The 72,089-nt window shown below is 41.1% G+C and overlaps 1 protein-coding gene across 6 annotated transcripts; it reads right to left on the reverse strand.

Annotated features, from left to right (window-relative positions):
* Positions 1-16,227: 16,227 nt before the first annotated feature.
* NR4A2 (nuclear receptor subfamily 4 group A member 2) lies at positions 16,228-33,797 on the reverse strand. Of its 6 annotated transcripts, none has more exons than XM_049887263.1 (8): positions 33,710-33,797; positions 22,394-22,517; positions 21,035-21,900; positions 20,150-20,279; positions 19,595-19,758; positions 18,485-18,687; positions 17,906-18,084; positions 16,228-17,755 (listed from the first exon to the last, which is right to left on the reverse strand). In XM_049887263.1, exons 3-8 carry the CDS (start codon positions 21,896-21,898, stop codon positions 17,499-17,501), a joined length of 1,797 nt encoding a protein of 598 aa, XP_049743220.1. In that variant the 5' UTR covers positions 21,899-21,900; positions 22,394-22,517; positions 33,710-33,797; the 3' UTR covers positions 16,228-17,498. The 6 variants fall into 6 exon arrangements, 5 of the variants coding, with proteins under 5 accessions (XP_049743220.1, XP_049743219.1, XP_049743222.1 ...); XM_049887262.1 differs by lacking the exon at positions 33,710-33,797 and adding an exon at positions 24,241-24,847; XM_049887265.1 differs by lacking the exon at positions 33,710-33,797 and adding an exon at positions 24,237-24,847.
* Positions 33,798-72,089: the final 38,292 nt, after the last annotated feature.

Genomic DNA, 72,089 nt, shown 5'->3' on the forward strand with positions numbered 1-72,089 from the left:
AAGTGGGAGTTATTATGTAAAAAGTGTTTATTTACGGGGGTGGGGAATTTGGGAACAACTGTGAGTGGTAGTTGCACAGCATGATTAATGTAATTGATATCACTAAATTGGACACCTGAAAAAGAGTGAATTGACAAATGTTGTGTTACATATTTTTTACATTTTTTTTAAATGGCAGGTGTCTCAATCTATAGTAGATGTCATAGAATGCATTGAGTTCTTGATTTACAGAATAACAATTATCTTGTGTTTAGTCAACTCCCACATTCATATCCAAATCTTCAGAACTGATCCCCAGGATACTACTACAAGTATTCTAAAGGTGGTATACAACTGGAGACTTCTTCTTTCCTTTGTTTTTCTAAAACAGGTAGTCTTAAACCAGGTGACTAGTCAAATTCCTGCAGTGTCCTGATACCAGCACAAAGTAGGTGGATACTTCCCTTAAAAAATTCCAAATAGGACGGTAAGGGGAATAGGCTGTGTCCGCAGGGTCTAGCGTACACTTACGGAAAATAAAAAGACCAAAGTCTGTCCTATTGAACTTGCCAACACTTTCTATTTCTGCACACCTCCAGGCCCTAGACTCTCAAGAGGAGTTCAACACACTCAGAATGATGACAAACCAGGCACTGTGGCCCTGTCTACTTGCATATGTTTCATCTATCTGACCTAGCCTGTTTTAAACAGATGAACTTTGAACCTGCAAAGAAATAAGCTTTATTTTAATTACTGAGCGAATGTCCTGCTTGTCTTTGGTTAGGTATGCCATTATTTATGCCCTAATTAGCATCACAGCAATTCAGTATCTGTATATGTAACAATATACGCCTACTGCCTCCAGCATTTCCTGTGCATTGTGCACATCTTCACAACATAAGTCATTATGTATAAACCCACAAAGAAAGTGTTAAGCAACAAAGCTCACTATTGTCGAAAACTTCTCATATTCATACTAATTCTAAGTCGTCTTATTCCTTGGAGACAAATCAATGGAAGTTATTCACATATGTTAAAGAATCATCTCAAAAAGCTACTTTTCCTATAAATAAATACATTTTGTATAAGTAAGCCAAATGTACATAATGTAATTTAGCTACACTTGGCATCCTAAAAACACTTGGGAGAGTATTCCCTAAATCATTCACTAAATGCTATAATATTCTGTCACTGTATCATAATATTTTATATGCAAAATATGCCCTTCCTAAAGTCGGCCTAAAAACAGTCATTTCTTAGACATTTATCTGAAATATAAACGTGTTAATGCACCATGGGGTAAAACATTTGAATGCCTAAAGATTTTCACTAGGTCCCAGAAATTTATCAAAAATAAATATTTCATTCCTCTTAATGGAATGAAAGTAGTTAGCATCTAAATATTAAAGTGCTCATAATTTTTTTTCAAATCTCCATTCCATAACACGTTACCCTTTGTTCAGTTGGAGTTAAGCTGGCATATCATCTTTGACATGCAAGAGAAGACAAGATTTGCCAAGGGAAAGAAAGATGGCCTTTGTCAACCTGGTAAGACCACTTTAAGCTTTATTATCTTACAATTCTATAAACATAGACAAGTGCTTATCTTCCTAAGAAGATAACAAATGTAACTGCCTCAAAAATGAATATAATTCACAAAGGTGACATTATAAACATTGCACAACTATAATATTCTTCCCCCCCTCAAAAAAAAAAAATCAGATGTTGTACAATGATGTAGTGAATTGGAAAGGATGTGGACCATTCACACAGTCCCGTCGCGTAATTCTCAGCTTCGTAACACGGCCCCACAATCCTGGTCAAACTTGTCTATGCTTTCAAAAGACAGACAGAAAGAAACCACAAACAGCACAGAAAGAGAAAAAAAAAAAATTGCATCATCACATCCGGAAATTTTGTAGTCAAAACCTGAGCTCAAAATAATTTAAAGATTTAACTAAATAAAAGGTTTACCATGCAAATTGAAGGGTTAGGGCTAAGTTTCCATATTGAAGCCATAAGAAATTTTTTTTTAAAAAAAAAAAGGAAATGATTAATTTTAAAAAAACCTCAATATCACTTACAACAAATTCCTGGGTATTGAATAAATTAGAATCATAAAAAAAATTGCTATTAAACAGTCTAGAACAGGTATAAGCATTGTAAACAGAACAATCTTGAATTCATCATTCTTTTAAATGATGCAGAGAATTAAGAATCTTTAGAATAAGTTAATCACAAAATTGAAAATAAAAATTATCCCCCTCCTCATCCACATTGTGTTTCCAAATGCACAAATACTTACAGCAGGAGTGTTCCTTGTTAGAAAAGTTTATCATTAGTGTTACAAAACAAAGTCAATGATAGCAGCTTTGTTTACCTTAATTAATTTTTTTTGTACAAAAAATAAGGTCATTTTCCTGCTAAATCCTTAACACAGTAACAAAAGTAAAGCAGTTTAGCAATTATAAATGTTTGCTTACAGCACAGTCTTCCTGAGTAATCTCTCCTCTATGCCTTTTAAGGCAAAAAGGATGAAATTAAATCCCTGGGCTGAAGACTTTGCTAAAATAAAAACAGAAATTATAACCATTTATAAAACGAAAAAGCATAAATTCATACATACGGCATTCTCTGCACTGAAAATAAAATCACCTAGTAAATACAGTTCATTGACTTTTACTAGGGCAACCCATTTTCAAAAACCAGTGTTTTAACAGATAATAATAATAAAGACAAACACTTGGTATTCTTGCCCCAGAGTAAGACAGTATCATGCCACACACTCTACGTTTCATCTCGAAATTAAAATTATGTGAGGCTTTTCAGGTCTAAAACATCGTATTAGAAACTTAAGTAGTGCAGATAGTGTCAGTTGGATGTAACTGATCACATGCCATCACGCACTGGCTCTCAACAATGGCAACCACTTCCAAAAAAACAGTAAAAATAAAAGTTGAGTTTTTTTTTTTTCTTTATTTCCATCAGAAAAAATTAATCCACCAGGGTTCAGATAGCAACTTGTAATATGTCTCTTAAGAGAAAACATCTGTGTGTCCTCCCAGTATGAGGAAGCCTGGTGGTGCAGTGGCCAAGCCCTCGGCTGCTAAACCAAAGGTTGGAGGTTCCAACACACCAACTGCTACAAGGGAGAAAGATGTGCCAGTCAGCTTCTGTAAAAATTTCCAGCCTCGGAAACCATTTGGGGCAGTCCTACTCTGTCATATAGGGTCGCTATGAGTTGTAGTCAACTCCACCGCAACGGGCCCCCAGAATGGGAGTTCACTATTAAAAAAAGCCAAACCTTTTGCAGTGGAGCCGACTCTGACTCTTAGTGGCCCGATAAGACAGAGCAGAACTGCCTCATAGGGTTTCCAAGGAATAGCTGGTGAATTTGCAGTGCTGACCGCTTAGTTTGCAGCCATGCTCTTAACCACTATGCTACCAGGGCTCTTCTTCACTATTAGAAGCTTAAATTATATGTACAGAAATATAAAAGTCTGTGTTCCTACAGTTTTCACTTACAGAAATCTCCCTCCCAGTACTATGGATAACCTAATCATTTTTTTTTTTTTTCCCTCCAGCTGATAACAGTAACTTCCAAATGAAGACAGACTATAAGTCAGTATTATGGAATCATACATCAGATCCTATCCAGAAATAATTACACGCAGCCTTCTGCAGCATGCACGCCCTGGAAGCCTGCGTATGTTGGATTCTCAGCAGCCTGACAGCAGGCAGTTTCAAAGTGCATGGGGAGTGGAGAGCTCTCGTTAATGAGATTCTCCTTCTGCATCCCTCTACCTCACAGGCTGCATCTTTTAGCACAGGAAAATTACTCTCCTACTGAAACAGGGAAAGCGGGAGATTGTTAGGGGCCTTGAGTTTACCTAAATTTTTTTTTTTACCATTAATGTTTTTATACCCATTTATATTTATCACTGACACTGGGAGGAATCTTCTCCTTTTCCTGGCTTCTAGAACAGGATGCTTTGTAATATCCTTTCCTCACTTCCATGCTTATTATCACTTAAAGTAGTCACTTCACTCCATTTGTTCTTTTCCCTTCCAAGCTAAGCCAACTTTCAGAGAGGCATGCCAGAGAAATAATAATAAAGGACAAATAAGGACATCTCTTATTTCCTTCATCTGTTGGTACTAGACTGTGTCCCATCAGCATGACTTCCATTATGAGAACAGTTTCATGAAAAGAATATGCCATTAAGTTAACATTAAAATCGTCTTCCTACACTGACCAAGGTAAGATTACCCTACTACAAAATATATGGTCAAGAGGAGATCTAATACTAAGAAGACCTACAAAACTAGGAATGGCCCTATTTTTTACAATGGCTTCATATAAGATTCATTCTGACCTTTATTTGACCGTGTCATAGTTAATTTAAACTACAATATAACATTCTTCACATTCTAGATCAGAGTAAACTATTGTTTTTCGCTCTTCCTCCTCAGGTGAAAGTTTTTCTAATAGCAATGAAGCAGGTCTTTTTTGCTTTTTCAACAAGATAAAGCAGTGCAGTTTACAAATTCCCCCAAATTGCTTTCGGCATTTTACAAATAACGTCACTCCAGATTATTTTTCTGATAATATACCAAATTCCTCTTTACTCATTTTCTTCCCCTTACCCCAAAGTATTGCCACATTGGACCAGTTTAAACAATTCATCTCCTACCTTGGTATTTACACTGTTCAGATAATCATACATGGTTTTCTTGTCTCTCCTTCCCACTCTGCTGCTTGGGTAAGCAATACATAATTGGTTCTTTTAATCTTCCCTCATAAGTCAATTGCTCCAGCCCCTTAATCATTTTTTGTTGTGGTTCTCTGAAATCTGTCCAATTTGTCAACATCCCTCTGGTGCTGGTTAGTTTAGAACTGCATGCAGGATTCGTCAAAGCTTTATAGAGAAAAGGTTTATCACCTCTGTTGTTCTGATAGTGAGAAGTCCCTGGGCATGCAGCTTAAAAAGGGTATAAATTTTTTTTGCTGTAATTTTACACTAAATTTTTCTACCTAGTTTTTTTTTTTTAATCTAGACTTCACTTCCAGCTTATGTAAGCATTAACATTTTACAAATATTTCTCTTGCACTCATCCTCTGTATTTCAGATTTGTTATGCTGAGGCATGCATTGGATATATCTGCTTTTATCTGTCTTAACTGAGAAGTGTTTTATTTTCTCGGTATATGCCTGACCTCACTTTGTGCCACTGTATTTTTCTGGTCTCACTAAGTTCTCAATTCCGTACTATTTGTGAGCATAATTAATATGATCTTTGCCCATTATGAAGATTATTGATAATAAGGCTAAATAAAAACCTTATAACAGCACCTCCACTGACTCACTCTACACAAGTCAGCTCATTGCCAGATAACAGATCATTTTATCTATGGTATTTCAACCAATTTTCAGCACAGGTGACAGTGCTCATCTTAATCTGAATAACAGCTCAAATAAGATTTTGTGAAACTGTATCACAGATTTCACGTTCCCTTTAGTGACCCAGTTTGGTAATTTGATCAAAGGGTTGTTAAGTTTGACTGCTACGGTTTAGTTTTCAATTTTGGAAGTTACTGTTATCAGCTGGAGGGAAAAAAAAAAAATGATTAGGTTATCCATAGTACTGGGAGGGAGATTTCTGTAAGTGAAAACTGTAGGAACACAGACTTTTAAAAATAATAAGCATTCATTACAAAATCATGTAAGTTTAATTATACCTAGTTTCTATATTGGAAACCCTGGTGGAGTAGGGGTTAAGAGCTATGGCTGCTGCTCCAAAAGGTTGGTGGTTCAAATCCACCAGATGCTCCTTGGAAACCCTGTGGGGCAGTTCTACTCTGTGCTATAGGGTCGCTGTGAGTCGGAATCAACTCTACAGCAATGGGTAGGGTTAGTTTCTATATTATAGTCCTATCTCCGTAAGTGGAAATCCTGGTGGCATAGTGGTTAAGTGCTATGGCTGCTAACCAAAAGGTCAGCAGTTTGAATCTGCCAGGTGCTCACTGGAAACTCTACAGGGCAGTTGTACCCTGTCCTATAGGGTCGCTATGAGTCGGAATTGACTCGACGGCAGTGAGTTTTTAGTGGGTATCTTCCTAAGTTATCATGAAATTTTATGAATATGTCTACATAATGCAAGTATTTGTATTCTAGTTACAGAAAGAAAAAAAATGCTTATTTGCAGCTCTTGTTCATAGTACCTTGCCTTTTCATATCATACATTGCTGCTTGCAATCCAACGAATGATGCATTTTTCACCCACACCAACTTTCCTATAATCATCCAATTCCATAACTATTTTATATTACGCTACACTGGAATGCTTATTTTGAATACATGTTAAGGGAAATTAACTCAAGGGAAGACAAGCACTTGATTTTCTTTTTCTTGCTTTTCAGTTAAGTACAGACAAGAAATGTAATGAATGAATCAACAGTACATATTTTGATGAAAGGAATGTTGAGCATACAAAACACTGCACATTCAAGACAAGAATTGCCTTTTTTTCCTAACTCATAACATTGAAATTGAGATTCGCAATCTTGTTAGTATCAGGCTGCAATCATTCACATTGCTTTACAAATCAAAACAATATTTTCAGAAGAACAGCACTACACTTTCAGTGTTAAAGTCTTATGTTGTTTTGTCTCGTGAGTGAAATTTTGCTCAGGAAAATCTTCAGAGAAACGTGAAAGACGCTGAGGCTTTGTTAGTCAACAAAAGAAACTGGGAGGATGCCCTTAGATAGTGCTCACAAGTTGGTCTCTCAGTATCATTTGAATTGCAAGAAGCGACATTAAATACTTCTGCTTGCTGAAAGTAAACTTAGGCTACCCTTGTCAAAGCCGGGCCACAACTGCTGTGCCTGTCATGAAGGTGATGTGTTAATCTCCAGGGAGAAGGTACAAAGGAAAGTGCACATAAAACTTCCACTCCAGAGAAAAAGAAACTCAGACACCCTAGGACGCAGGAAGTTGCCCCTCTGTCCTTCCACCTGGAGGTACAGTGCAGTCCTGGCATGTGACAACAAGTGGAGATTAAAAACAGGAGATATATCTGGGACAAAAAAATGTCAAGGCCTTCAAGTCAGTTACAGTCTTAAAGAGACTAACATTTAAAGGGAAGCCACATTATTAGCAGCATGAGCTTTAAAAGGGGAAAAGGCAATTAGCAACCTATTAGTTCTAAATGATGACACTTTCAGCCATATCTATCCATTAGACAAGTTTGAACAGACATAAGAACAAACTTTGTGTGGCACCCATGTTTGTCACACAAAGTAAAAGGCGGTAGCAAAAGCTTTCAATCAAAACTGGTGTCTTTTCCAATCCCCCCCCCCCAAAAAATGCTAGCTCTTAAGGTACGCATAAATTTGAAAAATGCTCGATATTAGGTTAGTTAAATCTTGAACTTATTTTTTTGAATTCAACCTGAGAACTAACTCAGAAGATGGCACAAAGAGGAAATGCCCAGACCAACAAACCTACTTCTTATTCAATGAATGTTGTTGAAATCTGTGATTCTACATAGATTTAGCTGTGGGTTTTCTCACAATATACTCACCTCAAGTCCACCTAGATTTCTCAGTTTAGTTGGTAATTCCCTACTAAGGACCCTGTCACCCTTTCTAAAAAGAAATGAATAGAGGACAATATTAAACTCTGCTCAGCCATATTTCAAAACAATTTTAAGTGCTGCTGAGCCTGATTCATTACACCAGATTCTGGAGCACAAATTCCTTGGCTTCTAAGAGCATGATTATTTCATAGAAGTACTGCTTTTCCTTATTTGCTAATCCAGGACTATAGTAAGTTTGAGAGCTTTGACATGCATCAAACACTATTTTATTACTCGTTTTATCTTTGAAACAAAAATCAAATGATCTCTTCTTTGTAAATTCCTTTTTTGTGGTCATAGTATGGTAAGCAATAAAAACCTAATTCACCGAACTATTATTTGCATAAATAACAACAGAGCATTCATCCAGTAAGCAGACTTATAGACCCCAAATATAAGCACCAGAAGCTCCACTTTAGAAAGAAAATATGCACTATTGGGGGAAAGATGCAAGACAGAGTGGTACACCATACAAAAATCGTCAAACATGTCAAAACACTCATGAATACCAACATCTCCCAGCACAGCACAACCAATTTTAAAGGTTATTTAAGGCTAACACATCTGCAAGTGTGGATTTTACAGCAGCGGACTTTTTTTTTCTCTCAGATATAATAAAAATAAGTCACTGGTGTGTCAAATGTTTTCAGTGTTTCCACACATATGGCCCATGTTGAGAATTCTGCCCAGCACTGCCGAAAGCTGAACAATTACACAGAACGCAGATTCTTGGCATCGAATAGATTCATTACGGGTTTCTGTAAGCTTGTTTTTAACTGTATCAATTCAGTATTCAGGGAAGATAATTAAGCAAAAGACCAAGAAAGCAAATGTAGCTATCTTCATTCTTCAAAAATAAAAACCCCTGTTAGGGTCTCCAGAATTCAACTTTTCAGTACTTCATTTCAGAAAGGCACTTTCAGAACATGTCACAAGGCTTCCTTGTCCTTAAGTCACCGATTGTGAATGATTTCCGGGTAACCACAGACAAGTAAGTTTTACAGAACAAGAAGCATAACACATGCAGAAGATACTTATCCTATTCCGGGCCCTCAGATAAGTGAAGCTTAAATTAAATGTCAAAGAGGAACAAAATCTATTGTATAAGCAAACAGCTGACCTAAATCCACCATGTTTTGTTTGTCAAGTGTGTTCTAATAAATTTTGTAATATAATAAGGCTATTTTTGCAACCCTCTGATCATACCAAGTTAGATACAGAGAGTCTACTGAAGAAATGTCACTTATCTACTTGACACTCCGAGCAAAATCTATTTATTCCATTTGGTACACTGTAAGAACAGCTTTTAAGAAAATGATAGTAACACTTAAATGTTGTTGATGGTAGGTGCCATCAAATCAGTTCCAACTCATAGTGACCCTATGATGTGCAAGCGAACGAAACACTGCCTGATCCTGCACCATCCTCTCACAACGTTTGAGCCCATTGTTGGAGCCACTGTGTCAATCTACATCGTTGAGTGTCTTCCTGTTTTTCACTGACCCTCTCCAGTTCAACATCTAAGTGTTTCCCTTAAATTTAAAAAGTTACACATTATAGACCACAAATGAAGGAGAAGCAGAGAAAAGAGTAAATGGCTTCTGCACAGCTAGTTTTTTCAGTTTTAAAAAGTGGCCTGCTCAGGGCTGTGACTAAAGCGAACTTACTGATGTGCAATTAGGTTTTCCTGATGGGAAATTAAATGCTGGCTGAAAAATGATTAATGTAAGGAAATTTAAACAGCTTAAGGAGAAAAATCATTCCCATTCACTTCTTGGGCCCCAAAACAAGCAACTCAAAACTCCTTCACACAACAACTATTCAAGGCAATCAAACTAATTCCATCTTTAAATTTTTAGGGAGATGAACGCTGTACTATCGTTACTACCCCACTAAGATTCCATGTCAGCCCTCCCCTCTAGAAGTCCTAACACATCTGAAGCAACACCCTCAACTCTCGGCAGGTGAGAAAACTTCTAATCGGCTTCTGCAGAAGCTGTGGAGAAAGGTAACGATCCTTCTGGGCCAAGCAGTGCAAAAGCAAGGCACTTGGAATCGAATGTTTCTGTGGTTCTAAGTTCAAATTCTAGCTATTCCAAGTACTTATGTGCCAAGATACTTAACAATACCTCTGAGCCTGCCTCCTTATTTCTAAAATGAAGATAATAAAGCCACCTTCACAGAATTGGAGTTGAGAGGTTTACGTGAGTTAAGGTCTAGCCTTGTGACACATGGTGGCTATCTTATTGTGATGGAAGGAGCTCAGAAACCATGGAAGATAGCCTCTGACACTTAGTTCTGCCTTTCACATTGGCCTGACTCTTTGAAGGAATTCACATCACCCTTGCCTGGAGTTTACAGCACTCCTTAAGAAAAAAGCCTGCTTCAAAAGCCATGCAGCTATGTTGGAATGGCTGGGAATGCACCTTTCTATGCTTGTTGTTTTGTTCCTTTTAACGCTTTGATGACATAACTTGAAACTTCTCTGGGATCGCCACTAGACTAAGGCTTCCCACATCTGAAGCCATTCTGTCCTGATATAATCCTTGTACTATGGCCTCCACATCCAACTTTCATCTCATACCTGTTCCCCCATCCTCTATATAGATTTTTTATCCTTTCATTTTTCTTTTTTCTCTAAACTCATCCATGTTATAATTAGTACCTGACATTCTATATTTATAGGACATTTTAGTCCTCTCCTTCCCATCTCTGTTTGCCTTCAACTCCAGCACTCTGATTAAATAAACCAAACCAACCCAGCGCTGTCGAGTCGATTCCGACCTCTGATTAAATAAATCCTTTAAATTGCCTCCCTCTTTCTCTTCTCACTGCTCACCTGACCATTCACAGTGAGGTTTACTATCTTTATCCATCTCTACCTCTACCCATTTCCCTCAAAAGCTTTTGCTTCTTGCCCAGGATTTGTCAATAGTCTATAAATCAGAGGACCAGCAGAGGGCCTAGCATGGGGTAAAGGGACAATGTAAAGTTCTCTTCCCTCCCTATTCTCCCCCTTCCCTCTATGGTCTTCTTCCCTGACTCACATCTTCTAACCTTTCTTTCGAGTTTACTCTCTTCCCAGGTACCAGGCTGCTGAGGGACAGGAGAATGGGGTGCTTGTCCACTGGCCCTTACCCACATGCCCAGCTGGACTCCAAGCAGAAAACAGGCCAGAGGATACAGAGATGTGGAGGCCCATGAGAGTGGGCAAAAAGAAAAAGGCCCGAGACAGAAAACTCATGTTACTAGAGAGGACTGGTCACAAAACCACATTGCCATGATTCTCTTATCAGCACCTCTCAGCAAAGCAACCCCTCTGCCCCATTTCAGGCACAATCTAGTCCATCAGCAGTGACTTTCAAACTTTTTTACTGAGACCCACATTAATAAATACATTTTATATTGTGACTCAAGAAAACTTTCAGCAAACAATGCTTAGGCTTTTTCATATTTTCACTACCCTGTGCAAAACACGCATGATTTCTATTTGGATGTTTTTTATTTCTTTAAAAGAAAATTCTGATCGCCACCCATTACAGCGATTTTGTAAACCACTAACGGATCAGAACCTTCAGTTTGAAAAGCACTGGCCTACTTGGAGCCTAGTGGCGGAGCATCGTCTCTCCTTACCCCATACCCTTCCCAAACTTCCAATTTAACTTGACGTGGTCATGTTTCCAGAGCCAGGAAATCTTAGTAGACTCAGTCTTTCTAGAAGCCCCTCTGGCCCGGCTAAGGAGTTCTCAAATGTGCAGCCACACTCCCGCCACCACCAGCCTCTGCTGTCCAGGGAAAGTCTATTCCAGAAACCAGGCATTCTATCCGCTAGGACAGGTGACGCGCATCCTCGAAATCCAAGTTGCTCTAAACACACGTTTAGGAAGAAATATGAAGAAACAGGAGTGGCAGAAATTAACTGGGAGAAAACAGACAAGTGGATGAAAGCGGGGAAGCTGATCTCTCCTAGGCTCCAGGTTACATCGGCGCTAAATCTAGTCCAGCTGAACACGACCGAGCTCCGTTACAGCAAGGGGGCAAGGAGCCGCCCGCAGTCCAGGTCTTCAGGGCAGGAAGGAGCGCGCCAAGAGGCAGGCGGATTGGCGGGCCAATGGTCGCTTTGGTCACAGCGCTCAGCTGACCACAAGACCAGTCGCTCCCTCCGGCGCACAGGCAGAGGACTCATTGCACGAGATGCGAGAAGACCTGAAAACAGGACCCGGACGCGAGCAATATCTCCTTGGAGCTCCGGATCTTGTGCACACGTGTGGGCCAGGAGTGTGGCAAGGGTGTATGGGCCCCTCTCCCGGCCATTTCTGTCGTGCAGACACGCCTCCGACTCGGGCCCTGAAGCTCTGCCCCGCCCTTTTGTGCGCCCCTAGAACTGGAAAAAAAGGGTTTCCCCGGAGCAATGTGGGATGACGCCCCAGCCCAGCGCCGGGCTCAGGGAGACCCGGGACTGACCTCGGTTCGGCAGGTGAAAGGAGAAGCCGGGGTCGCGCTCGGGCGCACGTGTGCGGCCCCTGCGCTCGCGCCCAGACGCGCCAGACTTGACCAAGCAGTGACTAGAACCTGTTGCGACCTCAGGCTCTGGGGACGGGGACGCGGGAGAGCTGAGGAGGAAGGTGAGGCGGGGAAGACGAAGGAGACAGTTAACCCAGACAAGTCCGGGCTTTTCATGGCATTGTGTCCCCATATAACCCTGAGAGTCTCCAAAACGCAGTGGGCAGAGCACGAGCACTGGCGTCTCCGCATTCGCCCCAGGCCATATCACAAACACACACCTTCTCAGGCAATCTTGGGGCCTCAAAATCGGACCACTCAGAGAAGGGGGGTCTAGTTGGGAAGGCTTGGGCGGGGAGTACGTGACGCGAGCCCCACGCTCTAGAGTTCTCCCGCCACCGCCTCATGGGCCCAGAGCGCACATCGCTCTCTATGCGCCGCGGGCGTGGGGTGGGGCCCTGCTTTCCAGAGCGCGGACCGCTCCACCAGATGCCCACCCACGGAAGCGGGACTTTTCCAAAGGGAACGCGAAATCAAAGTTGGAGAAGAAAACTTCAGGCCCCAGTTATCACACCAGTCATGCTCAGGAAACACGCTAAGGGGAAAAGACTTGGAATGGCAGCCTACCCATCCTAAATGCTTAAATGTGTATCGAATTTTTAGTTTCTGGTGAAATTGAAAAATAAAAATGAAAAGCGGATTTTCACGTGTTTACTTTTATCGTTGAAAACGAATTACTAAAAATTGGTGACCCAGCTTGGAATTCATATTTTGTTTTACCAGTAAAGTCAGCCAGTTGACTGAATCCGGTAAATGGGAGGACGCGAAACGTGACTGCTCGGTTTTGAGTTCTATCACGGATCTAAGCAGAATCTCTTCCGAAGCCAGGGTGCGCATTCTGTAATCGTGACTGAGACCTCTGGGGAGGAGGGGATGACTGAGCGTTGGCCCTGAGACTCCAAATTTGAGTCAAGTCCCGGCCTATGGGATGCTCGAGAAGTTTGAATAGTTGAGAAGCTCCCGGGCGCACACCCGAGGGAAGAGTTCCGGTTCCCCAATAGTGGAAACAGAAAAAAAAAGTGGGGCAAAATCAATCGCCTTGAAACGGCTTCAAGGAGGAAGAGGTCTTTGAGATATTCATTCCCGGACCTCTGGTCAACCATCAAAACAATACTGAAAAAAAAAAAGTTTAAATGCACGAGCTACACCCCTGCCCTCCCACCCCCCGCGCCTTGATTGGATTTGTCTCCACTTTTAGGTGGCTTCGGGCGCACACCGCCTCGAGGTAGGCGCCTCTCCCATGGAGAGAGGCGAAGCCGGGTATGGGAGACCCAGACCCTTTCACCGCAGCCACCTCGGCGCTGCCGCTGCCGCGCGGCGGTGGCGGATAAAAAAGGAAACGGATGTGTGTGAGCAGCGAAGCCGGGAACTGGTAGTTGGTGGCGCGAAGATGCGCGACTCGAGCGATGCTTGGGAGAAGTGCCCTGGGTCGCCTCCCTACATAGGGCCTGGCGGAAAACTGTGTGATCAAAATATTAGAAAACTTCTCCCTTGAAGACTTGTTTGTACCTTGGAAGTATTTCTTCACTGCCGACGCCTAGTTTTAAAATATAATTTAAAAAAAGATAACTAGATATCCGTGTCGACGTACTGACAACCAATCTCTAGGCAAAGCGAAATTGAACCTTAAGGTGACGTTCTTAAGTTGGCAGGACGAGTCCCGTATCTGGTATCTCCGTCGGGCTTTTTACACGCTGGGAAATATTGGCCCCTAAGACTTTTTAGGAACAGTAATTTTAGGGGGGCATCCAAACTTTCTAGGGATAGAGTTGGGCGCCAGAAAGAATTACACATATGGTCGTTGGGTGCAGCTGTCACTGCAGGGTGCTATCAGCTCTCTGGGCCATGCCTATCTCTTTAGTTAGGACCAAAGATTCAAACTCTCTCTGAAAGCAGAGGCTCCGCGCGAGGGCCACAGGGGCACCCAGGCGATCGCCCAGACAGCCAGAGGCGAAACCCGGCAAGGAGCAGGTGGTAGAGCCGCTCACCGGTGCTGGGAATAAGAGCCTCTCTCCGTAAAGTCAAAAAAAAAAAAATTCCATAAAGTCAGAACATTCTAGGTAACCACTCAAAGTTAGTCTAAAACACCGCGAGAACTTAAGTCTTCTCAGGGCTGAGAAGCGTATGGTCATGACTTTGGAACAAAGTTTATGTATTTTCTATGGCTGGAACCATAAACTACACAACTAAAATTATTAAAAGGACGTGGAGGGAGTAGGGGGTGCAGAGGAAGCCCCCATTATAAAGTTTTAATCTCTTTCTAAGGAAGTTCCATGTAACTCTGGCTTTTGCGTGTCTTGTTTTTCCTGAGCTTTACTCCTCGAAAGACAAGGACAAGAAACGTCCTCAGCTGCGCTGATCTCTGGAAGATGCGGCGGAGACCTGTCGAGGCTTTTTCCTTCGCGCAATTCCGTGCAGTCGGGGGTTGGAGAGCGACTCTGAGAAGCAGGAAAAGCAATAGCCACTTTGCAACTTGGGAATCAACTGAATGTGTACGCCGACCCGGCACAGCCTGCACACTGGCGTCATCCTTCTCTCCTGTCCCGCCAAACTCTCAGGAGATTGACTACCTGAGGCCCCATTGACCTCTGATGATGCTCAGCCGCTTCCTTACGAGAGGACCGGCAACCGAGTTCGTTTCTCGGTTCAATTCTCAGGGATTCTAAATCGGAATGCAAATGTCTCGAGGCTGCAGGCACCTGGGAGACCAACTCTAGGACTCTGTAGACTCCCAGCATTTTTAAGGAGCTTCCTCTTTCTGCTTATTAGTTTGTGGCTTTCTTTGGGTAAACCCAGTTTCGTTGGGTAGAAGAGGTGAAAATAAAAGAAAATGGCTAGTCTCATCTTTTCAAGAAAGCCAGGAAATTGAACATTTGGCATACTATTTAATCTCTTAGGTGGCCAACCTCCATTGCCCTTCAGAGTGACCCGCAGAGAAACAACACATCCTATAAAAATAATATGAAGTTAACCACGGAGATGAGCCTTCTCTCTTTTTTCTCCCATCCCCAAAACATGTCTTTAGAAAAGAGGTAAAGGAAAAATGGAAACCCAAGAGCTCTAGTGGCAACTTACTGCTCTAACTCTGCATTTTTAAAACAATAAAGCTCTCTGTAAATTTCAGTGACCCAGAGGTCATCTGTAATTCACCAGGTCAGCTGTGAAGCTGGTCCCCATCTCTGCGAATTCATAGCTGACCTAAGGCAAAACTCCCTGGACCTCGACCGGGAGCGCTGAGCGCTCGCTCTGACCGTAAGCGGCTTCTACAGCGTCAGTTTCCTTTCTTGGCTGGAAGTTGCTGCTGAATGAAATCTTTAGATGCCAGTGTCATAATTTTCTTAAACCACAAGGAGCACCTGACAGTGGATATTGTATTATTTATCTGAGAAGCTTTTAAGATGGAAATATTATTCTAAAACTGCAAATTGCACTTTATCACCATCCACTAAAGAAGGAAAACAGCAAGTTCTAAGAAATGCTTTTACTGAGTCTTGAGTTCAGCTGTATGCCAAAGACCACTGATCCAAGGCCTAAAGGGCCCCACATGCTTGGTTCTTTGTCCAAGATCCTTCTTAACAGTTGTAAATGGAGGGATTGGGAAAATTCAGAGATTACATACAACAAGCCTGACTTCTGAGTAATAAAAAGATACTTCCTAAACACTGTGCAAGACAAAAACTTGACTGGTCTTCTGATCTTGTACAAGTTGAAAAAGCCTTTTGGTCTCCTGAACTTCTCTTCTGAAAGCAGCATTTACTAGCAAAGTTAATGAAAGACTTGTGATATTCTCAATTGATTCTGATAAATGTAGGTTGCCAGACTAGAAAATTCTAGTTAAAGAAAAATACTGTACTGAATTCTCTGGATAATTAGTTCTATTCCCCTGTTCCTTTTGCCCAAATAGATCTAGACTGTCAGTTTGAAACTCAGATGTTTAATAAGTGATCTATCACAAATCAGTCTCCAATTCTGTCTATTTTATAGTTGTTTAGTCACCATTTTTTCCTGACGCAGAAAGAAGACAAAATTCTGTTCATTTACATGGTTTATTGTTGTAAACATTAAAATTGTCTTTCTTAAAGAAAGAATTTATCAGAAAAAAAAATTCAGCATCTCTACTGTCATACACCATAGAAAAAAAAGGCAGTGACTCTCATCATATGCCATACTGGAAACATACAAAGAAAAATACTACAGAATATGGCAATATTAAAATTCTTACTCAAACATAAAATAATATATTAACTGACAATTTTAGACATTTAAAAAAAAAACAAAAAAAATTCAAAGTGCTCAGTAATTTCCAGGGAGTTATGTGTATTATAAGCACTCTGGAAACAGTCAAAAGCTGCTGCATGCAAGTTTTGTTTAGCTTTAGACAACAAAATAATCAAGATATAAACTTTCTTTTATCAACATCAACAATACATACAACACTTACAAACAAGGAATGTTGGACGGTGTTACAAACACTATGTGTCCCTTTTGTCAGGATTTTCTGATGTGTAATACTTGTGCCCACCTATTTTACAATTGAGAAAATGTTTAAGCTCAGATAACTACCAATCTTTATAAAATCTAACAGACTACATAGTGTCTGAAATACTATTTATATAATATAGACATTACTGAAGTAGCAAGTGCCTATAACATTTTCAACCTAGAATCAACATGCTTGTCCCTTTTTTCTGTATTTATTTATTTTTTTGCAAACACACTTATCCTTTAGAATTTTTCATATTTATTCATAAATAGGCACAAAATAATTTAAAAAGCCAAACTGCATTGGGTAAATTTACAAGTCTTTGCCTTCTTCAACTCATGCCACCCACGCAACATTTAGTTTTACTATATATTACAGCTTTCTTTACAGCAGAAAACTTTGAAGTCTTTTAAAGGGCGATATTTGTGGGTCCCCTTAATGTATGTGTGTGTGTGTGCGCGTATGTTACGTTTGTCTTAACTGCAATAACCAAGAATGGCCAAAGATTTCCCATCATACATTAGGAGTCTTTCTTCTGAACAATTATCTGATAATAAAAAGTTTATACCACTGTATTGTGTGTAGTCCGTGTTCTAAATCCAGATGCCCCGGAGCCAAAATGCCCTTTCAGGTTCTGCCTGCAGGTTAGGAAATAGCAACAGTTTTTGTTTTTTTCTTTAGGGATCGAAGGGCTGGGGGGGTGGGAGGGGTGCAGAAGAGGTGGGAATGGCTAGAGCTGAGGCAGTCCAGGGTACTATCTCTGCCCATGTGACCTTCCCCCTCTGGACAGTATAGGTTTCTTTCCAGTTCAGCTGAAGTACATAGGAGAAGGTCTTAGAAAGGTAAAGTGTCCAGGAAAAGTTTGTCAATTATTGCTGGTGGTGGTACCAAGTCTTCCAGTTTCAGGTAGAAAATGCGTTGTAGCCCCTGTGTGCAAAGGGTACGGAGTTCTGGGAGCTTCCCCAAGAGTTTGGACAAATAGTTGGGGCGATTCAACCCCCCGTTATTGAAAGTCACGTGGTCTTTGAGACAATTTACAATCTTGTTCTGCAACTCTTCCACTCTCTTGGGTTCCTTGAGCCCATGTCTCTCTGCATAAAACACAATCAGAAACAAAAGAAAAATGCACAAAGCAGTTAGCACAAGCTGGCAGAACCAGGGAGAAGAAGTCACAAGGGAAAGCCAGGACAAATTCAATGGGCAGCTCTAGAGGAGAAGCTCCTTGTGCCTGTGATACTGACCTGTGACCATAGCCAGGGCAGCAATACAGGAGAAGGCAGAAATGTCGATGTTCATATTCTGCAAGTTGGAGGAGAATTCAACAATGGAATCAATCCATTCCCCAAAGCCACGCACGCATTGCAACCTGTGCAAGACCACCCCATTGCAAAAGATGAGTTTACCCTCCACTGGGTTGGACCTGCAATTAATACCAAAGAGAGAGGGGGGAGAAAAAGAGAGAGAGAAAAGCTAAACAACTAATTACTTGAAGAGCAATAAATGAGGGATTTAAGAGGCACCTAATTACCGAAGAGTTAATAAAATGTGGACCAGTGGACCTTGAAAGGGTTTAATTTCGTAACAATCAAGAACGCCCCCTATCCTACCTCCATTCCACTCATCCAAGGCTTCTGGTTACTCCTTTCCTTCCTTTTCCTTTTGTCTTCTATACTTCCTTTATTTCCTTCTTTGATTTCCTATTCTGCCCTTTTCCATCCTTTTCTCCCCTTTGCTTTCCTTCTTCTTCCATTTCTTTCCCTTTCTTGCTTCCTCTCTTCCTCCTCTCCCTGCCTCCCCCCAATTGCCTCCTCCCTTATTACCTGTAAGCTAATCTCAGAACAAACAGTTCTAGAAAAGCTGATTCGAAAAGCAGGTCTTGGTCTGCTTTGGGCAGGTCTGCGAAGCCAGGGATCTTCTCAGCCCAGCCCCTGATGATCTCCATGGAACCAGTCAGGAGGTCATAGAATTGCTGGATATGCTGGGTGTCATCTCCACTCATTTGATAGTCAGGGTTCGCCTGGAACTGGAATTTCATTTTAAAAAGCACTTAATGAGGTTCCCTAAAATATATAACCCGTGAAATTGCTAACCCCGTTTCTAGTAGGGGAGCCAGGTTTTTATAACAATTAAACCTCTCTCTGACCAGTAAGGAAATTAGATGTTCCGGGGCAATTAATTCAATTAGGGATGGTGCTATGAGGTCGCTGCTTTAAATATGTAAATTACCATTTCCATACGGACTAAATACAGTGCCATCCAGCCCTGGGAAACGTTCACTCTTATCTCCACAAAACAATTGACACGTTAGTATTCATGCCAGTCCCAGAGTGGGTCCCGGGCACAGCCGCCCTTTGCAGATCTTAATAAAATTGCAGTTGCTTCTAGGTTTGCTGGGCATACTTGCTCCAATTAAAGCCAGCACATTTCTCACAGCTGGAGTAAAAAAGGAATCTGACCACTTGATCCCTCACCCCACTGTCATCCCTTACTCCCTTTCTCTTTGCCTTCCTGAACCCCCACGTAGGCCCTGGGTTTCCCATCCTGGAGGGTCCAGAGAGGATAAGGATTAAAACATCTGTACGGAGGACTGGGGATAAAGTAGAAGTGGAGGGATTTTGCACAGTGGCTGGTTTTTTGCATTAGAGGCATTTGTGTGCCAGTGCCTTTGTGTGTGTGTGTGGTGTAGGGGGAGCTCGCAGAGATCCCCCTTCTGTGGCTGTCCTCTCTTCCTTTCTCTGCCCGGTCCTCAGGTTTACACACCCGCAGCTACACCATTTATGTGTCTCCGGTAGCCCTGCCCAGGCAGAGCTGTGAACTAGGCAAACTTGCTAGCCTCCTTTATCCCCTGAGTCTGGTGTTAGTGCCTGGGGATGGGGGGTCCTGCCCATCAGTCGGTTTGTCCACACCGTCCTCCCCCGCCAGCTTCTTACCCTGGAATAGTCCAGGCTGGTCATAGCCGGGTTGGAGTCGACATGGGCCCTCACGAGGGCACTGATCAGACTCACCGGGGGCGAGGGGGGAGAGGGCTCCTGGGGACTCTTCGGTTTCGAGGGCAAACGACCTCTCCGGCCTTTTAAACTGTCGGTGCGAACCACTGCAAAGAAACAGGCGGGTCAGCGCCGCACTCCGGACCTGGGCCCAGCAGCCGCCTGGACCCCTCCTCCCGGAAAGGCCGGAGCCGCTGGGCGCCCCGCCCGGCAGCGCAGGGTCCCACAGCTTGTAAAGCCTTTACTGAGGAAAAGTATAAAAAATGCAGGGCAATTTTATTTCTTCCTCCCAATGGGTCGAACAGTCAAAGGCGAGAAGGGCCTGGCGGCTTTCTCTAGGGGAGGCTGGGCGAGCAGGCAGCTGCCCGGTCATGGAGGCCACACTGGGGGAAGGGGGCCGTAGATGCCCGGCTCTGGGAAGTGGGAAGTGGGGTTAGGGTGCGAGCAGTCGTTTTCCAAGGGCTCAGTCTGGGGGATCCACAGCTTGCCCCGACCTACCTTCTTTGACCATTCCAACAGCCAGGCACTTCTGAAATCGGCAGTACTGACAGCGATTCCGGCGCCGCTTGTCTACTGGGCAGTTTTTATTTGCTAAACACACGTATTTTGCGTTTTTCTGCACCGTGCGCTGCAAAAGGAGACAATATAAGCGGAAAATTAATTCTTTCCTCCCTTGAAAATCCAGCAACCCAGGGAATCCACAGAATTCCTGAACGGCTTTCTCCCCACAAATACACTCCTTTTTTATTTTGTCCTTTCTTTCTCTCTCTCTGTCTTTTTCATTTTTCCTCCTCCAGGACATTTAACAGAAAAAAATTGATAGTGTTAACATTTGAGCTAACCTTGCCGCTCCTTGCTGTGTTTTATATGCCAAGAGAGGAGAGGGAGAAGGAAGCGTTCAGTAAATACAAATCCGTGGGCATTCATATTATTTACATTCCTTGGAGACCTTTTCTATTTAAAATGATAAGATTATTCAATCAGGATGGCGAAATAAAGAGATCACTTAATTTGACCATAGGGAATTCTGTTCCACTTGGTTAGCTCAGACACGGTTCTCTGTCCTAACCAATTTCAATCTGAACAGGGAAGACAGCTCCTAGTACATGCAAATGACCCTCTTCCAAGTCCGACTCTAGCAACTTCGGGCGGGGGGCCGCGGGGTCAGGTGCGTGCGGGGGGATTCGACCTCCGGGCTAGCAGTCTTCTTGCTTCTCATCCTCAGACACCCGGAAGCCCCCGATGCCTGCTGGGCAGTGCAGGCGAATCCCGGGGAGCTGGGTGGTCCGGGGCTGAGCCGCCGGCACCAAGGCGGAGCGCGCCCACTGGGGTCCCGGGCAGTAGGGAGAACCCACCTGCCTCCTCCACCCTCGCCATGCTCACCTTAAAAAAGCCTTTGCAGCCCTCGCAGGTGCGCACGCCATAGTGTTGGCAGGCCGCGTTGTCGCCGCACACAGCGCACAGCCCCTCGTTGGAAGGGGAGCCCCGCGACGGCGGCGAGGGCACCTGCGTGTCGAGCAGCTGCGACGCGTGGCCGATCTGCAAGCCCGGAAAGCCCATGGACGCGGGCTTGCGGATAGGATTGGGCACAGCAAACGTCTGCCCGTCCACCACGTGGTGACTGCCCGCCGGCTCCGGGTTCATGGGGACGTGCAGGGGCCCATCGAAGCGCATCTGGCAGCTGGACACAGGGGTACCCGGGGGTGACTGCTTAAAGGAGAAGAGGGAAAGGCGAGAGACCGGCGTTTTCCTCTGCTCGATCATGTGCGTGGTGGCCACGTAGTTCTGGTGGAAGTTGTGGAGGGACCCCGGGTCGTCCCACATGGGGCTGTGCTGCACCTGGAAGCCCGGGGTGGTGGGCGTCGGGGGCGAAGAGGGCTTGTAGTAAACCGACCCGGAGTGCGGCATCATCTCCTCGGACTGGGGGGGCAGGTGGCTGTGTTGCTGGTAGTTGTGCATCTGAATGTCTTCTACCTTAATGGAGGACTGCTGTCCGGACAGGGGCATTTGGTACAAGCAAGGTGGCTTGACGTCGTAGCCTGTGCTGTAGTTGTCCATAAAGGTACTGAAGCTGGGGAGAGAAGTGGTGGCAGTGATTTCAGTGTTGGTGAGGTCCATGCTAAACTTGACAAACTCTGGAGTTAAGAAATCGGAGCTGTATTCTCCCGAAGAGTGGTAACTGTAGCTCTGAGAAGCGGGGCTGGCTCCTTGAGGCGAGGACCCATACTGCGCCTGAACACAAGGCATGGCTGGAAATGAAACAGGGTAATATACACTCAGCCTGGTCAACTGAACACTTTCTCCCCGGCTCGGGTGCACCTGGAGCTACACCGGCAGCCCGCGGCGGTCAGACAGAGAGAGCAGGGGCGCGAAAAGAAGGGCGGGAGAGCGCGAGTGCCGCAGCCAAAACAGTGCAGGACGAGCGAGGAAGGGCTGGGCACATAAAGACCCGGAGTTAGAAAGCTATTGAGGGTCCACACTCCCGGATAGTTCCAAACACCCCCCCACGCCCGCCTTCATAGCCAACCCCGCTCTGATCAGCCTCTCTGAAGCTCGGGCTCCGAAATCTCGTTCTAGAAACCACTCCGCTGAAGTTGAATTGCACAATTAGGCAGTTGCTCCCAAAGGTGATAGTTCCGGGAAGCCTTAAGTTACAGGGTTTGCCCGGGGAAATAGCGTTGCCGAGTCTCTTGACGTTAGGGAACTCTGGGAAGGGAGGGAAAGAAATGAAGTTGCACTAACCTTCAGCCGAGTTACAGGCGTTTTTGAGGAAATTAAAGGTGGACAGTGTCGTAATTCAATGAAGGACAAAGTTTCCAAGATTTTTAGAAAAGCAATGGGGAGTCCAGCCTTTCAGATCTGCTCCCTGAAATACAGACACAGGAAGCGTCAGGACAACTTTCCCGCCAGAGATTCCGCAGGACATAAGTAGACTCAATCAGGCAGGCCCTCCAATGCCCTCCCAGTTTGTTTCATTGGAAATCAGTGTATAGCCTTTACCAAACACAGCAGATAGAATGAATGTGTAAGAGAGATGTCTGGAAACAACAGAAAATGCCACCCATTGCACTGTGTAAATCATTGCAGAGAGAGGGTTCATGAAGGAAGAAATGTATTGCATGTAGTTATACTTAACACTTATGGTGTAATGAAGCTGTGGAGGACATGTTTCCATTTTAGTTTAACAGGCCTGAATCAGAAGTCTGGACTTTAATCAAATGAAGCATTGGAAACTTCTCTTGAAAAAAAACTTCTTTTTTTTTTTTTTCAGTAACATTGGCTTTTCTTTTGGGAGGGGGGAAGAAAGTTAAAAGTTAAGAATATAAAATGAGGGGGGAAAACAAACAAAACCACCAAGGGTTAGAGTGTTAGGTCTGGACATAGGGAAAGACCATTTGATTCCAGTTGAAGCATCTGGGTTTCCTAAGTGCTTTCGACAGAGCACTAGGATTGCTCTTCAGCACTATGGATACAAGTAAACTGGTGTTCACTTTTCCAGGAACCCTGTCTTTCACACTATTTTTAATGGCCAAGGAGTAGAAAGAGGGGACCCTACTTTTCCAGGAGGATCTTAAGCCAGCTGCTGAACGAGGGAAATATTCCTTACATGGTACTGGCATCAATGTTAAAAGTGCTTCCCAGTATGGTAAGTTGAATACCTTTCCTACTTCCCTGTACAGCCTTCCCTGATCTGCCTACTTGCTGGAACAAGGAATACTTGTATTCTAGTAATTTTCAGATGTCCCCACTTGGAAGGCATTCTAGAGCATTTTTTTTTTTTAGATAATCTTATTACTAATGAAAAAGAAAGCCAAATATCCACTCCTGTTTTGTTTTGTTTTTTTCCATCCTCTTCAAAACCTTGCTTCATGGGGGGGGGGGGGGGTGACCAGAAAAAAATAGCTGAAAGAAAGGGAACTGGATCCTCACATTCGTTCAGAGAGATGTCTGTGTAGAATATTAATCCCCGGGTAGCTTTGCAGCTTCATAACTGTACTCTCTACACATCCTCTGTCTCTGTATTTCTCTCTCTCCGGCATATGTCAAACTCAGAAATTTCAGGTAACTTAGTAGCACAACACTCTACCAACAACACCTTTAATCAACAACACTCGGGAAACACGGGCACGCTGGCCAGCCGCGGTGACACTGTTCCCAAGCAACACATAAACTGAAGAACTTTCCCTGTCACTTTGCGGGCAGCGTCCAGGCCCCTCGTATACGCACGACTTGGAATTTCCGTATTTAAGGACCACAATCAATTTCATCTTAAGAGCAAACTTTGCGCGTATTTCCGCGGGCTAGCCTGCAACTCCCAGAAACGTGCAAGTCCCCCTTCCACTTCCACCAGTAAGGAGCCTGGGAAGCCTCTGTTTGGAACCAACTCCCCCCTAGTGCCAAAGCCTGAGTTCTGACGAGCACTCTCAGTAGCTACGCGCATCCATTCTCCCCACTCTCTGGCCCCGCTCGCCCTCCGCGCCTCTAGCTCCCACTTTCAGAGAACGTGTACCACACGAGTAGAAAGAAAACACACGCAAAGAGGAAAGGAGGATAAAAGAACGCGAGCTTCACGGGCTGCACCTACTCACTTAGGAGTTCTCCGGGTCTCTCTTCATTCATTCAACTCCGCCGAAGTGCAATTCCCTCTGGGAGCCGGGTGGCGGGGTCGGGGAGGGGCGGGTGAGCGGGGCAGAGGGAGCAGAGACACCGCGAGCGGGAAAGGAAGAGGGCTAGGCGGCCGGCTAGGCGGGCGAGCGGGGACCGAGGAGGAGAGCGCGAGCCGCCGGGCGGACTGGCCCTGGCCGCCAATGTGCCTTTGTTTATGTGGCTCGCGCTGCCGCTGCCAACATGCACCTAAAGTCTCCGCGCGTCAGCGCGCGTCAGCAGCTTGTGGCCCAATCGCCTTGCAGCCGCGCTCCCCGGACTCCTGGCCCGCGCTGGCTTTGGTATATTTCCGACCTGACGTCACGAGCACGGCAGATTTTAAGGTGGGAACCGTTCTGGGTTCACCTTGGTAGCTGGCTTGGTTTATTTATTTTTTTCTGAAAGAGGTGTGATCTCTCCACCCAAGCCCGCGCAGCTCGCAGAACCTGGACACCTCGCCGTCTCCGAAGCCCCCGCGCCCATCGCGGCTGCAGCGCAGCTCACATGCGAGGAGGATGCAAAAAAAAAAAAAAAAAAAAAAGGCTGGGCGGAAGGGACCCCTGGTGTGGGCCAGGTAGCCCGCACCTGAAACAGCAAGGGATGGGGTGTGCAGTGCAGTGCCCTAACCACCCACCCACACTCCTCACCCCCCCCCCCCAACGGAAGCGCGTACAGATAAATGTCCCATGACACAAGATGGTCAAAGGGTTCAGGCTGTTGGGGAGGGATTTCCCTGCTAGGTGCTTTCTCCCTGTCTGTCTCTCTCTGTATCTCTGTCTCTGTTTCTCACACACACACACTGCAATGGAGGGAAGAGGGTGAGAGTAGAGGCTATGTTTCTGCGTTGCCTTGTTTCTTTGCAGTGCCCACATACAAGGGAGGAATCAGTGTATGGAGGGGGTGGGTAAGGAAGAGCGTGGACAGTGACCCAGCCCTTCAGGAACCCCAGAATCAGAGTGAAGCGTCGACCGCTTTCCCTTCTCAGACAATGCAGCCGAGCAGCAGGCAACAGGTGCGCCTTCTGCAGGAAGGTGCTCTGATCCCACCTTCTGCCAACTGTAATACTTTCAGCACACCCCGGCGCCCACCGTCTCTTAACCCTTACATGAGTTTTAGGGAAATAAGTTGACCTTCCGCTGTAACACAGGGTTCTCACGCGTCAACTTGAGGGCCAACGGAGAAACGCAGGACATTATGGCTGGAGGAGGGGAGGGCGGGGAGGTCTCCGTGAAGCGTGAGGTGCGGGCGCTCAGCTCTTCCAGGCGAGGGACCCGGGCAGGAGGTGGGAGCGGACCCTCCCAGCCCGCGGGGTGGCCGCCGACTCTGCTTAGCGAGTCAATCCGCCCGCAACGCTGAGAGGGCAAGGCGCTTTCTAGCAAAGTAAACACCGCTTCTTCAGAGGGCGAGCCCCCCTCCAGGTCCCCCGGCCGGCCTGAGCTAGGAGGGCCTCCTGGGGCTTCTCCCGTGGGGCTGGAAGAGACTGGGACTAGCGGAGAGCTCGGAGACGCTCCCCACCCGCGGAGAGCGCTCCAGCAGCCCCTCCTCCCTCGGCATGGCCTGTTTGCGGGCTGCTACGGGCCCCTCTGCCACTCGCGTCCCCTCCGTGGAACTATGCTCAGCCCTAATCTGCACTCCCGCCTTTGCACGCTTCCCGCTGCCCCCTGCTCCTCGGCGGCTGGAGAGGCGCTGCCATTCGGTACACAGCAGCTGCCCCGGAAAGCTTTTTTGCGCCGCAGCCTCAGGGAAATCTACGTGTCCACCTTAAGTTTTCCCCAGACTTTGCGGTAGCCGCTACCACTGTTACCACTGGTGCAGCTCCGAGGTGCCCTAGGGGGCGCGAGAAAAAAATAAAACCAGGAAGTGTGTGTGTGTGTGTGTGTGTGTGTGTGTCTGTGTCTGTGTGTGTGTGTCTGTGTGTGTGCAGGGTATGTTATTGTGGTGGGTGAGTATATTTAAGTACCGGGGAGAAAGGGAGGAGGGCGAAGAATAGCTTGTTAGCATGAGCGCCGTAGCGTCAGCACCCCGTGGGCAGAAGCGAGTCCACGCGAACCAAAGGGAAAAAGTGAGAGTTTGGAAAGCTGGGGAGAAGGAAGGGGGTGGGGGTGGCGGTGACGCAGGGGCGCAGGCATTGACGCACCCGCCCGGCGGGGCCCAAAAATAGCAGTAGCTCCAGCGTGGATGGCGCCCTCCCAGGTTCCCTTCCCCTTCCGCTAGGGAGCAGGGCGCGGCCAGAGGGGGAGCTTTCCTTGATCCCCGCGGTGGGCCAGGCTCCAGGAAGCTATTTCAGACAGTCGGAAACGCAAGCTTGGCCAAGCTAGGGTGGCAAATTATTTTTTAAATCTAGTCTTAGGAAAGCGGGGGCCGAGAGAACTTTAAAGTTGTAACCACCACTCTTCATACAGACACTAATACGAGCATCTAAATAGATACATTCGCTCCCTTCACTTCTCCCTCATTGTGATTAAAAACACATCCAGATTTGTGCTGGGTTTAGTCTGGGAACCACCTAAGGACTCCCTCCCAGGGAATGGAAAAGCGTCCTAAAGTTCTTAAAGTGAGCGTCCAAGGAAGCCAAACACTGTAATGTGATTTATTCTTTAACACCAACCTGTCGAATCTGACAGAGGCTTTACCCAAATCTTAACGTACTCGGGACAGTTTTCACAGAAGCTTATCGTCATTATTAACTGGGAATGGGGTGCTTAAACATAAACTGAGAAAAAAGGGGGCCTCTTTTTTGTCTTCTACAATCCTTTTCCCAAATTCCTATTCTGATTCCTGGGAAAAGTTGCTTCTTGAGAAGTACCAGGACTAAAATCAATTTTTGGATAAACTACTCCTTTTTTTTTTACTCCTTGGGTTGGCACTTTTGGTAGGTTGCGGATGTGCTGTGGGTGAAATGGATCAAGCACAGGGAACAGAAAGTGTAAAGAAAGGTCGTCCTTCAAAGTCCAGACTCCTGTTACCTCACCAGGTTCTGATGGGTTTAAATCCCAGAAGAACCGCCAATATCTGTAATTGACTGATCCTGTCAGTAGGGGGCCTGACTCCACAACGTTCAAGAAGATCGATCTCTCGCACACACACATACACAACTATCTACTACTTAGACCAAGCCTGAGGAGAGAATACTGCAGGCCCAAATATTCATATTGTGTTGGAATTCATAAATAGCTACAAATCTTTGATTCTCTCCTATTTTTCTCAAGAAGAGAAACAGTTATAACACATTTTCTTTTTAAAATTTCCTCCTGCCCATTTTCATTCACCGTTAGGTCACAGGGGAAGAAAAAAAAAATCATACTGGTATAAAATCTCTCCTTTTATTACCAAGCAGTTCAAATTGGCGTATTGTTTGGAAAAATGAAGGCATGTTTTCAAATCCTATGATTACATGTTTAAATAAATTATAGTTTAGAAGAGGATTCCTGTGGGTGTACTTGCTAGTACATAGGAGAATACTTTCGTGCACAGAGGTTTAATTACACATATAATGGAATCAAAATGTAGAACTGAACAACCTTTTAGAAAATGTTAAAATGATGCTTTAGGCTAAAAGAAACCGAAATTCTGCATTTATATGACTGCAATCCTTCAAGATTCTTGAACATAAACAGTTCAAATAAAACATTTTATAACCTAATTAAAATGACAATAGTGTTTTTTTCTCAGGGTTCAACATCTAATATAACTTTAAATTATTGCTATGTATAAATACATAGTTATCCCATAATGGTTTCTTTTCTTAATAATTTAAAATAAATGGGAGTAAAAATCCATGCTATCCATAAGTAGCTCCATCTTTTGAAACCAACTAAAACAGAAAACTATTATTATTGATATATATTATTATTAGATGATTTCAAAAAAACATTTAGGAAGGTAACGTTACTGTATTATCTTTTATACCAGCCAATAGTGAGCAACACATATTGGCACAAGTAAAATATTTTTATAAAAAATCAACATAAGTAATACATACACTTACATCTAAACCAAAGTATTTTATTTTATGCATGGCTAAGCAGATTAAACTTAATAAAATTCAGCTTTTGGTATAATTTAGAAAGCAAACAGGGATGTAATCCCATAAGATTTTCTATCTTAATGCATGGGAAAGGGGCCTTTAGGGATTTCCTTCACTATTCTCCCAAAATGAACTCAGAATAGACCTTTCAATGCAGATATAGTGAAACAGACGTACCTGTTATGCCCTAAGAGTGAAGGTAACTTTAGAATTTTCATAATAAAATTACTTAATGAAACCTATTCTAAGCACTAAGATGAAACATACTTTAAATTATATTTGGATAACCTTGCATTCACAGCATTTTTAGCCATTCGACAGGCAGTTTTATGGCAGTGGTAGAAGAAATAAATTTTCACTTTGAAAAACTTTCTGAAAATACAAAATCATATTTTAATATTGAGGCGGTTTTGCAGCTATTTTGTTTTTGCCATTTCATTTGCATTGATAGGATATTAATCAACTGAATCATTTGTTCCTACCATATAGGACACTTAAGTCAATTGCTTAGCAGATATTCACATTTTGGGTAGTTGTAGCTTTTATTCAGCTTTATTTAGCCCACTTGTCACCAAAAAACCACTTACAGCAAAGACTTTAAAACTGATTTCTTACTTCGTTTTAGAACTCAGTTCTGGAAATGTGTAAGGATGTGCAGAAGAAAACAGCACTTTTTTTTTCTAGAAGCATCTACTTATAAATTAAAATTTTAAAACTGAACATATGGTAAGACCTCATGCCACTCAAATAGTATTTTGCATTATAAAAAATCCTTCATCTTTCGTTAATACTCAATTTATAGTAACCATCTCCTAAATATCTTTTAGGTTAACTGCTTAGTATTTTCCTTAGATTTCATTGCTAATTTCAGTAAACATGGGACTCACTGAAATGTGCGAAGTCCTAAAAGACATAAAGATTCTGAAAATAAATTGCTATATGCTATGAAAATATCAAGGTCACTTGTAGTCGTAGACGTAGTAAATAATATTAATAACCATATCACTATTAGATAACATTTCCTTAAATAGATAAAAAGGATACACCTAGCAACGGAGTTTTTATATGTAAATCACAGCTGGCTAGTTTTTTTGTTCTATCTTGAATGATAAAATAACCACTTTTGATTTTTTTCCTTCAACCTTACTGATAGGAAACTCTCCATTTAACAAGAAAATGAAGATAAAGCACTGATATATTACAACAAAGGAATACATGCCCTTTTTCTCATAATTCTGCAATTATCAAGCCTACAATTTTAACACTACAAAAGTAACTTATAGCAAGCACCCTTATAGCGATAAGTAATAAATCTAATTACCATATCCTTTGAATAGATGTAATATAAATTTCATTGCTCACTTAAAAGTTCTAAAGTTAACAGCATAAACTTGAAGTTGAGTAATTAAGTAATCCTTATATAGACACTTATTAAAGTATTTATACATATTATCTTAAATCTACATCTATCATTTTGCCAATTAAAATTAGGACTTTAATTGCAATTAAGTAATTTAATTGCCAATTGAACAGCAAAATTGCTAAGTGACTAATTTTAATGCCTATTTTAATTACCAATCATGACTGGGGAGGGAGCTAATCAAGTTACATCAAGCAGTACCAGAGTAATGATGTGAAAAAAAAAAAAGTAGAACAAACATTCCAGGCTACATGCTTTAAAAAAAGAAACACAAATTAAATAAATGCAAACACAATCTTATAAACGTATAAAAATACTGTATTTTAATATCTGAATAGAGAACATGAAAGAGAATAGGATTAATTAAAGTACCCCTGTCAATCTTCAAAGTAAGGACAAGCAAAGTCAAATTTTTATCTGATATTTACATGCACACATACTAACTCAGATAAAAACAAAGCTGCATACAGCAGAGACTAAAAGATTGTCTCCTGCTTGGTTGGTTAAATAGTTACAGACTGAAAGTTTAAAAATAATTCTTTAAAAATAAAATGAAATGCTATAAAAGGGAGAAACAAGTTTCCAGTGCATCAATGTAGGTTTTGAATGTGAAAAGTAAACTGGGCAAATGTGATGGGACCATACTGTTTCCTGATGGTTCTCCTCCTTACCTCCACTTACTCAAGAGTTTTATTAGAGGCCTAATGCCTACCCATAGCTTGTCTCATATTACCATGAGGAATAGCATAAATCTGCCTTAACTTAAATATTTCAAAATATATTCATGAGTAAAAATAAGAAAGTAGCTAAGAGTATATCACAATTAAAATTATTTAGAGCATGGAGAATATACTTAGTTCAAACCCTGGTGGCATAGTGGTTAAGTGCTACGGCTGCTAACCAAAGGATCGGCAGTTCGAATCCGCCAGGCGCTCCTTGGAAACTCTATGGGGCAGTTCTACTCTGTCCTGTAGGGTTGCTATGAGTCAGAATCGACTGGACGGCAGTGGGTTTGGTTTGGTTTAATAGTCTTCCTTTTCGGTCAGAATAAACGTGCCAGCTCAAGATAATGGCTATAAACCAACAGGCAATCAGAAACATGGGTGAAAATCTTCTTAGCCAATACAAATACATTTTCAAAACTTTTCCTATCCAAACTAATTCTCAGATTAGCAATATGGAAGAACAATACTGAAAGAAGTAGGTGAAGTAAGAAAAAAAAACCAGTGCCGTCTCAAAAAATAGAAAGTGATTCCCTGATGGACAATAAAAATTCTAGTACTTTCCCTTTATAGGGATCCCATTGGCAGGCAACCACTCATTTAAAGTAACAATGGACATTCTTCAATTCTGCTTTTAAAAGTCATGATGTAAGATGCGTATCGTTTTGCTTACCGTATATGTATACCAAAAATATAGTTTATGTCTACAAATGGGCCCAAAATTATTCATGAAATGTATATAATAACCTTAGAAAAAGCAAATAGTGAGGCTTGGGATTCTATTTATTAATGGACCTCAATTCTAAAATGAAACACAGCAGGAGTTTCATCCTGGCTTTTGAAGAAGGAACACATTAATGATCACTGGGCCTAACAAAAGGCTGCAATATCTGTTTATGACAGAACAGCTACATAAGGTGAGTTCTGTGCGACCCATTGAAGGACACACTTACTATCTATTCAGAAATCATGGAGATGAAGTCATTACTGACAAGTTCACCATGGTCAAGGTTAAAATTCAAGTGATGATACCATAAAGAAATAAAATCTCAGCCATTAAATGATTACCAAAAACAGCCCCTAGAAAACAAGGTTGCTATAACCCTAGGTTTATCTTAATTTCTTCTGTATATTTTTCTACTATGTACATAGAAGACTTATATTCAAAGTTGCTGAATTAACTCAAGCACTAGTAAACAAATCATCAGCCAGGACAACAGGAAAAACAAAGAAGCCTCATCTCGTATTTTCAAAATGATTTTGAAAGGACATGACGTATAGACAAAACTTCAAACTATTAAGACTTTCTGAAACGACATGATTGAAAATACTTTTTAAGACTGTTCATGTCTATTTTGTGTATTTTGCTAGTCTATGAGTTCAAATGAATTCACATATTGTTGGAAGCAAACATTTTTAAACGATAGTGTATTTCTGGCTTTAAGAGACCCCTTAGTAGGTAAAAGTAAAGACAAGGTTAAAAAAAAAAAAAAGTAGTAAGTTATTTTACTTTCTTACTCTTATGCTAGTGATTGTCTTTCAGTGTGACCCATCTGTATTAGTGAAGGAAAAGTGAGGGATACAGTAAAAAAAAAAAAAAAAAACTATAACTTCTGAAATTAGAAGCAATCAATTAAGTCTATTAGTCATCAGGACATTTAAAAATAAAACCTGTTAAGTGTTACAGAATCATTCCACTAGGATCTAAGCTGTGACTTCAGTATACTTGCACTGAAATATTGGGGGGAAAACAAACTACCAGTACGGCCACATACATGATTGAAGTTAAGGTATACACACTGCGCAGGGCTGTGTGTATACAAAAATTGGTCTGCTCAGGAGGTCTTACTTACATTTCATATTTCTAAGAACTATTTTTCTTTACTTTCTTAAATATAAGAAAAAAAGTGAAGTTAAAAAATTCGAGTTTCAAATAGTGAGTGGATTTAGGAATTACACTGAAACAATTTCCAGAAAATACATTTTTCTCTAGGAGAATGTTAATTTTCAGAGTTTCAGAAGTATGCTATTTCTCAAGATTCCGGATTCTTGTCTCAGTCACTAGCTATGAACATAATATTTTCCATTTCTCCATATCTTTATCGATTAGTATTTGATCGATAAAGGTATGGAGACAACAGTTTTTTTAAACTTTGCATCATCCAGAGGTATGTGTGGGACGTGGTGGCGGGGCAATTTAGAAACATTTTACAGCCCGTATAATTTAACAGGGCCCCTCAAACTACAAATAGGTGTTATGGAATTTGAAATGTAGGTCTGTAGCTCAATTTACACCACAGAAACTGTGAGATGCTATCTCCCTGTTGTTATAAGGTATCAGGTCAAGGGGTATAAATTGTACCAGGTAATTCATTTTGCTGTCCAGAGAGTCATTAAGTTCCTCCCGGAATATATGTGATTGATATCCCTGGAGGTGAAAGGCTAAAGGAACCATATGGCAACATGTTGCATTCCGTATGCTATCTGCCCATCCGTGCTTAAGCCGCCATTAGCAACATCTGTACCTTACGGAAATCCAGCTGCGCCGACGACGGCGGACGGGAATTGTAGTTGGGGGGAAATCTAGCTTAGCGCCATTAACTTGAGACTTAGAGTCTACCTACCAGGACGTATGGAAGCTTTCACAATTAGACGAGACGACACAAATGTTTTATTCAAGTTTAATTTTGAACTTCCAATTAGTGAAACTGCATTACAAATCGATTGCAATCTCCTAGAAGGCACAGCAAGTTCTGCCCGCCTGCCACGTGCGCGAGGATCCAGAGCAAGCTCTCCCCTCTCCCGGCAGCTGAAAAGGGAAGGCTCGGCGCTCTCCGCGTCCCAGGAAGCCCCTAAAATCCTCGCTAGCCCCTCCTTCCGTAGGGAGGGTGCGTGCACGGGCGGAACCCGCGGGGGCGGGGGCTTTCAAACCTACGGCGTCTGCGGGGGGAAGCGGGGGTGGGGGGAGCTGAAGGGGGACGGGCGGCGGGAGGCGGGAGTGTGTGTGTGGTGGGGGGAGTTTGCGTTATCGTGGCCTCTCGGGAGGAGCCTCGTCTAGTCAGTCACGCCGGAGAAGTTTCTGTTTCGCTCTTCGCACTACGCACCCAGATTAGCTCCAGCGCGCCGGCGAGGGGGGCGGAGGAGGAGAGCGGAGTCCCGGAAGGGCTGCCCGGCGTTCACACCCAGACCAGCACCCCCTCCCCCGCTCCAAACAAAGCCCCCCGAGCTGGGTCCAGATACGTTACCTGCCCGGCGCTCACGGCCCCTCGGTCACCGTATCCCCCGCTGGGCGCGCCTGTGCGGGTCCCGCTCCCCGGGACACAAAGTGGTCGCTCCCCACCGGAAAAATTACCCTCTCTTGTCAAGTTGGGGGGCGGGGGGAACGAGGGAAGTGGAAGCGGAGGCTGGGGCAAGGAGAACTTATTCATAAAATTAAAAAAAAAAAGGCCGGCGGGGCCCGGGTCCTGGCCTGGGGCGGAAGAGGCCGGTTCCCTGTCGGGGGGTCGCGGCCCAGAGGAAGGGGGGTCAGAGGACGGCCGCCCGCCCCCCTTCCCCGGCCCCCGGCGGTGGCGGCAGCTGCACACACAGAAGCCCATTGTCGCCGGCGCCCGGCGCGCAGCCCCGCGGACTCGGCCTCGCGGCCAAGCGCGTCAGCGGCCCCGTCAGCCGGGCCGGGCTCCGTGACGCGCGCGCAACCCGCTCTATAAATAACCCGCCGGCGGGCAGCTCGGGCGGCTTTCCAGTGACGCTGGGGCCGGGGCGCGGGAGGAGGAGGGCGAAAGGAAACAATAAAACCTCCCGCCCGCCTCCGAAGCCGCCCTCCGCGCTCTGCCCTTGGCCCTCCCGCCTCGCTCCCCTTTCCCCGCCCCGCGGGGAGCTCCTCTGGCGGCTGGGAAGATACAAACTGAGCCACGGTCCGCCCAACCTGGCCTGAAGGGGAGGTTTGCGGACCCGTGGCCGGGGACCGACCAACTCCCCCCGGGCAGAGGGGTTACCGAACACCGGGGAGGAACTAGGCAAGCTTAGTGAAGGCGTCGTTTCCAAGGCGACGATTTCCTCCGCTCATTCTAGTACAAGTCCTGTATTTTTTGGTGGTAATAAGTCTTCAACTGAAAAACAAACTCCAACAATTTCCATATTAAATGTTCTGTTACAGCATATTTTAAAGTGTCTGTGTGTTCGTATCGCGTGGGGTGCCATCTACACCGCGCTCAATATCCGTACCTTTATTCTTCAAACCCCACCAGAATTGTTTAGGTTTGTGTGTGTGTGTGTGTGTGTGTGTGTGGGACCAATCGTACGTTACTGAGTTTTTGTTTGGGGGTTGTAGAAAGGTTGTCCAGTAGAGGCAGCGTGGGCATGATCCCAAGACTCAAGCTCTCAGTCCTAGAGCATTTTGCCTGTCGCTTTTTTGCTACACCCTTGGCCTGGGCGTAGGATACAGTGTCCGTGTTCGAATTTTCAAAAGCCTATAATCTTTCAGCGTTCTAAGATCTTTCTGGATTTTCGTTAATGCTGCCTTCATTACTTTTTTTTTTAACGTAAATACTTTTCTGGGGACTTTCCTTGCTAGTTTCAATACTCAGGCACTTCTCTTCCTTACTCTGCCAGGGGTCCTGCCCATTATGGAGATCTTTTTACAACTGGAGGTAGTCTGTTTTCTTGGGCCCATCAATTAGTAGAGCATTAACACAACTACTACCTTCCCCAGAACAATATGTCTCAAATATATTAACTCCAATTTGTTCGGGATGCTGATACATAAATCGTTTGTAGATACAAGGAAGTGTTGAAGTGATCTGGCATAAACAGCTGAGGTAATGGTTCCTTGTTCACAATCAAGGCAAAGTGACGTAGAGGAAGATTCACTGGGCTAAGAGTTGGTTGGAAGACCAGGAAATTTGGGTTTTAATTATGTCTTCATTGAAACTTCCAGTGCAACTTTGCAGAAATCACAGCCCCTCTCTGTCTCAGTTTCCTTTCTTTAAAATGAAGGGCTGATGGTTTCTAAGTCCCTTTCAGCACTCACATGCTGACTTGAAAGGGTATGATTGTGTTCAAGTATAAAGCTTCATCAAACTAATATAAGCACCCTGTGTCTCATGGGTAAAAGGGTGGCGTAATGTAGAATAATTCAATCTTCTGACAATGTATTTTGTACATTTCCGCCCAAAAAAGTATATTAGGGCCACTTTAGAAAAAAAGAATGAATTCAACTAAACCATTAAAACTATATTAAGAAGAAAAAATAGCTGTCATTATATATGTTCCATTTACATGACTGCAGACATATTTATAGCCTGAGATTGTCTCAGGCCCTTTCCAACACCACTTTCTGTCATGTGAGTGCATGGATTATGGGTAACGAAGTGCACTAGAAGTACTTTCTCCAAATTTGTCCTCAATCTGGCTTGTGTGGTCTTTAAAGGAATTTTTCTGTTGCAAGACACTAAGCTGTTTATCAAGGAGTGGTTTCAATAAGAAAGGGGCAGATCTCCTGACTGACCCTCATCAGTGAGTCAAACTTTGGCTTATTCTCTTGTCTCCAGGTTGGTGAAGGCAGAAAACATAAAAGCAGCAGAAACAAATTTGGAGCCACACATTTGCTTCACGTAGACACCACCAAAGTGTGATCACAACTAAAAGTTAACCAATGTTTTTCTTATTCTGAAAGCACATCTGTCTCTTTCCCATAAAATATTTCCTATCTCTAATTTAATTTTACCTTAAAGTTCTTTCTTCTACTGCTTATGAAGAAGTATTTTGTTTTCATGGTTATTTTCCTGAAACTTCTAGCTTCTCACACAGTCTTAAAATTCTTCCAGTTACTTCTTATCCCTTTTTAATGTCATCAACGCCATTCTCCATTATATTTAGGCTTAAAAGTTTAACAGAGTGAGGACAAGGGTATTCAGGCTAAAATGTAACACTACCCAATTTTAGAGGAGAAAAAGAAAACTTAGCTCTAGGATCACTGTTGAAATACAGTGAAACAACCAGTTTCCTCAAAACAAACGAAAAAAAAAGCTAAAATTTGTGAAATAGGAGACTGAAAATGGAAAATCTTTTATTTGGATCTCCTTGATAGCATAAAAAAAAAGCTTGTTACAATTTTTCAAACATAGTGAATGTTTTAGAATGTGGACATTTCCCAATATTTCCAAAGTTTCTCTCTACCTAAGGCTAAATCCTTTGAAAAGACTCCTCTACAGTAACAGTATTGAAGAATTTATTAGAGAAACTTCTGTGCACTCTTGCCTTATTATGCAGTTAATCCCGATCTATATTTAGAGAGTGGTGCCAGCCAGGTTGAAGCTTCAAAGGAATGAGCACAAATATTTGCCATATCCTCTGCAGTATAGTTGTGGTGATTTGAAAATTCATTTTGGAAAATATCATTGAAGTTATAGTATAAGCAAATCTATGCAACCTTCAAGTGGATAAATAGAAGTTTAACAAGAAAAGTGATGAGGGATTCTCAGTATTCCATATGAAAGGAAAGGGGCAAGCCAAGTTATAGAACTGCAAGCTTTCCGCATGTAAAAGGCCAGGCAGCGTTCTTAAAAATATAGATAGATAGATGGTAGACAGATGTCGAGTCGGCTTGACTCATGGCAGCCTTATACCTACATCATCCTCATAATTGCTGACATGTTTGAATCGTCATTGTGGTTATTGTGCCAATTCATCTCACCAAAGGTCTCCCTCGCCCTTGCTGACCCTCTCTCTGTTTCACTAAACAAAATGTACTTCTCCGGCGAATGATCCTCCTGATTGATGTGTCCAAAACAAATGAGTCGGACGATGTTCTGTTGTGATCCATAAAGCTTTCTTGGCTAATTTTTGGAAGTAGATTGTCAGGCCTTTCTTCCTAGTCTGTCTTAGTCTGAAAGCTCGGCTGAAACCTGTCCACCATGGGTGACCCTATCGGAATTTGAAATACCAGTGGCATAGCTTCCAGCATCAGGGCAACACATAAGCCACCACAGTATGACAAAGAGGCAGATGGTGGTCTTTAAAAATAAGGTTGTCTAAATTCAGCAAAAGTAACAGGGCTCCCCACATCAGTTCAAAACTTAGGCATGTAGTTGTAACAGTACTTCTGATAAGGTTGTCATGATTTTCATGGTTCAGCCCTCAAGCTGCAGATTTTGGTCACCCATTGATTGGATCTATTACAAACAACTTGGTTGTTTGTTACAGATTAGCAACATCAAACCAGAATTTGTTAACAATGAATTTTCAAAACTCCTTTGGGAGTCGACTCGAGGCACTGGGTCTGGGTTGTTAGAATTCAGAGTCCTGGACCTGTTCGCCCTCGGGTCTATCCCTGGCCCTTCCTTCCCCTGCTCTGTATCATAGGAAAGCTGCTCTCTGCAAGCTGTGCTTCCTTATATTCCTTGTGAGTTGGCTGCCAGCTGGGTTTGACCAGTGGGAAGCATGAGCAGGAAAGTGAAGAGCTAGAGGGTGAGAGAAGCTGGATTATTCCCCATTCTACCCACATGCTCTAGCTCCTGCCAGATACTACATGACCCCTGACCCTGGGCTCCAGTAATGTTGCCTCTTAACTTTATTCCTCCATCCTAGGGGTTGTAGTGGCTTCATCCTGTTAAAAATCACTGCCGCCTTTTTTGTTTCTCACCTCTTCTGTTACCTGTTTTACAAATTTCTTCAACTGGGTTCTCCCTGTGTTGACTACTTAGAGCAGTTTCTCTTTTCCTGGTTGGACCCTGACTTGATACATCCCATTAAGAGACATTACTGGATGGTATACATAGAAAACTCAATTATTCCTTGAGTTTCCTTTGCTAGATATTCTTTTTTCGCATGTGTTATTTAGATGTACCATTAAAGGGTTCAGTCCTCAGAAAAACAAAGAAACCTAACACATTTTTTAAAAATTGATTTTCCATAGGCATAATATTCAAAATTATTTTAAAAAAAGGCAATATTATATAATTTTACTGTACACTAGTTAGAAGAGAACTAATACTTAGCTGAAATTGAGACATAAATTCCATGTTAATAGGAAGGGTGGCATCTAACACCTGTCAAGGCTTAACTTACATTACACATCTTTTATGAAACCCACTCATTCACCAGCTTGGCTGCCAATGGTCTCTGCCTCCTCATATCTTAAAAGAAAAAAAGAGAGAGAGAGAGAAAGGAAAAAAGCCTTTCTGTACTATTAATTTGAAATATCGTTATGCAGGTGAGTCCTCGAGATGAGATTTTGAAATCTAAATTGCTTATATACTTTTTTCTTTCCGTATTTTTCTGTTATTGCTTCTCTTCTCTCTTCCACCCCTTTAAATGGGTCTTTTGCTAGGTGTTCATTATCCCAGGAAGAGGCAAATAAAAGAGCAAAACAAAAGCAGCCTGTGAATCTTTCTGACCGTTAGTTTATAAAATCCTAAATTGTCAGGGAAGAGGGTTCCAGTATACAACCTAAATATCTTGAAGAAGCCATCAAAAAGAAAAGGGCTTCCCTGAAACTGGAAAAAGATCCCCATGGGCACATATGAGGGGAGAGGGACACAGAGAAAGATCAGGGTTTCCTGGGAGAGAAGCAAGGAAGTAGGAGCTGAGTTAGAGATGTTGCTCAAAATAGAAGAGGCCTAAGGTAGACTTTGCAGAGGAGTCCCATGAAGTCACTGTTTTAGAATCCATGTGTGTCATAGGTGAATCATCACACAAATACTAACCAGACCTCACTCATCTTTACCAGGGATTACACTAGTTCTTCCTTCCATTGACCAATCAGCACCCCAAGCAAGTGACAGTGGCTAGTCAGGACTTGAGTGACAACCACGAGGAAGGCCATCTATCTCTTTCTCTATTGTACTTTAGGTGAAAGTTTACAGAGCAAATTAGTTTCTCATTAAACAATCAATACACAAATTGTTTTGTGACATTAGTTGCCAACCCCATGATGTGTCAACAGTCTCCCGTTCTCGACCTCAGCTTCCACATTTCCATTCGTCCAATTTTCCTGTCCCTTCCTGCCTTCTCCTTTGCTTTCGGGCTGATGTGCCCATTTAGTCTCAATTACACGGTTGAACTACGTATGTTATTGTTTGTTTTCCAGGTCTGTCTAATCTTTGGTTGAAGGGTGAACTTCAGGAGTGACCTCAGTACGGAATTAAAAGGGTGTCTGTGGTTTCTCTTGGGGTTTCTCCAGTCTCTGTGAGACCAGTAAAAAAAAAAACAAAAAAAACACCAAACTTGCTGCTGCCGAGTCAATTCTGACTCATAGTGACCCTATATACAGGACAGAGTAGAACTGCCTCATGGGGTTTCCAAGGAGCAGCTGGTGGATTCGTACTGCCAAACTTTTGGTTAGCAGCCATAGCTTGCCATAGCTCTTAACCACTGCACCACCAGGGCTCTGTCAGACCACTGCCTGGCTAGCTACCACTACTGACTACTCTGACAGGGACCCTAACAGAGGGTCCCAGACAGAGTGGGGGAAAATACTGGTCTGACAGTAAGTCTGGTCTTTTTTTGTAAGCTTGAATTTTGTTCTACATTGCCCTATCCCTGCTCCACTCTGTCTGGAACCTTCTAATAGAATCCCTGTCAGAGCAGTTGGTGGTGGTAGCCGGGTACCATCTAGCTCTTCTGGACTGAGTCTAATGGAGGCTGTGGTAGTTGTGATCCATTAGTCCTTTGGACTAATCTTTCCCTTGTGTCTTTGGTTTTCTTCATTTTCCTTTGCTCCAGACAGGATGGGAACAGTAGCTGCATCTTAGATGGCCTCTCAGAAGCTTCTAAGTCCCCCTTCTCATTTTCGTTCTCTGTACTTGAATGTGGAAAGATGTAAATTTGAGTTCGTATTGTGATTTTGCCACAACAAGGCAGGAGTCTGCTGGGGAATAGAGCCAACGAGAGAGTGGGTATGAGATATGGAGTAGGAGAAATCGGGTGCTTAAGATGTTTGAGCCTGGATCAAGCTCTTCCAAGAGTTAAATTCACCATTGGACTCTTCGGTTATGTGACTAAATCTGTTCTCTTTTAGCTAAAGTCAGTTTAGATTGAATTTTTTGTCACTTGCATCAGAAAGAATCCTAATTAATACCTTTGTCCAGTATCTCTTCAAGACCTCACTGCTGGGGCATAGTTAAGTACAGAACTTGCCTATTGAGCAATATTGATGCATATACATATGGTGGAGCCCTGTTGGTGTGGTGGTTAGAATCTTGGCTGCTAACCAAAAGGTTGGCAGTTCAAATCCACCAGCTCCTCCTTGGAAACCCTGTGGACCAGTTCTACTCTGTTCTATAGGGTTGCTATGAATCAGAATTGACTCAATGGCAACAGGTTTTTGTACATAGGACACCAATTTATTATGCTACTGCTTCTGGATGGGAAGAGGGGAGGATTTCATAGTATCACACAGGAGGTGGTATGTCAAAATCAAATGGGACTGCCCATTTCTGGTCAAACCTCCAGGAAAGATGACATTCTTCTTGCCACAGAGACATTAAACCCCTCCTATCATTTTTTTTTTTTTTTATCATAACAGAGAATTCAATGGTCAAGCTAGAGACATGGAATGTAGCTTTATAAATCCTAGCTCTTTATTTTTGTTGCACCCCTGCCTCCAGCTCCCTGTCCTTATCACTAATAGTAGTTCCCCCAAAATGACCATGCTACTTCATGCATCAGTACCTTTGCACTTGATCTTTCCTCAGGCTGGAATAACCTTCCCTGTACTGTCCACCCTTCAAGATCCAGGTCAAGTGTCCCAGTCTCTGTGAACTTTACCTGACACAGACACTGCCGGCTCCTCATACTCCCACCTACATACTCAGACATTTACTGTTTCCCTCTCTCGCACTCTGTACACCCTCCTATGATGGCGCATATGCAACTTTTTCTTACTTCTCTGTCTCCTCTAGTAGATTGAGTGCTATGAGGGCAGGAATTCTCTCCAATTCATCTTGAAATTTTTAGGTGCCTGGCCATTGGGCTATAAACAATTATTTGTGAGTAGGGGAAATAATTGAATACATGAAATGAATGAATGTGGAAACAGAAAGATTCATCCACTTTCGTAGCTGAGACCTGAAAGTTCACCTAATCCTTGTGAAATCAATATACCTCAACAGGAGGAATAGCATAGTTATAACTTCTCAGAGAGTGAAATCTTTAATTTCATCCGAAGTCATCACATGATAGCATTCTTTATTTTATCATTGCATAAATGTAGTAATGTATTACAGAGTTTAAAAATTTGTATTTAAATCTGGCTACCTTCTTTCTGTATTTTAAATTTAAGACCTCCTTTCTATTCTCTTTAAGCATTTTATTTCCTACAGACATCTCTTTGCTCCCCAGAGCTGCACTGTATTTGTGATGACATAGTATTTTATTATAGCTAAGGACCAAAACATTGCTTCATATAACAAATAAATTCAGATACCTAAAAGTGCCAAGCTAAATGTAACTAGAAAAAGGATCTTGCACTGGCTTTACATACACACACACACACATCCATACTCTTTAATAATTCCATGATTTCAACATCTTGCGTAGGAAGGGAGTCGCTGTCACTTGAAAAGGTTACTGTAATGGATCCTGTTTCTTATAGACCTGTATGAATCTGGGCATGGTTAGAAGCAGGAGGATGAATAAAGTAGGAATCAACATAACTCTGCATAAAAATGTATGCAGTTATCTCCGTTGAGGTTAGTCTCTGGGCAGATTATATTATATTTGGGGAAATGTGAATTGTCTTTGATAACTATTGTTTGCTTCTGGGAGATACATATGTATAGAATCCAAAGGATGATCAAGGAGAATGAGATGGTAGATCTTCACTGATAACCAATGGGATCCAACGCTACAGGGATTGTGCTGTTGAAATCTTTCTGTAGTGTCATTTAGATTGACTAACTCAGGCTTTTGAAAAGGTAGGGCTACAAATAATATCCTATGGGTTGCACTGCCTGGGAAAGGGGCATGGACTGTCCATGAGATAAACTGCTACAAATAGGCCCAAACCCACTGAACCAAACCCATTGCTGTCGAGACATTTCTGACTTATAGTGACCCTAGAGATGAATAAGGCACAAGGTGGTAAATACGTGTACAGTAGAGATATAAAGAAAGATGCTTTCCAAGAGGAAAGTAAATAATGACGGACCTTGAGAAATGGAATTTGCAAGAAGAAAGCAACGCAAGGAATATCTTAACGGGATCCCTGTAAAAATTTTAAGTTCCTTGTTGCTCTTTTTGTTTGAACTATTGGAAAAGTTTTATTTAGTGACCAGTTGTTAACCTTTTTTTAATGCTGTAATTCCCTTCGTTTGATCCGAACCTTCAGCTGTTATTAACACCTACACAGACTTATATGTAGTGGTGTGGAACCACTAAGGAATAGAGCAATGTCAGGAAGCATAAGCTGCACTTCACAAATCACCAAGGCCAGTACTCTTGTCCTGACATCTTATTGAAGAGATGAGTAATCTGAGTTCTGGCAAGTGAGTAGAAGGGAAAAAGGTGGTGGCCTGTGGAGGAGCATGGAGGAGAACAAGGGCCCTGAATGGGCTATGAATGAGCAGGTAACTCAAGAGCAGACATGGGGGAAACAAAACAAAGCTTTCTTTCCCAAAGATACCAGAATTTCCTGTCAATTTTGCCTTTAAACACTGTTCCTTTTCCCCTCAAAAAATCTGGTTGTTTCTTCCCTCTTCCTTTAACTTTCATGATTTCTTACCCGGACTTTGACAGCAGCCTCCTGTGTTATCTACTCTCACCAGTCCCCACACCATCTGCATGGTTGCCTTTCTAAAGAGCACTGGCTTGTGCCCTTCTCCAGTACTCTGCTTATTAAAAAAAAAAAAAAAAACAGTTGCTGGTGGATAAATTCCAACTCATGGCGACCGTGTGTGTGTTACAGTAAAACTGTGTTCCATGGAGCTTTCGATGGCTGATTTTTTTTTAAGTCAGTTGCCAAGTCTTTCTTCTAATGTGCCTCTGGGTGGTTTTGAACCTTCAGCCTTTTGATTAGCAGCCAAGCATGTCAACTGCACTCTGCTTGTATATGAAATTAAATGTTCACATAGTAATCAATAAGGTTCTGGTCCTAGATGAATCTGGAATCTGGATAGGGAGAGATAATAATATGGCATCTGACAGAGTGCATGGTGAAGTTCACGAACACAGATGTTGGCTACAAATGGGCTTATTCTGACACATTAGGTGTGGAATTCTTGGACAAGGCTTTTCACCTCATCATTATCATGTTGCATCAGGAGCTTTATGGCACACACAAATCACTTAATTTCCTAAAAGTTAGTTATAGCATTTTAAAAAATCTTCTGTAAAGTTAATTTCATACCCTAATTTCTAATATGCATAATGGACTGGGTTTATAAACACGTATAAGAAAAGAGAAGTACCTGAAAATATTCCCTCTATCCATCCCAATAAAGTCATGCCATTGGAGAAGGACCCAGACATAGCTTTGAAATTCAGTCTGGAGTTCCCATTTCCCCTGTCTTTTCATATCTCTGGGCTATCTTGATGGAATGGGTAACGTAACGCTGGTATATAGAACCTTGCCCTCACCTGTATCATAGAGAAAGTACATCACTGATGTCTTCATAAATGTCATTGATATAAGATTTCTCGTATCAACAATGACGTTATAATACATTCAACTTTGGTATTTAGTTCATATGCCTTACATTCAAAAGCTCTTCACCCACTGCTGCCCACATATGCTGACAACTGTTCCGATCCCAGCAGGAGTAACAGATTTTATTTCTTAAGCATTGCAGAGTACAACCAGAGTGTTATTATTAGATGAAAGATCTCAAACTGGCTTTGTGTTAGAGGAAAAAGAAATAATTGGAAAGAAAATAATCTAGGTCATTTAAAAACGCCCCATATTTTCAAAATTGTAATTCAGTTTTATTTTTGAAAGTAACATATTTAAATGAATCAAAATTCAAAAGGTACACGTGTATATAGAGAATAATTTCTGTCATATCTTTGTTCATTTGCCAAGCAGTTCTTTCTGGCTAAATCAATATCATAAAATGTTTACATTATCTCCCAGAAATAGTCTGTGTATACACATGCAATCAACTATAAACACATATATATGTTTGAGTATGCACCTTGTCTATTTTCCTTAACAGCTTACCTTGGAGATAGTTTTGTATCAACACATAAAGAGCTTTTTAATTATTCTTTTCTGGTTGCATACTATTCCATTGCAGGAATACATAATTTATTTCACTGGCACTGGGTGAATGGACATTTATTTCCAATCTTTTGCTAGCACAAACCCTTCTGTAATGAATATCCCTGCACCACCTGTGTCATTTTGCTTATGTTCGGGTATTTCCTTACTACAGACTCCTAGAAATTGATTTTTTTGGTTAAAGCTATGTGTCATATTTTTTAAGGAATGTAATTTATTCATTTTTTGAAATGTGATAAAAACTGAAAAAGGAACAAATGGATGAATTTGAAAAGTAAGTCATTCTCACACCTCCTTTGTCTTACCACACACTACCTTTCCCCTTAAGCAAATATGTTATTACCAGCTTCTTGTGTATCCTTTCAGACATTACACACACACACACACACACACACACACACGTGCAAGAATTGTAATAGGACAATTTACCTGTCAGATTTGCATTTTCTTCTGCATTGTAGTCTACAGGGATCAGAAGGCTCTTGCCAAGATGCCAGCTGAAAAGATTTGATCTAACCGTTTTCTAAGTTAGGAACATACTCTTTTATTGTCTCGTATACTATCATCATTCGATGTGAAATAATTCCACCGGTTTTCCCTACACACATCTCTTCTGTGTGGAGGGAAGGGAGACTGTGGACAAAGATCCCTGAACTGTCCTCAACCAAAAATTTCTAACAAAATCTAATCTGAACTGTTTGCTCCCTTGTCTAGTGAGCAAGAATTCCCCCGTAATCCAATTCTTCTTTACTTAAGAATTCTCTCTCTCTCTTTCTGTCTCTCAGAACACATCTTCCAGTAGTCCAGAACAACAATGTTTAGGAATTAAATTTTTGAGATCTTGCACTCCTGAAAATCTCTTTATTCTTCCTTTCCATTTGTTCAATAGTCTAGTTGGCAATAGAGATCTAGGTGGAAATACATATTTTGAAAGGTATAGGCATTAATCCAGTCTTTTAAGAAATGAAATGCCATTGTGATTTCTGACCCATGCTTTTTCTCTCTGGAAACTTGATCTTCTCTTTGTCCCCAGTATTCTAAAAATTTCCAATGATATGCTTTGATTTTCTCCTGTCTGCTTATTTTTCTCTCTCTTTCTGGAACTTTTTTTTCTTTTTTTTAAATGATAGATCTCCTGAGCTGATCTTCCAAATTTCCTATTTCTTCTCTACTCTTTTTCATCTCATTTTGGTTTTGCTCTATTTTCTATAAAAATTCTTTAACTTGATCTTGGTAGATATGTAATTTTTTCCAACAGTGTTCTTTTGTTCTTTGAATGTTCCCTTTGTATAATATTTTGTTCTTTTTTCAAGGCTGTAATTCTTCTATCTTTGATGATATTAATGGTGGAATGGATGTGTATGTACATATATGCACACAAATATATGTATCATATTTGTATGTGCATATATATTTCTGTGTGTATGTGTGTTTAGATACCTACACACACACATATTTAAATCTCTTTTTCCCTGTATGATATCCGTTTCCTCCAAGTTGTGTTTCTTTCTCCCTGCATGGTATCTATTTCCTCCAAATTATTTTTGATTGTTTGTTTGTTTTGGTCTCTCTTTTCCATGTTAGAGGTTTTCCTCAGATGTCTTATAATCCTAGATTTTTCTGCTCCTGATTAAGAATGAGTAACTAAAAAGCTGATTGGGAGCACTGCATGCATACGGGGCTCAACTGACCTTGAGCTTTACTGCAAGGTTATCTGGGAAGATTTTTTGTTGGGAATCCTTGTTAGCAGTATTTATAGATCTTTACATCTGGGCTAGTCAGGTTATCAGAGAAAAGTCCACCTGTCTCCTTCCAGGACAGTAGAGATCTGGCTGTCAGCATCCTGGGAGCTGAGTGTAGGAAGAGGGGGAGGGATGTTTTCAGTAGAATAGTCAGGTTTTCAGTTGTGCCTGGTGTCTTCCCTCAGTGCAGAAACACTGTTGTACACTTCTCCAGAAAGTAAAACCACAAACTTATGCCAAGAAGGAAGGTCAGTCTTCCACTGGCATGGTGTTGGAAAAGAGATCTAAAGAGATAATTGTTTCTAAGTCAGCTTTTACCCAATCCTTCTTAATTTAGCACTGACCTTCCCTCCTTCACTTTCAGTTTCTGAATTATCTGATTTTTACCATTTTGGGAGGGAAATCCTGGTGGTGTAGTGGTTAAGTGCCACAGCTGTTAACCAAAAAGGTCAGTAGTTTGAGTCCACCAGGCGTCTCTTGGAAACTCTATGGGGCAGTTCTACTCTGTCCTATAGGGCCACTATGAGTCGGTATCAACTTGAGCCTTTTATTTACATATATATATAATTTTTATTGTGCTTTAAGTGAAAGTTAAAGTCAGTCTTTCACATAAAAACTTATATACACCTTGATACGTACTCCCAGTTACACTCCCCCTAATGAGACAGCCTGTTCTCTCCCTCCACTCTCTCTTTTCGTGTCCATTTCGCCAGCTTCTAACCCCCTCTACCCTCTCATCTACCCTCCAGGCAGGATATGCCAGCATAGTCTCAAGTGTCCACCTGATCCAAGAAGCTCACTCCTCACCAGCATCCCTCTTCAACCCATTGTCCAGTCCAGTCCATGTCTGAAGAGTTGGCTTTGGGAATGGTTCCTGTCCTGAGCCAGCAGAAGGTCTGGGGGCCACGACCACCAGAGTCCTTCCAGTCTCAGTCAGACCATTCAGTCTGGTCTTTTTATGAGAATTTGGGGTCTGCGTCCCACTGCTTTCCTGCTCCCTCAGGGGTTCTCTGTTGTGTTCCCTGTCAGGGCAGTCATCAGTTGTAGCCGGGCACCATCTAGTTCTTCTGGTCTCAGGATGATGTAGTCTCTGGTTCATGTGGCCCTTTCTGTCTCTTGGGTTCCTAATTACCTTGTGTCCTTGGTGTTCTTCATTCTTCTTTGATCCAGGTGGGTTGAGACCACTTGGTGCATCTTAGATGGCTGCTTGCTAGCGTTTAAGACCGCAGACGCCACTCTTCAAAGTGGGATGCAGAATGTTTTCTTAATAGATTTTATTATGCCAATTGACTTAGATGTCCCCTGAAATCATGGTCCCCACACATGTGCCCCTGCCACTCTGGCCTTCGAAGCATTCAGTTTATTCAGGAAACTTCTTTGCTTTTGGTTTAGTCCATTTGTGCTGACCTCCCCTGTATTGTGTGTTGTCTTTCCCTTCGCCTGAAGTAGTTCTTATCTGCTATCTAATTAGTGAATACCCCTCTCCCATCCTCCCTCCCTCCCTCCTCTCGTAAGCACAAAGAATGTTTTCTTCTCAGTTTAAACTATTTCTCAAGTTCTTATAATAGTGGTCTTATACAATATTTGTCCTTTTGCAGCTGCCTAATTTCACTCAGCATAATGCCTTCCAGATTCCTCCATGTTATGAAATGTTTCACAGATTCATCACTGTTCTTTATCGATGCGTACTATTCCATTGTGCAAATATAGCATAATTTATTTATCCATTCATCCATTGATGGGAACCATGGTTGCTTCCATCTTTTTGCTATTGTAAACAGTGCTGCAATAAACATGGGTGTGCATATATCTGTTCGTGTAAAGGCTCTTATTTCTCTAGGATATATTCTGAGGAGTGGGATTGCTGGATTGTATGGTAGTTCTATTTCTAGCTTCTTAAGGAAGTGCCAAATCGATTTCCAAAGTAGTTGTACCATTTGACAGTCCCACCAGCAGTGTAGAAGTGTTCCAATCTCTCCACAGCCTCTCCAATATTTATTATTTTGTGTTTTTTGGATTAATGCCAGCCTTGTTGGAGTGAGATGAAATCTCATTGTAGTTTTCATCTGCTTTTCTCTAATGGCTAAAGATCATGAACATTTCCTCATGTATCTGTTAGGTACCTGAATGTCTTCTTTAGTGAAGTATCTATTCATATCTTTTGCCCATTTTTTAATTGGGTTATTTGTCTTTTTGCAGTTGAGTTTTTGCAGTATCGTTTAGATTTTAGAGATCAGACGCTGATCGGAAATGTCATAGCTAAAACCTTTTTCTCAGTTTGTAGGTAGTCTTTTTACTCTTTTGGTGAAGTCTTTGGATGAGCACAAGTGTCTGATTTTTAGGAGCTCCCAGTTATCTAGTTTTTCTTCTGCATTCTTAATAATGTTTTGTATACTGTTTATGCCATGTATTAGGGCTCCTAATGTTGCCCCTATTTTTTCTTCCATGATCTTTATCATTTTAGATTTTATATTTAGGTCTTTGATCCATTTTGAGCTTGTTTTTGTGCATGGAGTGAGGTATGGATCTTGCTTCATTTTTTTTGCAGATGGATATCCAGTTATGCCAGTACCGTTTATTCAAAAGACTGTCTTTTCCTCATTTAACTGTTTTCGGGCCTTTGTCAAATATCAACTGCTCATATGTGGATGGATTTATGTCTGGACTCTCAATTCTGTTCCATTGGTCTATGTATCTGCTGTTGTACCAGTACCAGGCTGTTTTGACTACTGCGGCGGTATAATAGGTTCTGAAATCAGGTAAAGTAAGGCCTCCCACTTTGTTCTTCTTTTTCAGTAATGCCTTATTTATCCAGGGCCTCTGTCCCTTCCATATGAAGTTGGTGATTTGTTTTTCCATCTCAGTAAAGAATGTCGTTGGGATTTGGATCGGAATTGCATTAAATGTATAGATCGCTTTTGGTGGAATAGACATTTTTATAATGTTAAGTCCTCTTATCCATGAGCAACGCATGTTTTTCCATTTATGTAAGTCTCTTTTGTTTTCTTGTAGAAGTGTACTATAGTTTTCTTTGTATAAGTCTTTTACATCTCCGGTCAGATTTATTCCTAAGTATTTTATCTTCTTGGGAGCTACTGTAAATGGCATTGATTTGGTGATTTCCTCTTCAATGTTCTTCGTGTAGAGGAATCCAGCTGATTTTTGTATGTATATAACTTGAGCCTTTTCATGATTCTGTTGTATTAACAGGGATTTTTCTCCATTTTCCCCAGTACCAGCTTAGTTTCTATTCTCTGAGGACTACAAAGCAAGTCACATTTCATCCACCTATTTTTTCCAATTTTTAAATGCCTGTTGTTATCTCCTCTCTTCCTCCCAATTTTTTTGTGTTTTTGAAGAAAACTCTTTTTAAGATCGCTTTAATAGTATTTCCTGAATTGGTGACAGTAAGTGTGTGTTCATGTTTAATCCTTACTTTAACCCTGAACTGGCACAACACATTTAACGCTTGTCTGGAAGACAGCATAGGGATCTGGACTCATTAAACTTCCAGTGGATTTAGGGATTTAGAATTTAGTTTTGTTGCTTTAAAACTATGAAGAACTCTTATCATTTCCTCCTTTTTTTTTTTTTTTTTAGGTAAGATTTAGAAATTGGCTTATTTCCTCCACAATTAAAGCGTTAAAGTTTGGGCTTAACTTCATATTAAGTGCCCATTCTGAAAGACAGTTGACATGTCACCAAGTAAATCTATTAGAAAAATAAAAGTGAAATTTGCCTATAGACACATGAGTAAAAGGAATAATCACTGAGACGATAGTATCTACTTAAGATAGATTTTAAATTGCAAATGATTTGGGTTGTTTTGTTCCCATTTATCAAAAAAGGGCTACTCTAGGTAGTCTTTTTGAAGAAATTTCATATATTTTCTTCGAGGTCATTGCAGTTGGTCAAATGAAAATAGTGTTGCAGTCATGGACGTGAATCTACAAGAAAAAGTAAACTTAAAAGTAAAAATGGCACCTGTTTATTACCCAGATATATCTGTTCCCTCTGCTTCATTTTAGTCATAGCTATTTAATTTCCTGAAACAAAAAACAAACAGATTTTTCACTAATGTCAGTACCGCAGAGCTAGCATGGGCAGAAGAGCCAGCTGTACTCTATTTCGTCTTATGCATCATCAACAAAATTGGCAGCTAAGTTCTGATTTCAGAGCCTTTACGGTTAATGATGATGTACAAGCTGTGCTTGATTTTCAGATACAAGACTGATCTTGCTTTGCTGACAGAAAAATCTATTTTTGATTTGTAAATTGAGCAAATTGGATGCAAAATTAGTGATGTAGGATAAACGCAGATCATGAAGATATCATTTTTAGACTCATATTCCTAACCCTAAAACCACTTCAGTTTATTATTATTATCATCATCATCATCCTTATAATTATTAGCATTATGACGATGGAAACTAAGCGTTTAATTAAAATTGCAGCTCAGTTTGGTGAATGAGTCATATATCGACAAGTATCATACTAACTCGACAATGTGACTGCAATGAAAAGCTGCAACAGAACTAAGGAACAATCAGTTACATTAGCATCCCTGTTCTGGGCGTAATGTTGATTCAGAATCCTGTGGTGCAGGCAGGTTATCACGGGCAAAATCCTCTAACATCATGTAAGAACGTGGAGCCAATCGGTGTGAAAGAAGGCAGAAAAGGTTGTCTTGAATATGTGCTCTTTAGCGACAGAAATGATATCCCAGTAAATTTTTTAATTCATGGAAATGAATTTGATCATACATGTTAATGGTGTACCACTGGATTTTTTTTAGATACAGTAATATAGGCCTTGTGAAAAATTATGTAGCTGTAAAATCTTGTCTTAGACATTCTTTTATCTTGTCCCCACTTAGGAGATTGCACCACAAATACCCAGTGCTTTTGTGCTGTCTATTGGAGGTAGTACCCCGTACGCCTGCTTAGGTTTGCTTCTCTCTTATTCCATATCTGTCACCCTTAACCCTACTGAAACTTATCTGAACATTGTCTCATTCCAAGATTTTGCAAGGACATTAATTCATCTATTGCCCAAGAGCCTAAAAGCGTTTATTGTTTAATATGCCGTCTTTCTAGCAGTACAGATTTGCATTTTTAAAAGGAACCCTGGAGACCTATTGCTAGTGATTGAAATGTCATCTTTCTCTCTGTCAACAGTGGCAGAAATCCATATCCTACAATAACCAGCTTTTACTTACTGATTCTGCTCAGGCTAAAATGTGTGTTTCTGAAGTATAATGAAACAGAGATTAAGATCAAGGGCTTTGCAGTCAGACAGGCCTAGTTTTGAAACTCATCTCTGCCACTTACAATTTCCTTTTCTTTAAAATGAGATAATGGTACCCAATTCATAGGATTATTATAAGAAGTAAATAATGCATGTAAATTGGTTACTATGATGTTGAGTGATAGTAAGGGTTAAATAATTGTGAACTCTTTTAACTTTCTATGTAATTGATATTATGTAATCCAAACATGTTTTTCCTAAATTCTTGATTTTTTCTTGGTCTAAAATATATATAGCGATATTTGCATCCTATACAAAAGATATATAAAACTAAGTAAATCAAGAGTATGTAAGGCATCAAGCTTTATTCAACTTTGTTTCCCCAACAATGTATAGCATAAGACTTCGCATATAAAAATTGCTGACTGCATGTTGAATTTTATTCAATACACCATGAAATGTCTTTAATACCAATATACATTTCCTATAAAGACAGGAATAGCTTAAATAAAGAAAAGAGATAGTTTTGCACACTGATGTACTTTAATTGAATTAAAACTTTTTTGTGTGTGTTTTGTCCTCAGTTAAAAGAAGCATTCTCTTAAAATACAGGCCTATCTCTTCTATTATTAGTACAACAGTATGACTCGCAAGTTATAAACAATAAACCAGCGTCCCAGGACCTAATTTACTACCAAGAAGCACGTTAGATACCTTCAGGTTGCTAGCAAAGTGCACCAGATTATACTCCAGGAGTCTGAAAGAGTCAATATCTCCCTATAAAGTGCTTCTTGGATTATTATCAGAGAACAAACATTTAGAGAATCTGTTTTAATAATATCAACAAAATAACAACAGCATCAATGATGTTTGGCCTAATTCTGTAGTCTAGTTAGTGGTCTGGAAGTAAAATCTTTCAGAAATGGAGGTGAAAACTTGTTGTTCAAGAATCATTAAAAATTAGCAACCCAGAGACCATCTCCAGATGCAGAGTTCACTTAGCATTTGTAGCTAACTCAATCCAGGGATCTTTTTAAGTTGTTTCTATAGATTGAGTTCAAGATGCTATGATGAGTGACTGATAAGTGACTTTAAGTATATTTGATACAAAACACCAGGCCCTCAAATAGACAGTTTGACATCTAACAAAATCTTAAAATCCTACTTGATTGGAATCCATTGAATCAAATTTAAACATTAGAGAAACCTGACTTAACCTATTTGGCAATTGTTTGGTTATAGACATTGCCTGAGTAATAAACCTTGACCATTCCCATGTTTACCAATGTCTGTAGTACCACTATTGAGAAACTCAGTGTTTCATCTTCTTTGCAGCTTAGCCTTACTTACCCTTTCCTCCTAGCTGGTGTGAAGGGCCCTCTCCGTATTCTCATAGAATTCATCCTCTAACATAGAACTCATCACTCTGGCAGAAGAGATAGCAATTTAGCACATTTCTCTGAGCATCTTCCAAAAGAGGTAGCCCCAAGTGTCTAGCTCCAAGTGAGAGCGCCTTAAAAAGCAAACAGTTGCCATTATGTTGACTTTGACTCATGGCGACCCCTCATGTGTCAGAGGAGAACTGTGCTCCATACGGCTCTCAATGACTGGTTTTTCCAAAGGTCACCAGACCTTCCTTCTGAGGCACCTCTGGGTGTACTGAAACCTCTAACCTTTCGCTTAGCAGACAAGCACCTTAATAATTTGTACCACCCAGAGAGCCCCTTACCACCCTGTACTACACTGGGACCACTAAAGCAAATGTCCTCACAAAACTAAAGCTTCTTGCCCCTTCTCACAGTCATGTTCCATGTCAAAGTCTCTCATCTCTGGCTGCCATATCTGGGGGCTACAGGAATGAGCAATTGTTCTGTAGCTTCATATCTTTCATTTTAAACTGGTTGTCTTCCTTCTTCAAGAAACTATCAAACACTTCCATCTTGACCCGTATTTCTCCTTATTTCACTCATCATCAGAAGGCCAAGCTCTCTTTATTACCAGCTCTGTTTATTACCCATGGGCCAAATGCAAACCACCACCTGTTTTTGTAAATACAGTTTTATGGGAAAACTGCCACACCCATTCCTTTACAAATTGTCTATGGCTGCTTTCAGGTTAAAAAGGCAGAGATGAGTAGTTGCAACAGAGACCATCTAGCCTGCAAAACCTAAAATATTTACTAGCTGGCTATTTATAGAAAAAGTTTGCTCACCCCGATCCTAGACATTAGTCCTCATAGTACTCTGAACATCCACTCACCTGACCTGTTTTTTCACTTCTGCAATCCCAAGTCCTTCTACCTTGCCATCTGGAACTAACAGTCTATCTTCAACAAACTTCTCTACAACCTTAACTTCATCTCTGAATGTTCCGTTTTCCTTCTTGCCCCGTGTAACCCCTGGCTGTGCCCTGTTGAAGTCATTCCTATGCAGTCATTGCCAATGGATGTTGTTTTTCTTTGATGTCCTATGTACCTGCAGATTTGACCCTGAGGCAGATGTCCTATAAAGTTGCCACTTGGCTTATTATCAAGGAAAAAATTAAATATCCTGTAAACATTTGGAGAATCTGTTTAGCTTTTACATCTTCTGTAACTATAGGCCTGACCCTGGGATGGGTGTTCTTCTGCTCTGCATTGCCGCTTCCAAGTCTATTCTCTTCCCTCATCCTTCCAATACCCCAGCTCTTTTAAGTTGGTGCCATCAGAGTTTGTCAATTTGTTGCTGTCATCTAGAGAACTCAGCTGCCTCCATTCTTGATAGCTTTAGCGCCTGGCTTATTGTCTTTTTATTATTCTCAGTGGCTTCATTCTTACTGACTTCAATATCCACACGGGTGATACATCCAATACCTGGGATTCTCAGTTTCCGGACCTCCTTACCTTACAATTAAACCAGATCAGTTGCTGTTGGGTAGATTCTGACTCATGGTAACCCCCTGTGTATCAGAGTAGAACTATGCTCCATAGGGTTTTCAGTGGTTGATTTTTGGAAGTAGATTGCCAGGCCTTTCTTCTGAGGTACCTCTGGGTAGACTGAAACCTCCAAACTTTCAGTTAGCAGCCGAATGCGTTAACCATCTGCACCACCCAGGGACTCCCACCACAAAGCAGAATGGTGTTATTCCTCACCCATCCTCAGCCACTCAGTTCTATGATCATACCTTTAGTCTTGTGATCATCAATATTTGCCTCATCTCCAAAATACCAAGTTCAAGGATGCCACTCTGTGACTACCATCTCCTATCCTAACAGGTCATTAAATCAAGTACATCTACATAAGCAACATCTGCCCTCCTTGGGTCCTCCTTTTGCTCTCTACCGAGCCTAAATTCTATGATACGTTATTAAACCAGTCCTTGAAAACATTCTTCTTTCCCATGCCTCTGACTTCCTCCCTCACCTGCTTCAACTACAACCCTGGTTATACCCAACAGTCCCCCGTACCCATACAACTAAATACTGATGAACTCATGCTAGCCAGCATCACTTTAAATTCTGGCTATAAATCTCAAGTGGCTAGTCACGTGTAACCTTGTTACTTCCATAGGACTTTTGCATTCCCACTGTCCAAATTGATTATTTCATGTCTGTGTTTACTCCTTAAATCTCCCATACCCCTTTTACTCTCATACTCTCAGCTTATAACATTACTTTCTAAATTGTCGAGAAAATAGAAGCAGTCTGACAAGATTCCCTAATCTTTCTACTCTAAAACAATCTATCCCCTTCAGTCTATACCTGTTCTCTGTGTTGCCTTATTATAGATCACGTGTCTCTGTTGCCATCACTGGCTCACCCTTGTAGTTTTGCTCTGGAACCCACTCCCGTTTACCCCTTTAAGGGCCTGGTTTCTCAGTTATCTCCTCACCCTCTCCTAAGTTATCATCTCTCTATTCAATCACTCCCATTGTCATAAATCACTTCTAGTAACTCCTTCCTTAATACAGACACCACCCCCAGCAACAAGGGCTACTATCATAGTAAAAGCAGCAACAATAGCAGCAAAAACACCCCTACTTCACCCTAAAGCCTCTCCCAACAGTTTCTTAGTGTTGTTTAAATGTTGTTTTTTCGGAGGAGTCTTCCCTGTCCACCCATTTAAAAGTAGCCACCCAGTTACTCTCTACCTTTTCATTCTATTTGAACTCCCTACATTGCGCTTATCACTCTTATATGTATATATGTTGATGTTTGTTAATTTTATTCTCCTCCCTCCATCCCAATATTAAATAAACTCTGTGAATCAGGGATCTTTTTTCTTATCAGTATGTGTGACTGACATAGAAGGTCTTCAATGATTATTTTTTGAATGAATGATTTCCTTTTTTTTTTTTCCTGCGACAGGTTACCAATCAAAAGGTTGGTGATTTGAACCCGCCAGCCTCTCCCTGGAAGAAAAGACCTGGTAATCTGCTCCAATAAAGATTACAGCCTGGGAAACTCAATGGGGCAGTTCTACTCCGTCACATTGGATCACTATGAGTCAAAATTGACTCGAGGGCATGCAACAACAATAAGACTAGGCCTTAGGGTTCTCAGGATCTTTCTATCTTATATGTCCTTGTAGTTAGTGTTTAATAACTGCCGTTGAATGTGTGAATGAATCATTGATATAAATGAGCAATAACCTAAAGATAAAAGTTATTAACATGAGGTTCTACTTTTAAAATTTGCATTGGTATTTTTACTTTAGAAAAATCTGGCTGATTTCTTTTAGGGTTATACTGATTCCCTTTAAACTAGTGCAAATTTGTATGACTTATCCATATGCACCAAAATTAATTTTTCTAACTATAACTAGGGCTTATAAATAAATAAGTATACATATATGTATGTAGATGAATGGCTATATATACACGTACCCACACATATATATAAAACATATGTTAGTCCTGTTCTAAGAATCTGCCAAACTTTCTTGGTGAGACTTGCCAATTGCAATCATGTGACAGGATGACAGCTCTCTTCTCTGGGAGAAGTCCAGACTTCCAGTGTCTGGGACAGAAATAATATAGACCAGGAAGCATATATAGCTGACGATAGATGATTTTTGGCTCACATAATGTGAGATTTGGTCCTCTTATTGGGAGACTTTGAAAATCATTAGACCAGAGATTATTTTTATTTCTACTCAGCTGAAGGAAGTTTTCCTTCTTGTATTTCTGTATGCAGGCATACTGCAAAGACAATTTGCTTGGTCAATGTGGGTTTGTACTAAACTCTACCACTCAATGATAGCATGGAATCTTTTTGCCCATGTAGCTGCCTTACTTTTATTGGCAAAAGTATTTGCCCAAATATAACCAATTACAGATGCTTTCCTGTTGTCAATAATACTGTACTACTTAAGAGTAAAGATGTTTTCATGCTTATGCAGAATTAATTCTGAAGGAATGACAGGGACACTTCAATGACTGCATTTATGCACACAGAAGAGCAAGTGTTAGAAATGCTTTTAGCTTCAAGTAACAAAAGAATCAACTAGTAGTGTCTTAAACAAATTGGAGCTCAGTGGCTCAATGACTTCAAGGATGACATCTCTGTAGTTTTATTGGCCTCTCCTCAAAGTCAGATGATGATTGCAGCAGAAAAGTGTTGTAGCACATTTGTCCTAGAAAAAAAGTGCTCAAATGCAGGAAGCAGGAGGTGGTGTGAGCAAGTATGTTTCTCCTTATGTGCTATCCTCTTATCATGGAGAGAAAACCCTTCTGTGAACCCCTCCACTGACTTCTCTTTACATCTTAAACCCCCCCCCAAAAAACATTGCCATTTAGTCAATTCCACCTCATAGTGATGCTACAGGACTAAGTAGAACTGCCCCACAGGGTTTCCAAGTAGCAGCTGGTAGATTCGAACTGCCGACCTTTTGGTTAGCAGCTAAGCTCTTAACCACTGCGTCACCAGGACTCCAGCTTTACATTGTGTTGGCTGGAAACTGATGCCGTGCCAATCCCTAGATCAGTTGCTGGAGCCATCTTTCTTGAGATCTAAGGATCATTGTCTGATTTCTGAATAAAATTGGGCCTCCATTTGAAAGAATCCTGTCTTAGTTATCCAGTGCTGTTATAGCAGAAATGTCACAAGTGGATGTGCTTTAACAAAGAAAATTTTATTCTCTTACATTTTAGGAGGCTAGAAGTCCAAATTTAGGGTGTGAGCTCCAGGGAAAGGCTTTCTCTCTCTGTCAATTCTGGAGGAATGTCCTTGTCATCAATCTTTACCAATCGAGGACCTTCTCAGCACAGGCACCCAGGGTCCAAAGAACCCACTATTCTCTTGGCTCTTGTTTCTTGGTAGTATAAGGTCCTTCTGTCTCTCTGCTCACTTCTCTCTTTTATGTCTCAAAAGAGATTGATTTAAGACACAACCTAATTTACAGATTGAGTCCTGCCTTATTAACATAACTGCCTCTAACCCTGCCTCATTCACATCATAGAGGTAGGATTCACAACACACAGGAAAATCACATCAGATGACAAAATGGTAGACAGTCATACAATACTGGGAATCATGGCATAGCCACGCTGTCAGAAATTTTGGGGGGACACAATTCAATCCATGACAAATACTGAAAGGGATTTTGAGTTGGCAAGGAATTGTGTCTGCTACACGAGGCCACCAACCACACTCATGAGATTTCATAGAGGAGATCAAGCTTATGTTGAATCTTGACTGCAAGTAGAAGTTGGCCAGGTGAGTAAAGTTTGGAAATGTTTAAACAGTGTGAGAGCTGGTTATAGAAGTGTATGGAACAATCAGAGAACTGTATGTAGCGAGATATAACTGAGGCATTTTGTAAGTGTAGGAGAACAATGAAAGAAGAGATTGCAGAGGCTGGCAGGGGCCATGTCACGAAAGCAATGTGGAAACCAGGAGCCAAGTTCTCACACCTTCAGGCATTCATCCTGTGACTGTCAAATAGGAGTGAATAAATACTAGTCTGAGTTTCCCACAGTACATTATTGAGAAAATCTAGACATTTCAAGGATATTATTGTCATAGCAATATATTAACGAAGAAAGACAAGAGCAGTCATTGCTCATGAGATCTTATTGTTCTCTCTCCCTAACTAAGCCTTGCTTAGAGAATTTTCTGCTGTTTGTAAAACCAGGTCGTACTCAGTGGGTTATGGAGCCTCAGAGGACTTGTCAGTTACACTTCCCCTACTGAAACCTTTGGAGAAAAGAAGCTGAGTGCTTGGAATGAAACCAGTCCTATTAGCCTGATCATTGTTGATTGGGTCAAGGATCAGCGCCTAAGCTAAAACTTTCCAATAGGAATGCACCCTATTGGGTAATGACAAATCTGCCATTATCAGATCTTCTTATCTTGGGAAGGTTAATGGAGTGAGATGGATGCCAGAAATATCAGTAACAGAGGCAAGGGGCAGAGGAGGGGGAGGGAGAGAATGAGGTAGAGAGAGAATAAGAGATGAGCTCTAGAAATTCACACAGTAAGTCTCTGATCTTGGAAACTGGAAGGGGAAAAAAAAGAACATAGAGAGTGCAACTATTGAATAATTCTTTAGAGAACTAGATTTATCATCATCATTAGATCACTGGAATTATTGAGTTTTTTCTCAAAATGTGGTCTGGTCCTATCCACCCCCCAAAATAATATATTCAGGTAAAATTATTCATAAAGGTTGTGATCTTGAATTATTTTATTCACAGGTTGACTTACCCTCCGCCTTTCAGGATAAGCGTCTGAAGTGTAATGTCTTTGGGAATAGGCATGCCACTGTTTCCTCTCTGTGAGGTTATGGTTAATGGCTCATGGTGAAGCTACATTTCTTCTCTGGGTGGTTCTGAATGAGAAAACGGTAGTCAAAATGGAGCGAGGTAATCACTGAGGCAACAAGAGAAATAAAAATAATGTTTATCATTATTAGACACCAAGGGCCAGAAAAGTCATGACTCATGGATTACCAGGCTGAAGAATACAGCCTGAAGTACAAAGAGAAGCAGATTGAGGAACAGGGAAGAAACTTCTGTGAAAAGAAAGCAACGGATCTCTATTCTAGTTGAAGGATGGTCTATGTATTCTATAATGATAGTTCTTAATCCTGCCTACATTTCAGAATTACCTGGACTGTTTTTGAAAAACAGCATTTCTAGGCCTTATTCATGTCCTGCTGAATCAGAAAATCCAGTGGGTGGGCCCAGTAAGCTGTATTTTTAACAAACCTCTGTATGACTTTTTATGTGGCTTGGTGGGCACCCAGACATGATGTACGTGTCCACAGTGAAAATACGCATGTAACAGTGCCACATAACCCTTGCTTGAGATTCGTAAGATGTGTTGTGATTCATAAGGGTTTCAATGACTAATTTTTAGGAGTAGATTGCCAGACATTTCTTCCTAGTCTGTCTTAGTCTGAGACCCTGCTGATATTTGAAATACTGGTAGCATAGCTTCCAACAACACAGCAACATGCAAGCCACCACTTTAGACAAACTGACATGCTTAAGAATATATACATACTTAACAAAGGAATGTTCATTTGTCTTAGATGACAAATAATATTTACAACTGGATGGTTTATTAGTCTTTCCCAATTAGGAAAATGACTCAGGTAATCAATATGAGCTATGAAGATGTAGAAACTCATAACTCAACTTTCTTAGCAATAAAAATGACCACTATATTGCTGTATGTAGCTCTATTTTACAGAAGGGAGAAAAGTGGCTTGTATGTAACAGTGCTTTCAGTGTGGCTCACAGCTTTGCAAAGAGATCAGCCATTTTTTTTATTTTAATTTTTATCAAAGTATTTAAGGCCTATAATTTTAAAAGATAAGTATAAAAACAGAAGCCCTCTGCTCCACCCTCTACTCCTCTTAGTCCACCTCCCCAGAGATAACCACTTTCAATTCTTTTATCTATGTCTTTGGACTACCATCATATGCTTATGTGCCATTTATAGTTATTATCATAGACATTACTTATTGCCTCTGAACCCTAAAAGATGTTCATTTAGCACTCTTTGCCCAGCCTCTGAATACTAGTATATCACTTCGGTTAAACCAACATTAATTGTTTATATTGCTATGTCTGTGCAAATATGCTTTACAAATGAGTAAGTAGTGTATTGTGATTCCATTCCTTTCCTCTGTAACTCTGATTTTGTTGGAGTTAATTGCTGAGTGATTTTTGTTATTTGTTATTGTTGTATGTTTGCTTTGATTTCTGTATACCTGACATCATTTGTCCACCCCAAAACCTTAATCTTTTATTTTTATATCAAACGTTTTGAGTAAAACATATCAAGTTCCTTGTGTGTGTGTATCTGTGTGTGTGAGAGAGAGAAAGGGAGACACACCCTCAACTTCATCTGTCCTGATCCAGTAACACAGACTGACTGCTTCCTAGGTCCTCTGTATAGCTGTCGGGAAAATTCCCCTGGCTCCTCCTTTGTATTGACCATTTTCTGAACCTAAGATTTCCCCTTTGTTGGTATACGCTCTCATTTTTGTAGAGCAAACCATACATTGGAGAGCCATTTTTTGAGAACTTGCTTATTGAAAAAAAATTTTTTCCATTGCGATTTTATTATTAATTTGACTGGGTGCATGATTGAAGTCCAAAAAAATTATTTTTTCTTGAAGCATTAAAAATATTTCTCCACTCTTCTGTCACCTGGATTTGTAGTTAGGCTACCTCGATGTGATTCCTGCTTTCTCTCTAGAAGCTGTTACCTTTTTCACATGTGCTCTAAAATCTTAATCATTATGTGCTTTGATGCCTGTCTTTTTTTATTAATTGTAATGAGAACTCCCATGACTCGCCTGTCAGTTTGTCGTACTGTGATGGCTTGCGTGTTGCTGTGTTGCTGGAAGCTATGCCACCGGTATTTCAAATACTAGCAGGGCCACCCATGGTGGACAAGTGTCAGCTGAGCTTCTAGACTAAGACAGGCTAACAAGAAGGACATGGAATATACTTCTGAAAAATCGGCCAGTGAAATTCTTATAAATAGCAGCAGATATAGTGCTAGAACATGAGCCCCTCAGGTTGGGGGGCAGTCAAAATACGACTGAGGAAGAATTGCATTCTCAAAGTAAGTAGAGTCAACCTTAATGAAGTGAATGGAGTAAAGCTTTCAGGACCTTCATTTGCTGATATGGCACAACTCAAAATAAGAAGAAACAGCAGCAAACATCCATTAATAACTGGAATGTAGAATGTACAAAGCATGAATCAAGGAAACTTGGAAGTCATCAAAAAATGAAATGGAACATGTATAGATTGATATTCTAGGAATTAGTGAGCTAAAATTGAATGGTATTGGCCATTTTGAATTAAACAATCATATGGCCTACTTGGAGCTCTTGTGGTGCAGTGGTTAAGTGTTTGGCTGCTAACCAAAAGGTCAGCAGTTCAAATCCACCATCTGCTCCTTGGAAACCCTATGGAGCAGTTCTGCTCTGTCCCGTAGGGTCACTATGAGTCAGAATCAACTTGATGACAAGAGGTTTTTTGGTGTTTTGGTTATGGTCTACTAAGCCAAAAATGACAAATTGAAGAGGAATGGTGTTGCATTCATCATCAAAAAGAACATTTCAAGATCTATCCTAAAGCTCAACACCAGTGATAGGATATTACCCATACACCTGCAAGGAAGATCAGTAAGAAAGGACTATTATTCAAATTTATGCACTAACTACTAATGCCAAAGATGAAGAAATTGAAGATTTATACCAACTTCTGCAGTCTGAAATTGATCAAACATGTAATAAAGATGCACTGGTAATTCCTGGTGATTGGAATGCAAAAGTTGGAAACAAAGAAGAAGGATCAGTAGTTGGAAAATGTGGACTTAATGATAGAAACCACGCTGGAGATTTCATGATAGAATTTTGCAAGACCAACAACTCCTTCATGGCAAATACTGTTCTTCAATAACATAAACTGAAACCATGTATGTGTACTTCACTGAATGGAATACCCAGGAATCAAATCAACTACATCTGTGGAAAGAGATGATGGAGAAGCTCAATATCATCAGTCAGAACAAGACCAGCGGCTAACATCAATTGGTCATATGTAAGTTCAAGTTGAAGCTGAAGAAAATTAAAACAAGTCCACATGAACCAAAACATGACCCTGAGTATATTCCATCTGAATTTAGAGACCATCTCAAGAATAAATTTGATGCATTGAATACTAACGATGGAAGACTAGATAAGTTGTGGGATAACATCAAGAGTACCATACAAGAAGAAAGCAAAAGATCATTAAAAAGACATGAAAGAAAAAAAAGACCAAATTGGATGTCAGAAGAGACTCTGAAACTTGCTCCTGAACGTCAAGTAGCTAAAGTTAACAAAAGAAACGATGAAATAAAAGAGCTGAACCGAAGATTTAAAAGGGCAGCTTTAGAAGACAAAGTAGAGTATTATAATGAAATGTGCAAAGACTCGAAGTTAGAAAACTGAAAGGGCAGAACACACTCAGAATTTCTCAAGCTGAAAGAACTAAAGAAAAATTCAAGCCTCGAGTTGTAATATTGAAGGATTCTATGGGCAAAATATTGAACAACCCAGAGAGAATCAAAAGAAAATGGAAGGAATACACAGAGTTACTCTACCAAAAAAGAAATCATCAACGTTCAGCTATTTCAGGAGGTAGCATCTGATCAAGAAATGATGGTATTGAAGAAAGAAGTCCAAACTGCACCGAAGGCATTGGTGAAAAATAAGACTCCAGGAACTGATGGAATACCAGTTGAGATGTTTCAGTAAACGGATGCAGTGTTGGAAGTGCTCACTTGTCTACGCCAAGAAATTTGGGAGACAGCCACCTGGCCCACTGACTGGAAGAGATCCGTATTTGTGCCCACTCCAAAGAAAGGTGATTCAACAGAACGCAGAAATTATCAAACAATACCTTAATATCACCCGTTGACGTCGATTTAATTTCAACTCATTGCAACCCTATAGGACAGTGTAGAACTGCCCCACAGGGTTTCCAAGGAGTGGCTGGTAGATTTGAACTGCTGACCTTATTGTTAGCAGCCGTAGCACTTACCCACTGCACCACCAGAACTCTCTCAAGTTAAATTATTTGAAAATCATTCAAAAACAGTTGCAGCAGTACATCAGCAGGGAACTGCCAGAAATTCAAGCCGAATGCAGAAGAGGACGTGGAACAAGGGATATCATTGCTGATGTCATATAGATATTGGCTGAAAGCAGAAAATACCAGAAAGATGTTTACCTATGTTTTATTGACTATGCAAAGGCATTGGGCTGTGTGGATCATAACAAATTATGGATAATTTGCAAAGAATGGGTATTCCAGAACACTTAATTTTGTTTATGCAGAACCTGTATATAGACCAAGAGTGAGTCATTTGAACAGAACAAAGGGATACTGTGTGGTTTAAAATCAGGAAAGGTGTGTGTGTCAGGGTTGTATTCTTTCACCATACTTATTCATTCTGTATGCTGAGCAAAAAATCTCAGAAGCTGGACTATATGAAGAATGCAGCATGAAAATTGGAGGAAGGCTTGTTAACGACCTGTGATGTGCAGATGATGCAACCTTGCTCAATGAAAGCAAAACAGACTTGAAGCATGATGAAGATCAAAGACTACTGCCTTCACTGTGGATTTCAGATCAACATAAGAAAACAAAATTCCTCACAACTGGCCCAATAAGCAACATCATGATAAATGGAGAAAATATTGCAGTTGTCAAGGATTTCATTTTACTTGGATCCACAATCATCACCCATGGAAGCAGCAGTCAAGAAATCAAAGAACGCATTGCATTGGGCAAATCTGCTACAAAAGACCTCTTTTAAAGTGTTAAAAAGCAAAGATATCACCTTGAGGCCTAAGGTGTGCCTGAACCTAGCCATGGTATTTCCAATAGCCTCATGCACACGAAAGCTGGTCAATGAACAAGGAAGAATGAAGAAAAATTGAAGTCTTTGAATTATGATGTTGGACAAGAATATTGAATATACAATGAACTGCCAGAAAAACAAACAAATATGTCTTGGAAGAAGCCCAACAAAAATGCTCATGAGAAGCAAGGATGGCGAAACTTCATCCCACTTACTTTGGACATGTGATCAGGAAGGACCAGCCCCTGGAGAAGAACATCATGCCTGGTAAAGTAGAACCCAGTGCACCCAGTGCCGTCCAGTCGATTCCAACTCATAGTAAAGTAGAGAGCCGGTAAAAAAGAGGAAGATCCTCAAAGAGGTGGGTTAACACAGTTGCTGCAACAATGGGCTCAAACATAGCAACTATTGTGAGGATGGTACAGGACCAGGCAGTGTTTTGTTGTGTTGTACACAGAATCGTTTGCTGAGTCAGAACCTACTCAAGGGCACATAACAACAAAAAGAACAAATGAAAATTTGGTTGGAACACATTCTTCAGTAACAGGAAGTTTTCTCATATTATTTCTTTTATTATTTTCTTTTATCCACTTGCCTCTCTCTCTTTCTCTGGAATTTTGGACCTCCTAGGTTGGCACTCTTAACTTTCTTACTTTTTCTTTCCTGTAATGAGCCTTTTTGCCTTTTGTACAATTATTTTTCTGGAGGAGTCTACAACTTTGTATTCCACCTTTCTATTACTGCTTGAAGTTTCTGCTGAAATTTTGTTTCTTAATTTCTATGGACTCTTATTCTCTTCCTCTTCCCCTCCACTTCTTCAATACACACTGTTCTTGATCTATGGATGCAATATCTTCTGTTAATTTTCTTATTTTACTAACTATAGATTTTTAAACACCGTATTTCTGCCCCCCACATTTCTGCCTCTTCTGCATTCAATTTTATCTTTTTTTTTTTTAAAAAAAATTCTTCTTCTAGTTTATATTTTGGAGGTTTCAGTCGCATTTGGGGCTGTTTGTTCAGACTCAGGATAGGAGCTCTATAGCTATTTGGAGGCTCTTTGGCTATGGAAACCCTGGTGGTTAGGAGCTAAAGCTCCTAACCAAGAGGTTGACAGTTTGAATCCACTGGGTGCTCCTTGGAAACTCCATGGAGCAGTTCTGCTCTGTCCTATAGGATCACTATAAGTTGGAATTGACTTGTTGGCAATGGGTTTTTTTTGTTTTGGTGGATGTGTATTTGGAGAGGGGAGGTTATAGTGAGGGGGAGTGTTGTTGACTTTAGGCTTTATGGTAAGGTCATAGGGAATGGACTAAAAAAGTCTGTCTAAATCTCATTATTTTTTGGTCTTTTATTTTGGCCAGATCCTCCTTATTTACTTTCTATTGGCAGCTGTATCAAATTACCATAAACTTAGTGGCTTCAAACAACAAAAATTTATTATGTTATAGTTCTGTAATTCAGAAGTTCAAAATGGGTCTCAGTGTGTTAATGTCTAGGTGTTGGTGGGGCTGTGTTCCTTTCTGAAAGTTCTAGGGAAAATTTTTCTTGCTTTTCCCAGATTTTTCATGGCTCGTGGCCCCCTTACATTTTCAAAACCAGCAATGGCTGGTCAACGTCTTTCTCATATCTCATCTTTCTGACGCTAACTATTCTGTTTCCTTCTTCCAAGTTCAAAGGATCCTGTGATTATACTGGCCCAACTGGATAATCTAGAATAACCTCCTTATTTTAAATTTCAAGGGTTAACAACTTCAATTCTATCTGCAACCTAATTCCCTCTTGCCATGTAACATAACGCATTCACAGGGTTTGGGAATTGGGAACTTGGACATCTTTGGTGGGAGTCACAATTCTATCTGCCATGCACACCAATTTCCTACCTGATGATCTCATCAAGGAGCAGAGCAAGGAATAGGGCTGAAAAGACGTGTTGATATTTGTCTTAGTTATCTAGTGCTGCTGTAACAGAAAAACCACACTTAGATGGCTTCAATAAACAGAAGTTTATTCTCTTATAATCTAGCAAGCCAGAAGTCCAAATTCAGGGCCTTATCTTCAGGGGAAGGCTTTCTCTCTCTGTCGGCTCTGGAGGAAGGTCCTTGTCATCAGTCTTCCCTGATCAGGGAGCTTCTCAGTGAAGGGACCCCAGGTCCAGAGGATGCACTATTCTCCTGGTTCTTGTTTCTTGGCAGTATGAGATCCCCCTGTCTCTCTGCTCACTTCTTTCTTTTATATCTCAAAAGGCATTGACTTAAAACACAATCCAGTAGTGAAGATTGAATCTTGCCTCTTTAACATAACTGCCTGTAATCCTGCCTCATTAACATCATAAAAAACCCAACCCAGTGCCTTTGAGTTGATTCCAACTCATAGCGACCCTATAGGCCCATCATAGAAGTAGGATTTATAATACGTAGGAAAGTCACATCAGATCACTAAATGGTTGCCAATCATATGATACTGGGAATCATGGCCTAGCCAAGTTGACAAGATATTTTGGGGGAACATCATCCAATTCATGACAATATTCTACAGGAATTTTATGCATTTCCCTTGTTTTTGGCAGGGGCTTCACTTCCATTCTTTCTCATGCCTTGTATACCCAAGTGTGGAGCTTCTATGGTTTAATTTTTCTGGAAAAAAAATCTCAGAGTCTTGTCAGAAATCTAAAGAAATTCATTCAGAAACCTGAAACCTGTTCAGGAAGACAATAGTTAGATGGGGGGGGGGGTTGCGGTGGTTACACTGTGTGGGCGGCTGCTTGGCTGGGCAGTGTGGGATGAGGGGTTGTGGGAGTCTAAGGCTCTGTTTTCAGACTTTCAAAACCTCAGTGCATTTTCAATTCCAGCCGCCACCCTTACACTTTGAAACACCTGGCGGCTCTAATTCTTGAGCCCTCCAAGATTCATCCACCCATTTCCATCTTCCACAAATTTGTTGAGCTCTTCTCAGCTGTATTTTCTGCTCATATTCTTTTTTCCTCGTGTAGGTTTATACCTTATGCTATTCTTTTATGTTCATTTTAATGGGATTTTTGGACAAAACAGAGATAAACAAATGTGATCATTAACCAGAAGTTGTTTATCATTTTTAAACAAGTGATAAAACCAAAGAACAACAGATATTATTTAAAAAAAAAAAAAAAATTTTTTTTTTTTAAGGTGTCATTAAATATGGAAAGAGACTCTAAATAAATTGAGAGGTAAAAATTTGAAAATAAACATTCGTGTTTAGGTAATGGGAAAAAACAAACAAACAAAAAAACACAAAAACCGGATTAGGGAAACATTGTAGATTAAGATTGTTCTAAAACTGCAGAATTCATTGGATATTACATTTTCATTTGGATTAGTGAGAGAGGTCCAAACTATGCAAGTCCTTTCATATCACTACTTCTGTGTTCTTGAATTCTTAATTTTGAATAATCTCTGGTTTATAATTCCAGTTTATTTTCTGAGATAATGTTTATACTTAAGAATGTCTTTCTTTTGCTCTCATGCCTGAAAGACAGCTTATCCAAGCATAAAATTTTCGGTCTTTTTTTTTTTTTCTTTAAAATTCTTAAGATACTTCTCCATTGTCTTGGAAAAGTGTCATTGTGGAGAAGTGTGAGGCCAGTTAAATTTACACTAATTTCTATACCATCTGCCTAGATGCTTGTTAGACTTTTTTTTTTTTTTAATTCATGAAATCATAAACATAGACAAATTTGGGCTATATACTATCAATAGTCTAAAAATAATACACAATGAAAGATTCTTTAAAATACATATTGACACGTTTCTGAGATTAGAGTAAAATATGGAACAATATTATAACCAAGAGTTCTTTGAATCAAATATAGACTGTCCTGCTTAGATTTTCTCTTGATTTACAAGTAGTTTTATAAATTAAAGGCCTGTAAAAAGCAGAAACATTTAACTGTCTGGAAATCTTTTATTATTTTTTCTTTAATTGTATATTTGGCAAATGTTTACAGAGCAAATTAGTTTCCCATTTGATAGTTTGTACATGAAGTGTTTCAAGACCTTAGTTTCATTGCATTCTCCCCATTTCCGCACTGGTTTACCAGTTTCCTTTCATGGTGATTTCCTACCCCTTCCTGCCTTCTCATCTTTGTTTTTGGGCAGATATTGCCCTTTCAATCTCTTATAATTTATTGTTCCGAGGAGTACACTCCCCTCCAGTGTTATTGTTTATCTTATGGGGTTGCCTGTTGTTTGGCTGGGAGGTGATCTCTAGAAATAGGTTCAGTTCCAGGTCAGAAGGGTCATAGCCTAGGAGGTTACTCCAGCCACTGTCAGAACAATTAAGTCTAGCCTTTTTTGTAAATTTGATTTTTTGTTTGTTTTACATTTTTCTCCCGCTTTGTCCAGGGACCTCTGCTGTGATCCCTGTCAGAGCAGTTAATAGTGGTAGCCGGGCACCATCTAGTTCTTCTGGTCTTAGGTCATGTAGGCTGAGGTTTATGTGGTCCATTAGTCCTTTGGACTAATTGCTTCCTTGAATATTTGGTGTTCTTTGCCCTCCTGTGCTCCAGATGGGAAGAGACCAATAGATGTGTCTTAGATGGCCGCTCGCAAGCTTTTAAGACCCCAGACGCTGCTCACCAAAGTAGGATTCAGAACACTATCTTTATGAACTATGCTGTGCCAATTGATGTAGGTGGCCCCCGAATCTATGGTCCTTTGTCTTCTAGCCTAGGAACTTCATCCTATGAGATGTTTGGTTGTGTCTAAGAGGTTTCCTTGACTTACCCCTTGTGTGCTCTATATGAGCAGTATCTACAATCATGTATGTAGAAATATCCACCACCAAACCTGCATCTGCCAGGAGGTGTGTGCTCCTTTACACCCTCCCATACCTTTTGGCATATCTATCTACCTATTTATCCATTGTAAATTATGGTTTGTTAATACTGTTATTGCAGTATTGTCTAAGCTATGGTAGTTACTGTGGAAACCCTGGTGGCATAGTGCTTAAGTGCTACAGCTGCTAACCAAAAAGTCAACAGTTCAAATCCACCAGGTGCTCCTTGGAAACTCTATGGGGCAGTTCTACTCTGTCCTATAGGGTAGCTATGTGTCAGAATCAACTTGATGGCAACAGGTATAGCAGTTACTGTAGTTGCCCTTTATTTTTGTCTTCCTTTCAGTGTCCTCTCTTGCCTTGGTCATGTTGTGCTGACTTCCCCCATTTTATGTATTGCTTTTGCTTCAGCAATATTAATAGGCATCTTCTGTCTAACTGGTAATTTTCCCTCCCATTCCTAGTAACCATGAAAGCATCTTTTTCTTTCTTTTTTTTTTTTTTTCCTGTATGTAAACCTTTTGATGTTCTTTTATTGTAGTGGTCCCATAAAATATCTGCCCTTTCATGATTGACCTATTTTACTCAGCATAATACCCTCCAAATTCATCCATGTTGTGAGATGTTTCATGGATTTGGCATCATTCTTTATCATTGCCTAGTGTTCCATTGTATGTACGTACCACAGTTTGTTTATCCATTCATCTGTTGATGTGTACTTAGGTTGTTTCTATCTTTTTGCTGTTGTGAATAATGCTGCAGTGAACATGAATGTGCATATGTCTATTCACATCATGGCTCTTACTTCACTAGGGTATATATCTAGGAGTGTGATTGCTGGATCAAATGGTATTTTCTATTTCTAGCTTTATGAGGAAGTGCAATATCATTTTTCCATAGTGGTTGTACCATTTTACATTCCCACCAACAGTGTATAAGAGTTCCAATCTCCCTGCAACCTCACCAACATTTTTTATTTTTTTTTTTTATCTGTACCAGTAATATTGGAGTGAGATGGTATCTCATTTTAGGTTTGATTTGCATCTCTCTAATTGCTAATGATCATTAGCATTTCTTCATGTGTTTGTTAGCTGTCTGAATGTCTTCTTTGGCCAAGTGTCTGTTCATATCCTTTGCCCATTTTTTAATTGGATTGTCTTTTTACTGTTGAGATGTTGAAGTTTCCTGTAAGTTTAGGGAAATGTCATAGCCAAATTTTTTTTTTTCTCCAGTCTGTTGGTTCTCTTTTGACTCTTACCGGGAAGAATTTTGTTGAGCATAAGTGTTTAATTTTTAGGGGGCCCTGTTTATCTACTTCATCTTCTGTTGTGTGTGCATTTTTAGATATGTTTGGTGTTCTACTTATGCCATATATTAGGGTGTTGTTCCCATTTTTTTCCTCCATGTTTAAGGTTTTATATTTAGGTCTTTGATCCATTTTGAGTTAGTTTTTGTGTGTGGTGTGAGGTGTGGGTCCTGTTTCATTTTCTACAGATAGACATCCCATTTTGCCTGTACCATTTGTTGAAGAGAACCTCTTTCTCATTTAATGGTCTTTGGGTCTTTGTCAAAGATCACCTGACCATAGGTGGATAGATTTATGTCTGGGACCTCAATTCTGCTCCATTGGTCTATGTGTCTGTTGTTGTACCAGTACCAGGCTGTTTTGACTGCCATGGCTGTATAGTAGATTCTGAGATCAGGTAGTGTGAGGTGGAAATCTCCTATTTTAAAATCTGTGTAAATCTATATTAGTAATTTCATGCTTCTTATTTCAGAGTGCTAATATCATGAAAGCTAGTGTTTATTCTTTTTGTAGGAGCTGGCAGAAATGTGGAGCCTTATTTCTTGTTAGAGAATGAACAATCCTACTTGGTTATTTTATAGGCAAAACAACTATTTCAGCTAGATTATCATTTTAATTTTTTACTTAAAAAAAAAGAAAACTTTTGATAAGTCTCTGTTATGGGTTCAATTCTGTTCCTCAAAAATATATGTTGTTATTTTTAACCTCTATTCCTATGGTTATAATCTCATTTGGAAATGGATTTTCTTTGTTCTGTTAATGAGAGCGAATTAGTGTAGGGTGTGCCTTGAGTCAATCTCTTGAGATATAAAAGAGATTAAATGCAAACTAGAAGCAGAGATGGGGGAAGAGAGATGACACACCACATGAAGATCTTCCAGGAGCAGAAGCTTAAAGAGGGAAGGACATTCCTCCAGAACCAACTGAGAAAGAAAGCCTCCCCCTAGAGCTGGAACCCTGAATTTAGACTTCTAGCCTCCTAAGCTGTAAGAAAATAAATTTCTGTTTATTAAAACCACCCATTTGTGGTATTTGTGTTATAGCAGTACTAGATAACTAAGACAGAATTTGATACAGGAAGAGTGGGGTGCTGCTCTGACAGATACTAAAATGTAGAAATGGTTTTGAAATTAGGTAACAGTAAAAGCCTAGGTTGTCTTGACGAGACTGTTGGTAGAATTATGGGCATCAAAGGAGATTCTGATGAGGCTTCAGAGAGCTATAGGGAAAGTGTCTATCATCTTAGAAAATATATATGGACCCAGCAACAGAATACTGCTAGAAATGTGGACATTAAATGTACTTCTGGTGAGGTTTTAAAAGCAAATGGTAAACATGATTGGACAATGGAAGAAGGGTAATGCTTTTTATGCAGTGGTAAAGAACTTATCTGAATTATGTTAAAATGTTTGGTGGAAGGTAGAACTAGTAAGTGACGAACTTGGATATC

The sequence above is a fragment of the Elephas maximus genome, chromosome 6 (assembly GCF_024166365.1).
Source record: "Elephas maximus indicus isolate mEleMax1 chromosome 6, mEleMax1 primary haplotype, whole genome shotgun sequence".
NCBI lineage: Eukaryota > Metazoa > Chordata > Mammalia > Proboscidea > Elephantidae > Elephas > Elephas maximus.

Coding starts and splice junctions, on each gene's coding strand:
- NR4A2 (XM_049887261.1), bottom strand. CDS start 24,271: ATGAATGAAGAGAGACCCGGAGAACTCCTAA. Junction 20,280..21,034: donor GCTGCAAAGGCTTTTTTAAG/GTGAGCATGGCG, acceptor CTCCTTTTGCAG/CGCACGGTGCAGAAAAACGC. Junction 18,688..19,594: donor CCAGCCTGGACTATTCCAGG/GTAAGAAGCTGG, acceptor ATGAAATTCCAG/TTCCAGGCGAACCCTGACTA.